The sequence below is a fragment of the Zea mays genome, chromosome 4, assembly GCF_902167145.1.
Source record: "Zea mays cultivar B73 chromosome 4, Zm-B73-REFERENCE-NAM-5.0, whole genome shotgun sequence".
Classification (NCBI taxonomy): domain Eukaryota; kingdom Viridiplantae; phylum Streptophyta; class Magnoliopsida; order Poales; family Poaceae; genus Zea; species Zea mays.
In genome coordinates, this window is record NC_050099.1 from 181517569 (window position 1) to 181588567 (window position 70999).

Below are 70999 nucleotides of genomic sequence, written 5' to 3' on the forward strand. Positions count from 1 at the left end.
CCAACATGTCCGGTACTCCAGAGTTTATAATTAAAAACCTATATCCAATGCTGTGGAAAGCATACCCAAGGAAAACACAATCAACAGTTTTCGGTCCTAATTTGCGCTTCTTGTTAATTGGCACATTCACTTTAGCCAAACAACCCCAGGTGCGCAAATAGGAGATATTTAATTTCTTCTTTTCCCATTCCTCGAATGGTGTGATTTCTTTGTTATTTGTGGGAACTTTATTCAGGACATGACACGCCGTCAAGATCGCCTCACCCCACCATTCCTTAGATAGCCCTGAAGTCTCTAACATGGCGTTAACCAAATCAGTTAGAGTACGGTTCTTTCTTTCAGCAACCCCATTGGATTGTGGTGAGTATGGCGGTGTCCTCTCATGAATAATACCATGTTCCACACAAAAATCAGAAAAATCACCCGAAAAATATTCTCCACCACGATCAGACCTTAACCGTTTAATTTTCCTCTCGAGTTGATTTTCAACTTCAGCTTTGTAGGTCTTAAAATAATGCAAAGCTTCATCTTTTGATTTTAAGAGATACACATAACAAAATCTAGTAGAGTCATCGATAAAAGTAATAAAATATCGCTTGCCTCCTTTAGTCAATATTCCGTTCATCTCACATAAATCGGAATGTATTAAGTCTAGTGGTGCCAAATTCCTCGCCTCCGCAGCCTTGTGAGGCTTGCGAGGTTGCTTAGATTGCACGCACACCTGGCACTTAGAACCTTTGACTAAATCAAATTTCGGGATTAAATTTAAATCTGCTAACCGCGAGACACAACCAAAATTGATATGACAAAGTCGTGAATGCCAAATATACGACTCATTCGAAACAACATTGTTCACAGACTCATTACACGCATCATGCAAAGATAAGCGGAACAAGCCTCCGCTGTCATAGCCTTTTCCAACAAACGTTCCATACTTAGACAGTATACATTTATTAGACTCAAAGACAATTTTGTAGCCATCTCGACACAATTGAGAGCCACTAACTAGATTCTTTTTGATGGAGGGGACATGCTGCACGTTCTTCAATAGCACCGTCTTTCCCGAAGTAAACTTCAGAATGACTGTACCAACACCAAGAACACGCGCATGTGATCCGTTCCCCATCAGCAAGGCTCCAGTCCCTTTGCACTGATAAGAAGAAAATAAAGAAATATCAGCACACACATGAATATTAGCACCGATATCAGCCCACCACTCAGGGGATTGACACACTGAAAGAACAGTAGGTAAAAGATTACCATACCCCGATGTTCCTTCTGCAGTCTCGCTAACAACCATGTTTACTGTTTTCTTCTCTTGAGCTGGTTTTTTCTCTTGCTTAAATTTGCGGTCTGGACAAGCGCTTGCCCAATGATCAGTACTCCCGCAAACAAAGCAACCAGCTCCTTTGTTCTTCTTTTTGAACGAGGCTGCCTGCTTGGGCTTCGTGGCATTCTGTTGCTTGTTCTTTTTTTATTATTATGTGATGCATTGGAGTTCTTCTTTTGTACCATATTGGCACTAGAAGTCTCAACTCCTTTTCCACGAGTGTCTTTTGCTCTCGCCCTCTCCTCAACATCAAGAGAACCAATAAGCTCAGCCACGCTAAACTCTTGTCTCTTATGTTTTAGAGTGGTAGCAAAGTCCGTCCAAGAAGGTGGCAGTTTAGCGATAATACCGCCGGCCACGAACTTGTCAGGCAAGACACATGGGAATTGTTCGAGTTCTTTAGCCAGTGCCTGTATTTCATGAGCCTGTTCAACTACAGGACGGTTTTCCACCATCTTATAGTCAAATAGCTGCTCCATGATGTACAGCTCGCTACCAGCATCAGAAACACCAAACTTCTCATCTAATGCATCCCATAACTCTTTTGCAGATGTGCACGTTAGATAAGAATCAACATACTTGTTGGCAAGAGCGCCAATCACGGCGCCTCGAAACAGGTTATCGACAACGTCGAACATTCTCTCCTCTTCAGGAGTGAACTGTTCGGGTTTCCCCTGTGCGGCGTGATAGCAGTTCATTGCGGTCAACCACAGTATCATCTTACTACGCCATCTCTTGTAAAACGTCCCATCAAAAGGTTCACTTGGTTTTAACGCAGCAGCAAAACCACCAGCGGAAAAATGCCTAATATCAGATTTTTGGATTGTTAGAAAGTTAGGCATTTTTAGTTATAATTTAATCCAGAAAAACAGTGTGATATATGTGATGACATGTATGTGCATGTGTGTATAACTACTCGCATAAGCAGTAAACAGCAATGAAACATGCACAAATACGAAGAACAGAGTGTACCCAGCGGAGGGACTGATGCTCAAGGCATCAGTGGCTCCATTCACACGAGACATCTCGTGTGTTTGTTCGATGTAACCATACGAAGTCGGTGCAGGAAGATGTACGCTGTGCAGTCTCTCGAACGGTCGCCGGGAAGAAGAACAGCAGCACGCGTCAACTCGGGAAGGCGACGAACAGCAAGCTGTGAACGAAGCAGCTGGACAAACAGGTCACGCGAGCAGTCGCGAAGACGCTCCCCAAAAATCTGATCGCCCGCACACCCGTGCAAGTGTATCTCTCTGCGGTCGGTGATTTCGGAGGCCTGCTCTCCCACTCTCTCTGTGCTCGCAGAAGATGGGACGGGAATGTATTGTTTGCAATTCGCGTGAGATAATTCGCATGACTGGAAGAGCCCTCCCTCTCTATTCTTATAGGCGGTCAGAAGGAGGGAGAAGAACAACGGACAGAAACGGTCGCGCATTAGAACTGGAAACTGACGACAGTAACTGACGTCGGTTATCATGACGGTCATCGCTCCAGGCAAAATGCGAAACCGTTTGAAAGGAATATTCGGACCAAGGTCCGATCTACCACGGCCACAGCCACGGCCACGGCCACGGCCACGGGGCCACGGCCCGGCCGGCGGCGGCGGCGCGCGCACGCGCGTGTGGCAGTCCTTCATCCTTTTCTCAACTTCTCAATAGATGCACCAATGGTCCACCTATTTAAGTTGATTGATTTGTCCTTTGAACTTCCAATATGGTACTAAATAATTAGTACACCATAGCATTAAAGTGGGCCATTAGCATTGACTATTATTGAATATTAATTTGGGCCAAGCCCACATTAATCCAACACCAAAGCTACTCACTCACTCAACCAACCACGGACAGTGGCAAGGGCAAGGTCACCGCCATTGTGCTGGTGCTTGTGCACTGATGGCGTGACATCGAACGAAGGAAGCAGAGGGTGAGATTCAGAGAAGGAAAAAGGGGTACTGGCTCAATCTGGGGGTAGGGATTGGGATGGCGGCGGTGTACCTTGAAGAAGATGTTGATGCATAGACCTCAACAAGAATTCCCCCATGCCCTCCGGCCTCCGTGCATCCTCTGGGTTGCGGGTTGCGGAGCCTCCCTGCGCGACGGTGGGTTGCAGCCGCGACATCCAGGCGTCCGTTCCGACGAGCCTCGAGGCGGGGAGCAGCGTATGCGGGTGGGATCGGACGACGGCGGCATAATCGGGGTAGGGGCAGGGGGGCGGAGTTCGTGGCCAGCCAGAACCGGGGGAGGGGAGGCCGGGGGCGACGGTTTCGGGGCGCGATCTAGGAGCGGCACCGTTGTGTGGGATCAGGGAACGAGACTGAAATGTAGGATCGTACGACTGAGATTATAGAATGGTAGACTGGATGGTTGAGATCGCAAAATGGCAGAACGACAGGCTACCCTTACCGCCTTAATAAGTAGTAGAGATGTATATCTCTCATGCAATTATTGCGATTTTTTGCATCCAAAGGTCGAAATAGAAATTTTCTGCATTTTGAAATTATATAGGATTTTAAGTTATATACAAATCTAATCATGCATTTTTTATTTTTGTGTTGTGAGAATAATACATTTAAAAGTGGCCTGAAAGTTGAAATATAATAATGTGACTTTCAGAGATGCTCTTGATCTGACACACACTGACAGCCGTCCAGATCAGACCCATTTTATCCCTCGACCCCGCCTCGAAAGAAATCCATACCGGCCCACTCAGCCCGCGCAGCCCATCCTCCAACCTGTTCCATTCATCTGTAACGGATCAAAGCCCACTTGTCCTTGTCCCTTCTCCCCTCCGGCCTCAGCTTCCCTTCCCCGTCGTCTATCCGCGTCAGTTTCGACTTTCGATTCCCCTCGCCCTCGCCGACGGCCAGACGCCGAACGTCTCGCCCTCTCCCGACGCTCCCCGCCTCCCCCTTGATCCGCCGAGCGCGGCGGCCGCCGCCGCCGCCGAACCCGATCTCCCCCCCTCCCGCGTGACAGGCACGGCCTCCCCTCGGTAAGGATGCCCCGTGCCCATGGTTTGCCCTAATTTCCCGACACGTACCCCGCGATCCCGCTCCCATACGACTTCCCTGCCGCCTTTTTGCGTCCTTCGATCCTTTTCTACGTGTGTTTCTTTTCGTTCATCCAGCGATTGCCGATGTGGAGTGGGATCGTGTTATATGTTCGCTGGAATTTTTCTTTGTTTTCCTGTGTTAGGTCGCGGAGATTTGTGTGCTCGTACCTGCGAAGAATTGATCGTGTGGGATTATATTCTACGGTTCGGTAGTTTCAGCGTCAGCTCTCATATGAAATGTTGCTGCTGTCGTGCTTTGCGCTGATCAGGTTATTCTGGAATGCACTAGTCTAACCAAATAACCCAGTGGTTTATCACACAGATAACCCTTCTACATGTTTAGCGGTGTTTAGAAGAATAGGCATGTTTCCATATTGTGCTGGCACATGGTCTGTTTCCTATTGTAAGGTTGGCCTGACTAATCTCTTAGTATTTAAAATTTCTGCAGTAATTGTGAGAATTGTAGCTACTTAATTTTCGAACGGTTGCCTTCTAGCTTAATATTTCCTGTCGTTTTTAAGTGACCCTTTTATATATTTTTATGAATTTTCTTTTTGCTGATGTGGCTTGATGGTTCTCATCTCTAGCTCTCCCCAACTTGCTTGAGACTAAACAGATTTGTTGTTGTCATGTCATTTGAACTGAATGACAGATATGTAACAACCAACTGATCTATGGATTAACTTGAATATAATGTCTGCCTTTCATTTTCATTGCTGCACTTGTTATATGTTGTTCAAATCGTTTTAATAAAAGGTACTTTTCTTTTTCAAAGGATTCCCTTACTGTACCGACTACTTATAAATGTATCCTTTTTTTCTGTTTCAGGTTGGAAGGGTTTGCTGTATCATGCATTTTTTGTGGATAATCTTCATTTTCTCTTGAGTCACCGATTCTTTTGTTGTCTTCAAAATGTCGGGCTTGCTGAACGTATGTACTTGCACAAGTATACTTGCCATTGGGTTTTCTTGCCACCATTATGTATTCATGTTGAAAGGCAGGCCTGGTGTAGTGGTGAGAGCTGTATCACTGAGTCACTAGGTCATGTGTTTGAAGCAGCCTCCGCATTTGTGGGGGAAGGATTGCTTCGATTTACCCCTTTTTCAGACCCCACTCATGCGGGACCCTCCAGCACTTGGTCTGCCCATTATGTATTTATATTCTTTCCATTTGTTTACCACATTGGGTCTAGAATGGATGTTTTTCTTTGGTGAAAGATAAATTTCTACAACTTTAGTCGTCAGCAGACAAATCTTTTTAGAGATTTCATGCAAGAGTTATATGAATGGAATCATCATCAAAACTACATTGCCAGTTGTCACAACAATATTTGTAATGTTCGATATATGTTACTTATATTAGGTGAAGTCAAATTTGGGCACTGTTAGACAGCCATATTTTTAATGTTTGATATACTCCCTATGTCTTTTTGCCTGTTATGGCATTGTACTGTGGTCCACTTCGGACCTTTCTCTCTTTCAATATAATGATGCACAGTTCTCCTGCGCGTTCGAGAAAAAAAATGTTTGATATACGGTACTTGTATTAGGTGGCAGTAAAGTTTGTGCACTGAGACTGTACCAACAGTTAAATCAGGGAAGATGTATTGTTTTGTTGTGATCTGGTAGGTCATTTGCTTGTTTGTACACTCCTTTTTTTTGTGGACAACAAATGAGTATTACATCTTGAACTCTTTGATGACTATCTCCTACTCAAACGTCTTTAGGGGCCTGCTTATCTCAATATGGTTTGCAGTCTTAACTCAATATTATGTTTATTTTTTACTAACTCATTTTTTCCTTGGCAGTCAAACCTTAATAGTTCGGCATCAAATCTTTCAGACTCAGCTGGAAGGCCATTTACAGCATCCTTTTCGGGTCAATCTGGATCAATTCCAGGTTTTCATCATTCTGGTGAGCATATATATAATACAAAAACTTTTGTTAGTTCATTTATACTACATGGCAGACATTAAGTAAGGTTTGTTTTCCTGACATTTTCAAAGGCTTGCATAACACTCATGGAAGTTACAATCTTCCGAGTATGCCTGGATCACTTGCACAAAGGAATGCTGCCATGAGTGGCCTTCCGTCCTCTGGGGTTCAACAACCTGGAGGTAGCATTCCTGGGAGATTCCCTTCAAACAACCTTCCAGTTGGCATGCCTCAGGTTCTAATGCTCACCTTTATTCATATAGTGCAATTCATTTCCTTATTTGGTGGTAAACATACATGTTCACTTTAATGTCTTATGGGATCCGAGAACCAATTTTTATAATTCAAATGTATGTGTTCTCTGTCTGCACATCCATGTGGAGCAAGATGATTTATTGTGTGGTCCCTTTGCAGATTCCTCATGCACATTCAGGTGTCAGTGGTAGAGGGATGAATTTTGGCGCAGGTCCGGCATTTAGTAGCAGCATGAATATTGGTGGTAACATCCAAGGCTTATCCTCGGGCTTGGGCTCCGGTGGTAATCGCAATTCTGTTCATGGGATGCCAGTATCTTCATCTATAGGAAACTCGGGTCAACGGATAAGTTCTGTAGGAAATATGGTAAGTGCAAGCAATATTGGAAGAAATATAGGCACTGGTGGTTTGTCCGTGCCAAGTATTGCATCACGAATCAATTTGAATGGTAGTGGTGGGAGTGGTAGTCTGAATGTGCAAGGATCCAGTCGAATGATGAATGGATTGCTTCATCAACAAGGTAATTGATTACATGTACCCATAAACAAGTGAAATGTTATATTTTTTAATAGATTTAGCTGGACTCCATGTGCTATGGTTGGCTGGCTTGTTTCTGGTCAGTTGTAGCATCAACTCTTTAACATTTTGAATATGTTGGTTGTCCACTTGCTTCATTTCTTGCTCTAAGATTCAAGCAGAACACCCACTTTTCAACTTTTTTCTTGGCATTAAAATTTGGCGATGAGAAATAAGCAGCCCACTGCTCCATAATCCATATGATGTAATTATCTTTTGTAGCCTTTTGAATCAGCATGTAGGTATTGCTAGTTTTGCTTTGTGGGAATATGTAGTGCTAGAGAGTTTTAAATTTCTAGCCTTTTGAATCAGCATGTAGCCTCATGAAAGTTTCCCCGGCTATACCAAGTTCTGAACATTTGACATGCAGTTCAACTCATGACCCCAAATGTATATAGCATAACAGTATCCTGATCATGATAAAAGCTTGTTCATTTTTTATTTGTATAATTGTGAAACAAGCATTAAGGATGAAACAGAGCACCTCTTAGGGAAGGAGGATGAGATCAGACATATATGGTGAGAGTATTTTGGCAAATTGTTCAACGGGGAGAATGGGGATACAATCTTTCACTTAGACGACTCTTTTGATGACACCAATATACACTTAGTGCGTAGGACCCAAGAATTTGAGGTTAGAGGCATTGAAAAGGATGAAAGGGAGTAAGGCGAGGGGCCCTGATGGTTTCTTAATTGAGACATGGAGACACCTCAAGGACACATTTATAGTAGGGCTAACCAAGTTATTCAACCATATCTGCCGATTAAACAAGATGACTAACGAATGGAGAAGTATATTGGTATCGATCTACGAAAGTAAGGGAGATATTCAAAGTTGTACTAATTATTGGAGAAATTATTTGATTAGCCATACTATGAAGCTATGGGGGAGAGTTACCGAACATTGTCTGAAAGGAATGATGAGGATATCTATGAACCAATTTGGTTTCATGCCCGAAAGGTCAACCATGAAAACCATTTTCTTAATAAGACAAGTGATAGGGCATTATAGGGAGCAGAAGGACATGCACATGTTTTTCATTGACTTGGAGGATGCTTACAACAGAATACTATGGAAATAATGGAATATTATTTGGTGGGCTTTAGAGAAATATAAAATTCCAATGAAGTATGTTTGACTCATTAAGGACATGTACAACAATGTTGTGACTAGTGTTCAAACAAGTGATGGAGACATAGATGACTTTTCGATTAGAATAAGATTACATCAAGTATCAGTTTTGACTTTTGAGCCCTTACTTTTTTCCTTAGTGATGGATAATGTCACAAGGGACATACAAGGGGGTATCACTTCGTGTATGTTTTTTGCGGATGATGTAGTGCTAGTTGATGAAAGTTGGGTAGGAGTAAATATGAAACTACAAAACTAGAGTTGTGGTGGGAGACTCTAGAGTCAAAGGTTTTCGACTCGGTAGAACTGAAACTGAATATACAAGATGTGACTTCAACGTTACTACTCACGAGGAAGGATATGTTAGTTTGGAAGATCAAGTAGTGCCAAGGATGGATACCTTTCAGTATTTAGGATCAATGCTATAGAAAGATATGGATATTTATGATATTAGACGTAGAATCAAAGCAGGGTGGATGAAGTGGTATCAAATGGCGTTCTATATGACTAGAGGCCAAGTGGGTACCACAGAAGCTAAAAAGACAAGTTTTATAGGACAATGATTAGACCTGCTATGCTGTATGATACGGAATATCGGTCTACAAAAAGATGACATATTCAATAGAGAAGTTTTGTTGAAATGCTTATGTTGTGTTGGATCTATGGCCATACAAGAAGGGATCAAGTCCAAAACGATGCTATACATGGTAGGCTAGAGGTTGCACCAATTGAATTTTTTTTTGTCCAACATCGATTGAGATGGTTTGAACATGCCCAATGGAGACCTCCAAGAGGCACCATTGTGTAGTTGAAATTTAAGACATGATAGCAATGACCAATGGGAAGATAGATAGAGAGGAAGATCAAGATCAATGTGGGAAGAGGCAGTAAAAGGAGACTTGAAGGGTTGGAATATAACTAAAGATTTAGCCTTGAATAAGAGTGCATGAAAAGTAGCTATCCACGTGCATGAAGCCATGAACCTTTGAGTTGTGGTTTTTGTTGGGTTTCAACTCTAGCTTACCCCAACTTGTTTGGAACAAAAAAAGCTTTGATATTGTGAAACAAGCCTTCAAAAATTCTGATGGTTAAGAAGTGTGCTGTTTATTACGTATCTGTTTATCAGAGTGCATGTCTCATCCAGCTTTTTTAATCTCTGAAACCAGCAACTCCTCAGTTGATAAATATGCTTGGAAGTTCATATCCAACATCTGGAGGTTCATTATCACAGAGCCAAATTCAAGCAGGAAATAATTCTTTTAGTTCTATGGGGATGTTGCATGATGCCAGTGACACTGCTCCATTTGACATAAATGATTTTCCCCAATTGTCTGGTCGACCTAGTTCTGCTGGTGGTCCGCAAGGACAATATGGTAAGAATGCTGGAAACTAATATATTTCTTAATTATTATTTGGATATTGATTTAGCTAATTTCTTTAAATTACAGGATCACTGCGCAAGCAAGGAGTTGGTGTTAATACCCTTGTGCAACAAAACCAGGAATTCAGCATTCAAAATGAAGACTTCCCGGCTTTGCCTGGATATAAAGGTTGTTCCAGTCAAATTTGTTATTATATATCTTCTTAATATATAAAGGGGCACAGCTCTCCTGCGCGTTTTCGAGAAAAAAATTTGTTACTATAAATTGTCAGTTGATTTAGTGGGATTTCCTCATTTTGCCGTCTGTGGTGCCTGATCTGTTTGATTGTGTTACTATATATGACATTGACCTTTCAATATCAGCTGTGTATCTTGTGCAGTTTGTTGTTATAAAATGTCCTTTGTTACTAGAGATGACAATGGGTATACCCATAAGGTATTACTACCCCATACCCACACCCACGACACAAAATAACCTCATCGGGTTACCCATATACACTGGTGGGTATAAATTTACTCCCATACCCATACCCATGTGGGTATGAGTCAACCATCGGGTCACCCGTACCCACAAAAATTAAACATCTATTAAAATATTATATTATACAAATGTCAAGTATATCCATCTAAATATCATTACAAAATTTCTAGCATCATTTAATCATCCATTCAACACACCAAAGATAATTGGATAAAGTAGTAACACTAGGATAGTACTACATAGCACATTACATGTTTCATTACATAGTCATTAAATTGTCGTTAAGCCTTATATGACATTATGACCTAAAATGTTGTTAAATAGTAAAAACGATGGATGACTAAAGTCCAAGTTTATGCTTGGACTAAGTTTATATTGGGTATTTTATACCCACGGGTTAACGGGTATGGGTGAAGGCAGAACGTTCTAATACCCGTTTACCCATTGGGTGAAGATTTTGCCCAATAACAGACCCACGGGTAGAATATTTAGCTCACATACATACCCTAATGGAGTAAATACCCATCGGGTATCGGGTCGCGGGTACCCATTGCCATCTCTATTTGTTACTCTGCATTTGTTGAGCACTTAAGCTTAGCATTGAACTGTTTAGTTTCAACATAATGACCCTGGTTTGTATTGTGAGCTCCTGTCGGTGTTTTGGGTCCGACCGCGCACCCAGGGTTGCCCCTCGAGGTGCTTTTTTGGAGTAGGACGGTGTTACCGACTGTAGCTCGATGGTTCGTGCTAGATGCACGAGAGACAGTAAACAATTTTGTACAGGTTCGGGCCGCTTTGAGACGCGTAACACCCTACGTCCTGTCGTGGATACTTTGTGTGGTGGGTTACAAGAGGGTTCCCTAGTATCGAGGATGTTTGAGAACTTGGTAGACGACTAAGTGGTGAGATGATCTTGAAGGGGTGTCCCCCTAGGCCTTATATATTCGACCGTGGGATGTTACATTTACATGCGGATATGATAACCACGTGTTCCTAAGTAATAGTGAACCGACTGAGTTTATCTTCCTATAATCTCGCCGACTTATAATCCTTTGGCTCCGACATCTGAGGGCGTTGCGCGGGAAAGTCGGATCAATGCTGCAGATAGCGTTTAAGTTCAGCAAACCACATGGGCTCAAGTTGATTCGTCCTTGTGTTGACTGTTGAAAGTTCCTCCCCTGGCCCACGAAGGGACGGCCTCGCGGAGTAATGGGCCTGGGGTCTTCCGTGAGGCCTTCTTGCCTTCTAGTGGACCCGGGGGATATCTGTCCCCCACAGCTCCATTTTCCCATTTACTATTTTTCTTTTCCTCAAGTTAATCAGAGGTTATTACACTTTCATAAGTTTTATGTGAAATCTTTTTGGCTGCCTTGTTGCAACTGGCCTTTTCCTTGGCAACAGTAAGGTCCAATCGTTAGATTCTCTTGTACTCCCTCTATTCCAATTTATAAGGTGCTTTAGTTTTTCTAGATATATAACTTTTGCTTTACACTTAGATATACACTGTGACTGTCTAGATACATAGTAAAACTAACGTATCTAAAAAAGCCGAATGGGGGGAGTTCTATATACTGTCCCATTTTTGACAATCCCTGCGTCAAGTAGAAATACATGACTAGTATCCAGATGAGCATTTGCAAACCTGCCAAAGGTATAACATGATGTGAACAGCTCTTAACGGCGAACTCATCATCTTTTCACTCTTATAAAGGGGTCTGCTTTACTACATCGGATATTTGCAACAGAGACCCAGAAGGCAAACACAAGTTTGTGAGTGATCATAGCCATAGGACCTAATGGAGCTATAGATGGATTGTATAATCATCGTAAGCCTTGATTACACTCGTGGTTGTTATTGATATCCAACAGGGTGGATACACTTTAGACTAGGCCCATAGCCACAAATTTCCTGTGTCTATGGGGTTTAGGAATGGAGTCAATGAATGTGGTACACTATTTGCGAGAGGTTCCCGCATACCCGGGTTGGGCGACATTCCTGGGTTGAGGGTCGATGCCTTTGACCCTGTCTAATGTGACTATGACTCGGCCAAAGATGTGAAGAGGTTAGAGAGAAGAATCTAGGTAACAATCTTGTCTTTTTGGATGTGTTATCCATCTTTTATCTCTTTGGTGACTGACAACAAGAGTGGTCTTCAGAGTAACAAAAAAACTCCACAACAATAACGAAGAAACCCGTCACTGAGCATATTAACAAAAAAAGAGGAATCAATTGAATCCCTGGCTCTGTATCAACATATTGGAGTTTTTTTACCTTGTGTTTGTAGGAACGAGGGGCCAATATTGGGATTATTCATCAAACCGCTGGCCAACTAAATTATCACGGATCATTATTATTTGATGTCTGGTAAGGGGAGATCTGAAAACATGCGCATAGCGTAGAGGTTGGGGAGCTGTTATGTGACCTACAGGTTGGGAGTTGGACTCTCTTTTTTTCTCGAAAAGGAGTTGGACTCTCTTTTCTCACAAAAGGGTCACTCACTGTGCTATTTAATAGCCGGGCTTTGGCCTTTTTTGACCCTGTGGTTGGGATTTCCTCTTAATATAATATCTTGCTTTTCTGTAATATGGCGAGATTTGTAACGTAAACAAAGGGTCCAATTATAACTTGCATGTTTGTGCGAACATGCCAACCAGCCTGTTATCCTTCTGTCAGCATTCTAGTAACCAAAACCAAAAGTGAGCACATAACCCTTGTTTTTTTTTCCTATTGAAGTTGTGGAATCATCTTTCAACAATTCATAGAGAATAATCAGAATATATCGTATGATCTTGTCATGTTGTGCTTGTACATGGAAACAACACAAATACACTACTACAATCCATATAACTAGCCTTATCCTTCTGTCAGCATTCTAGGAACCAAAACCAAAAGTGAGTACATAAGCCTTGAGTTTTCCCCTATTGATGCTGTGGAATCATCTTTCAACAATTCGTACAGAGAACTTGTTGTATGATCTTGTCATGTTGTGCTTGTACATGGAAACAACACAAGTACACTGCTACAAGCTACAATCCATATAAGTCATGGAAGGTAAATCAGGCCTTTACGAGGTAGCACACGAACCATCCAGAGATGTTCAAGTCCTTTAGGATTTCTCATGAGACCTGATCATTTCAACCAAAATAGATCAAAAGAATCTCCTAATTATGATGCAATTGTTAGTTGTTACTGAGGTATGATGTTGTGGCCCTTTTGCTTGGAAACGCATACCCTAGGCACTGTATTGTATGAAGCTTCACATCCCTTTTTGTTTCTCGTGTCTTTTCTGAAAAGGGTCAGACCTATTGCTGGCGGTTCCCACATGAGTGAGGTCTGTGGGTAGGAATAACTGAATAACCGAGGCAAGCCTTATCCCTGCATTTTTGTAGAGAGGCTGTGTAGAACCCAGGACCTTTGGCTCAGTGGAAAGGCTTTTCACCGCTGCGTTGTGCCTGTCCTCGCATCTTTTCTGATGCACCAAAATGAAACAAGGTTTACAATATGAAACAAACTTTTGCAATAAGGTTATACTTTTGACCCAATTATTACATCCTTTTTTCCCTTCTTTACAAAGGAAAAACTAGCGTTGCACTTGGATGAAATGCGTTTAATATTTGCTGCTGAATCATTTTTCTATTAAGAGGTCATTTTTCCTTAGTTGTGTTACAAGTCTTGAGCATTGTTATCTTTTTACCTGCCTTTTGAACAGATTCTTCCTCATTGGAGTATCACTTCATAAACTTGCACAAAAAAACAGAATATATCTTATGTTTTATCGATGTTTGACATTTTTATGTTTGGAAAATTTAAAAATCTATTGTGTTATCAGGTAACCCTTCGGATTATAATGCTATAGAGTTGCATCACAAGGAACAACTCCACGATAATGTACCTGTAATTCAAGCACAGCAGTATCCTGTGGGTTAATTTTTCTCTATTTTGAATAATCATCCCCTTGAATTGTCTTTTTTTTTTTGACATAATATGCACACATACACAGATGGCAAGGTCAGGCTTAGGAAGTAGCTACCTACCCAATCGACAACAACACCAGCAAGGTGCTAATTCAGTAAGTATCCCACGATTTTCCCAAACAACCATCTTATTAATGTTTCCAGAGGGATGTATCACTTTGATGTTTATATTTCCTCTTAGATTGAACGATGGTAGTAATCTCAATTATGTTCTATCAGGTCCAGAATGGCGGATCCCACAATATTTTACTGAGACCACCCAGTCAAACTTCTAGTTTGGGATCATATGATCCATTTCTGCAGCAATACCAGCAGCCTCAGCCTCAAAATCATTTCAGATTGCAGCAGATGTCTTCAGCTGCACATTCATATCGGGATCAGATTCAAAAGATTCAGGCGGGACCGACACCACCTGATCCATATGGCTTGTTAGGATTTTTGGGTGTTATAAGGATGAATGATGCTGATTTAGCATCTCTTGCTTTAGGAATAGATTTGACAGCATTGGGTTTGAACTTGAACTCGCCAGATAATCTATACAAGACATTTGGCTCACCCTGGTCGAATGACCCAGCAAAAGGAGATACTGATTTTCGAATTCCAGCTTGTTACCTCTTTGACAAAACTCCTCCACTACAGGTAAGCACCCAGTAACTGTTGGCTACTTTCAATAATGAGATTTTTTTAAAACCACATTATCTGATATAAGCACCCGAATTTTATGCCGTTGTGTCTGGTTCGTATTACATTTTAACAAATTCTGTGTTGTTGCAGACCTTACTTTTTCAGAGGTTTCACATAGTAACACTATTTTTCGTCTTCTATAGGTACTTCCACAGTTCTGCCATAATATTTTACTTTATTAAGCTTGTCATTTACTCCCCATAGTTTAATCTGACTATAATTTTCTTACAGCATGCCAAAAGATGAAGCTCAGCTGTACTCTGCCAATGAACTGTGAGTACATAGAGGCCATTTCTTCAGCATATCTTGGTGCTATATTTATCTAAATTCTCATGTTCCTTGCCTTTAATGTTTCTGGACTTTTTGTTAGTACTTTATTAAGTGTTACGACCATATATCAGTAATTTCCTTGGCAATGATTAATATCTTTGTTAATGCTGTGAAACTTGTTCATAAACCAGCTGCCAGCCTGATGACGGGTTAATGATGCAAGTTTCTACTTATTAGAAGCAAATGTTACCTTCATTTATGGACCTAATTCAGTGAACGTTGAACAAACTGAGCTTCTGTGTTATATAATTTGGCAGTTTTTCTGTTTTTTAAGAATTATGTAACTTCTACACATTAGAAACCTATGAACGAATTGTTGTTTGGGTCAGTAAAGCCTTGAACCGCTGCTAGACTACCTGATCACAAGTGTTTTTAAATTTACTCTTTACATCCTATTTTAGTTAGTGAATTTTCAGTCCATTATTCCTTTACAATATTCGTTTGTTAGTAGTTTGCTAACTTTGATGAGTGTTGTGTTGCATTGCTGCACATCCCTTGTGTTTTCATCTAGGCTTAGCCATTTTCAAGATATTGATATGGATTCTCTTTCATTCTGTCTACTATTGAATGGCAACGGTAGTATCTAATTATATTAGTCAAAAGCTACCTTTTCCAATCTTCCACACCCGATTACTCGACAACCTAGTGTAGCACAACTAAATCAGATTAAACTGGTTTTTTTCTTTATTTATATGCCTTGTGTAGTGGTGAGAGTTGTCTCACTGAGTCACCAGTTCATGGGTTCGAACCAGCCTCTCTACATTTGCACGGGAAGGCTTGCCTCTGTTATCTCTTCACCAGACCTCAGTAAGACCTTGTTTGGATACTCTCGTATTTACCTCAATCCACATGTATTGAAGTGGATTGGGGTATAGATTAGTTTAAGTTCCAGTCCAATCCACCTCAATACATGTGGATTGAGGTGAATAAGAGAGTATGCAAACAAGGCCTAATGTGGAAACCTCTAGCGCTGAGTCTGCCCCTTTTTTATATTAATGTTAATATACCATACAATATATTTGTATTTTGTCTTAGGTATAATCGGGGATGGTTTTACCATAAAGAAGTGCACTTATGGCTCACCAGAATTTCAAATGTGGAACCTCTAGTAAAAACTCACCTCTATGAACGTGGATCTTACTATTGCTTTGACCCAGAATCCTGGGACACAATACGCAAGGTTTGGTCTTGTTGACTCATATATGGGAAAAATATGTAGCATCTCTTGTACACTTGAAAGTTACACTATCTTGTGTTTACTGCAGGACAACTTTGTTCTCCACTATGAGATGGTAGAGAAAAGGCCAGTTCTGCCTTCAACATCACCAAACCTTAGATGAAAAGAAAATCTAGGTATGACTCCTCGTAACCTAGTTTTTATTTGGTATTTCATGTGTAGGCAATGATTCTGTTAGAATGAAACCCTAACCCTAGAATAGGGTTGGGCAGTGCATTAATAGACCATATAACTAGGCCAGGCCCATTACAAGGGACAATTGTCTAACAGGTATCTCACACCCCCCTGCAGTCACAACTCTATCCGGTACAGATGTTGAGACTGGATCGAAAGTCTAGAAATACACTCGACGGTAACCCCTTGGTGAAGGTGTCGACAAACTACGACGTGGTGGGGACGCTGAGAACCTGAACGTCGTCGGCAGCCACACTATCGCGAACGAAGTGTAGGTCGATCTCCACATGCTTCGTGCGCTAGTGCTGCACGAGATTGGAGAGGTAGACGGCGCTGACGTTGTCGCAGTAGACAAGGTTGGCACGCTGAAGATGGCTGTGGAGCTCGTGGAGTAGCTGGCGCATCCAGGAGGCCTCGACCACACCGTTGGCCACAACGCGATACTCGACCTCTGCACTGGAGCGGGAGACGATGGGCCGTCGCTTGGCGGCCCAGGAGACGAGGTTGGCGTCTAGGAACACAAGATAGCCCGATATGGACCGGCGCGTGTCGGGGCAGTCGACCCAGTCAGCGTCGGTGTAGACCACAAGCTCCGACGTCAGGGAAGGCCGAAGGAGGAGGCCATAGTCGAGGGAGCCGCAGAGGTAGCGCAGAATCCGCTTGAGAGCGGTGAGATGGGGCTCCCGTGGGGTGTGCATATGGAGGCACACCTGTTGGACGGCGTAGGCGATGTCGGGGGCGGGAGAAGGTGAGGTACTGGAGCGCGCCGGTCAAGCTCCGGTAAGACGTCGCGTCGGTGACCGGGGGCCTGTCGTCCCCAGAGGGCTTTGCTTGAGTGTCGACAGGTGTGGTGCAGGGCTTGCCGCTCCAAGATGTCGATGGCGTACTGGCTCTGGTGAAGGAAGAGACCACAGGGCCTACGCTCGGCAGTAATGTCAAGGAAGTCGTGGAGGGGCCCCAGGTCCTTCATCGCAAACTCACGCTGGAGGGCGATGATCGTGCGATGTAGAAGGTCGGTGGTGGATGTCGTGAGCACAATGTTGTCGACGTAGAGGAGGTAGACGGTGTCCTCGCCACGTCGGTAGATGAAGAGTGAGGTATCCGACTTGGTCTCGACGAAGCCTATGGAGGCTAAGTAGGAGGCGAAGGTGGTCGGTAGACGAAGCCTATGGAGGGGCTAAGTATCTGACTTCAGACCGTAGAGGGAGCGGTTCAGCCGGCAAACCAGTGTGAGCTGCGTCGACGAAGCCGGTGAGCTGGCTGCAGTAGACAGTCTCCGTCAGAGTGCCATGGAGGAAGACATTCTTGACGTCGAGCTGATGGATCGCCAAGTTCTGGGAGAGGGCGAGGGAGAGAATGGCACGAACAATAGCGAACTTGACGACGGGGCGCTGGGTGAAGGCCCGGAGGATCTAACGGGCCTTGTAGTGGACGAGGGAGCCAACCGAAGTCAACTTGTGGCGAAAGAGCCACTTACGTTGGTGCCAGGAGGACACGACACCAGGTCCCAAGTGTGGTTGGCCAGCAGGGCCACATACTTCTCCTCCATAGTCCGACGCCAGTGCGGGTCAGCGAGGGCGGTGCGAACGGAGGAGGGGAACGAGGAGGCGTACGAAGGGGTAGCGGTCGTATCAGCCGGTCGATGGGTCGAAGAACACCGACAGCCCACCGAGTCACCATGGGGTGGACGTGCTGGGGTCACGACGGATGGCGACCGGGTGGTACACCGGCGGCTCAGAACGGGATGCTTGGACGCCGGGGGCCGCAGGCTCGTTCGACTTGCGGTAGTGATAGACGACGGCGGGGTCGACAAAGCGGGCCGCGCTCGTCGACGGGCTCGGGTCCAGAGGTGCCGAGGGAGTGGTGCTTTCGCGATGGAGCGTGTGGCGTGGCCATGCGTGGCGCGGTAGGTGTCGTTGGAGCCACACGTGGTGCGGGTAAAAGGGCGAGCAGAGGCGTCGGGGTCGACGGAGCTGCGCGAGGCAGAGGAAGGGGCGCGGGCAATGGCGCAAGGCGAGGAGCCGGGGGTGAAGGGGTAATCGGATCAGACTCAAGGAGGGAGTCGAGATCGGTGGGAGGGGAGGAGCCAGCAAGGGGAAACATGTCTTCGTCAAAAACAACGTGACGAGAGATGATGGTGCGGTGGGAGGTGAGGTCGATGACGAGAGATGATGGTGCGGTGGGAGGTGAGGTCGAGACAACGATACCCCTTGTGGTCAGGGGTGTAACCAAGAAAGAGGCAGCGGGTGGAGCGAGGCGATAGCTTGTGAGGAGCGGTGGCGGAAGTATTAGTTTAGCAAGCACAACCGAACACGCGAAGGTGGTCGTAGGAAGGAGCTGTGTCGTACAGGGCAAAGTGGGGAGTGGGGTGGCTCACCGCCTTCAGCAGGGGGCAGGGAGAGACGCCTGGAAGAGGAGGCAGCAGATCATGTTGGTGGTGGTGCGAATTATGTGTTCGGCCCAGCCGTTCTGGGCAGAGGTGTGGTTATCAAACTCGTGGCCATTGTCACACTGAAGGGCACGAACCGAGCGATGAAACTGGGTGGATACCCAGGCGAAGAAGTGCGTGAGGGTGGTGAAGGTGTTAGACTTTAAACGAAGGGGAAAAGTTCAAAGTAAATGCGAAAAATCATTCATAATTACGAGGTAGTATTTATATCCTGAAAGACTGAGTACAGGGGAGGTCCATAGATCACAATGAACTAGGTCAAAAGCCTGCTCAGCCCGAGACGGAGTAGTAAAAGGTAGACGAGTGTGTCTGCCTAACTGACAAGCATGACAAATACCCTCAAAATGTCCCCTATTACAGGAAGAATCTAGGCTACTAACGAGCTTGGTCATGACGTCTCGTCCTGTGGCCGAGACGACGATGCGAAGTGGTGGAGGTGGTGGTGGAGACCAGGACGGGAGGTCTGGACGCGCCGGTGGGAGACGACCGGCGTGTGTAGAGGGGCCAGTGCTGTCACATCGGGCGAGTGGGGTCCTGGTGGCCAGATCCTCCACAGAAAAACCAGAAGGGTCAAACTCAATGGAACAAAAAATGTCGGTGGTGAACCGACTGATAGAAAGAAGATTATGAGTGATGTGAGAGGAAACGAGAACGTCGTTGAGATAGAACGGTCCAGGAAGAATCGAGTCAACTACTGAGGTACCGACAGAGTGGTACCGTTTTCAACGACGATGGAGGAGGGGTGGGAGGAATCGATGGGGCGGGTGCGCGAAAGCGTGCCTGTAGTGGGAGTGGTGTGGTAGGAAGCACCGGAGTCGACCACCCAGTCGGAGGGGCGCGGGGTCATCGCCATGGTGCTGAAGGCGCAGTGAGGGAGGCAAAGTCCCATCCTCTAGCCAGCGGGGACCAAGTGGTGGAGGTGGTGGTCCCCGGGGACAGGACCTGTGGTGGGGTCGAAGGAAGCGGTGGCACGCCGTAGGGGGGGCGCTGTCAGGAGGGCAGGCGCCGGAGGACGGGAGGCACTTGGGGCCGGTCTAGGGGTTGTAGAACGACGACCACGCCGGGCTGCCACCCCTGCCAGAGGGACCCCCGGGTGGAGCCACCACCCCCGTGGCCGCCCTTGCGGGAGCGACGACCTCCATCAGCGGCACAGGGACGACATGTGGAGGGCGGGCAGGGGTACCGGTCGACGGAAGGCGAGGGATCTGGCCCCCCGAAGGCGCCTGACCGCAGGGAGGAGCACTGTATAGTGTCGGGGCAGGGGCCTCCGTCTCCATGGTGAGATCTTCGAGGAGAAGCTCGTTCCGCACGTCGTGGAAGGTAGGTAAGGGGACAATCCTATTCATGAGAGCCTTCAATAGGTTCGCCGAGGTCGTGGAGAGAGTACGCAATGCCGTTCATCTAACAACAGTACTCGCCCACGGAGAGATCCCCCTGGGAGAACAGGTGGAACTGGATGTCGAGGTGGAGCGCCCGTGCCTCCCGCTTCCCGAGGAACTGGCCCTCAAGAGTGAGCCACGTGTGGCGAGCGGTGTCCTGTAGCTCCACACATGTGGTCACGCATGATGTCCTATAGCTCGACGGTGATGGTGCCGTGGAGCCACGAGCGATTCGCTGTCCATCTGGACCCATGAGTGGGGCGACGGGGTCGTCGAGGACGTGGTCGGCGAGGGCGAAGCGCCGAAGAGTGAGAACCACCTGGGTACGCCACCGAGGGTAGTGGGAGGACGCCGAGTCCAACCACTACGAACATGAGGGACCGTATGTTGTGAACCCCAGCGGCTTGAGCATGAAGGATGGTGTCGGCGTCGAGCCCGGAGGCATGAGGAGACTCGGGGACCACGGGGGGGGGGGGGGCTTAGGGCAACGGGGGTGGCAGAGTGTCACAGGCATGAAGGAGACGCTGAGCCGTGGCCAATTGAGTAGTCAGGGCCTGCCCCATGGCCCTTTCATGTTCCTAGGCGAGGGACGAGGCGCGCTGGCGTTCCTGTGAGGCGGCCACGACAGCCTGGATTGTGGCGATGGCGGCGACCAGCACGGAGTCGCTAGCGGGTGCCGGGGAAGCCCAAGAGACATCAGCGACGTGTGGGCGAGAAGCCGGGGGGCGGCTGTCGGTGGAAGCGTGCTCGCGAGAGAGTTCCCGAGTCCACGACAAGGGTGAGGGTGCCCGTGCCCGTGCCCGTCGGGTACCTCGGTAGGCCAAACCCGGCAACACGAGCAACAGTGACAGCAACATTGGTGGGGCTGTTGCCCGCTGCTGCGTAGGAGAGGGGCCGATAGCGAGGAGGGGGACAACTTCAAGCGCAGGGAGGTCGGACGCGTGGAGGGCATGCTGCTCCATGCTGGGGATGAGGCCAGCGTTGACGAGGGCGGGGCGCCGAGCAGCAGCAGCCTCGTCAGTCGTCATGTTGGTCGGGTTTGTTGAGGGCGCCGACGGCCTGGGGAAGCCACGCAGGGGGATCCGCCATGGAGGGCGCCAGCGGCAGGGAAGGTTGGGGGCGCGGACGGCGGCCAGATAGGGGAGGCGGGGGGCCGACAGCTGGAGGGGTGGGGGCGCGGTCGGCGACCAGGCAGAGGCGACTGGAGGGGTGGGGGCGCGACTGGCGGCCAGGTAGGTGAGAGGCTAGGGCGTCGACGACTAGAGGGTTGGGGTGGTCGGCCGAGCAGGAGGGCGTCGGCGGCTGGGTGTGGGCTGGAAAAAGAAAAGGCTCTGGTACCATGTTAGAATGAAACCCTAACCCTAGAATAGGGTTGGGCAGTGCATTAATAGACCATATAACTGGGCCAGACCCAGTACAAGGTACTGGTGTCTAGCAGGTATCTCACAGATTCATTGATTCCATTGTTGTTTTTAATGCATATTTAATTTGAAAAATATGCATTGAAAATACCAATAGAATCATTGCCTAACTTTTAAGCTAGGTATTTTTTTTGCAGGGAAATACGACTTGCAATGCTCTTTGGACTGTAGTTCATTGTTTTAGATCTTGTAAAATCTAGACTTGGATCTTGCAAATCTTAGGGCCGGGTATTTATTTGGTTTTGGTTTTGGTATTTAGCACTGGGGCGAGGACTTACCTGATTTAGGTGTGTTGGAGGTCACATGAAAGGGAGGTTGGCTTGGTAAAGTTCGCGGTGTCAAGGCAGTATGGGCACTGTCCAGCGTAATGTGTTGGGATTTATGGGCAATTGATGGGTGTTCTCGTTCAAGATGGCTTAAGCTAACAACAGATTTGATAGCATGAAGCTGTTGAAGAGGGATGATCATAGGGAGGGTCTTTGACCCTATTGCGGTTGCGAAGTCCATATGAGTGTGAGATTGGGGGTTGTGTTCGGAACCTCCGATTTTGAGAATACGTCGTGGTGGCTAGTGTGTTTTTTCGGTGGCACAATAATGAGGGGACAAGTGGGACAACCCTTGAAGCCTTGCAAAGATAATTGTCTTGCTTGCCCTCATCTGGTCACATGACCTCTATAATTATAGTCTCTAGAGGACTTGTTTTCCAAGCGAAACTAGAGGGGAAGCACTGTTTTGCACTACAGACTGCACTGTTCACATAGTGGAGTTTGAAATAGGTGGGATGAGTAAGGCTGCTGGAGATAGCCTTATCGATTTGAACACTCTTTTCCTAACAAATAAGTCTATTTCCTAAACTGACACTATTCACGCCTATTGTAATTTGAGCCCAATATTTGTGTAGTCTATTTTCCGGCGTGCATAAGATATATCGATCATAACATCTCTCCTCGCCTCTTAAACAATTCGTCCTCAAGCTGAGCGTCGTGTGGTAAGAGGTATTGTGGCAATATTCGACCCATGGAAGCTAGTCCACTCAAGCACGCGGTCGGTCCCATGTGGCGCAACGGAGGTACATGGCTATCACCTTTGTTGACGACCTCTAACTGGACATCCGTCTAGGGGTGGCAAGCTATGCTTAGGTGGAGATTGATAATTGCCATCTTGAAGAGGTTGCACCACATATGACTTGTGAAAGACGGGATTTTGGTCATTCACGATAGAGGTGGGGAAGCCATAGAGTCGAACAATGTTCCCAAAGAAATCACGAGCGACTGACGCAATCGAGTATGGGTGACCGAGGGCAATGAAGTGCACATATTTGGAAAAATGGTCGACGACAACGATGACGACAGACTACCTGTCTACCTTGCAAAAGTCACCCAATGAAATCCATCGAGATGTCCGCTCACACCTAAGATGGTACGTCGAGTAGGGGTGGGCATTCGATCTATTTGGGTAATTCAGTTCGATCTATTCTGGTTTTTGGAATTTCGGGTTCTACAAAGTGAGGATCGAAGTTTTCAAAATAATATTAGGAAACGAACCTGATTAGTCTGACAATTTCAGTTTGGTCCACCAAGTAGACTAAAATAATAGACACTAGTGTCTTTTGTTAAAATATATGCAATGAATAATTAAATAGAAGTACTATGTTAACAAGGGACTATTAAAAAATAACATATATATATAATTTCATTTAGATGACATCTAAGTTTTAGCTAATAAGTTCACATAATAATATCATCACACACTAAGAGCTTTTCTATATTTCGGGTTATTCGGTCTATTTGGGTTTTAAAGCCCAGGAACCGAACCTTGAACCGTACCTCGAAATATACACATGTACGAACTGAACCGAAAACCTGAATAGACTGACAATTCAGTTCTTTTGGGTTCGGTTCGATATTTGATTTAAAAATGCCCACCCTTAACGTCGAGTGACTGTAGGAGACCGGTCAACTGTCGGGTCGTCATCTTGTTGTGTTGACAAGTGAAGCACTCGTAGGTGAAGTCACGGACGAGTACTCGATCAAAGTCTGTGCAGCCGTGCAGGCGCTGAAGGGTCTTTTCCATCCCTTCGTGGACAACAAAATGGGTCAATGCAACCACCTTGTGGCACAAATCGAGCTACACTTACACGATGTGCTTGCTATAGAGAAGGAAGTCATCAATGGTGGAGTAGACTGGGCCAAGAGGTGCCCAAGGGGCCAATGTGCTAGACTTCCAGGTGCCTCGAGTATCGAGGCAACAAGTTCCCTGTGGTCTGGTGGGTCAGATACTCCGAGGGCAGGGCAACAGGTGTTCCTGGAGATGGCGAAGATGCCTAGGACCTAGTGTGGATGGCTCAGGGCCTGATGTAGATGGTTCGGGGGCTGGCGCAGGTGCCCTAGGGGCTTGTGTAGGTGGTGTCTTGGCCCTGGTGTGCGAGTTGCCCCGAGGGCTTGGGTAAGGCAAGCCTCCAGTTGTTGTGGTTGGATGCAATCGACTAGTGCAAGTTTGACCACCTTGGTGACTAGTTTGGCGCAAACGCCCTGGAGAGGTAACAGGGGCCACCTTGGTGAGTAGTTTGGCTAGTGCAAGTTTTGGGTCGAGATTGGCGACCACAGTTGTTGAGTCAGAGTCACGACAAGATAGGATGTCGATCGCCGAATTGAGGCGCCTCAGGTGGTACTCCACCGTAAAGTCGAAGTCAAAGAACTTGTTGATCCAATGGTGTTGGGGCACAATGGACAATCGTTGGTCGAGTAGGGACTTCAGGCTATAGTGTTCAACGTGGACTAGGAATTTGTGGTGCCAAAGATCCGGTCACCAGTGTCGTACATCCTGAACTAGGCTGATGAGTTCATGCTCGTACACCGCTAGCTTGTGGGGGCGAGCGACGTAGGGCCGACTGAAGAAGGCCTGGGGCCCGACCCCTTGGTGTAGAACGACGTTGAAACTTGTGCCTGATGCGCTATTGATGACGAACTGCTTGTCGAAGTTTGACATCTACAACATTGGACCAGAGGAGAGGGTGTGCTTAAGCGCCGCGAAGGCCTCGACAGTCTCAGACGTTCAGGTTAACGCTCTTCTGCGTAATAGGCGAGTGGCGCGACCATTGTGCCTAAATTCTGGATGAACTTTAGGTAATAGTTGGCCAAGTCTAGGAAGCCACACATAGCTTGGGGTGATCAAGGTAGTGGCCAAGATGAAACGACATCCACTTTGTCATGTCCATTGCGACGCCATGGACGAAGATGGCATGTCTGAGATAGGTGATCTAGGGTGCACCAAAGGTGTGTTTGGACCGCTTGAGGAAGAAGTCGTGGGTGCGCATGGCATTGAAGACAAGGAGCACATGCTGCAAATGCTTGGACCACGATGAGTTGTAGATCAAGATGTCAAAGAAGTCAATCACAAGTCTTCGGAGGAAGGGCTAGAGGACATCATTCATGAGCGCTTGGAACATAGCCAGCCCATTGTAGTGGCTGGACGACATGACGAGGAATTAGAAGTGCCCATGGTGTGTGCAGAACACTGTCTTTTCAACGTCATGCAGATGCATTCGGACCTGGTCTAGCTTGGTGAAGAACACGATGCCATGAAGCTCATCGAGTTCATCCACCATCGGAATTGGGAATTTATCTTTGGATGTTTTGTCGTTTAGCGCCCTATAGTCAATGCAAAAGCGCAAGGATTTGGGAACTTATCTTTGGATGAGTAGCACTAGCGTCGAGAATAGGGAAGTACCGGGCCGGATGATAACCTATTCCATTATGGTAGCACACTGCCTCTCAAGCTTGTCCCTTTGAAGTTGTGGGTAGCGGTAGCGGCGGACCTTCTGCAATAGCATGATGAACCAAGAAATCTCCGGGTTAGCATATATCAATGATGTTTTCCAAGGGCTCAAAACGCTAGGTTCGTTCTCTCGCTCCGGTAGACTGCTTCTTCTCTCAATTGCCAAGGATGGTGCTGGTAGATATCATGGTTTTGGTAGAAACGATATCTCGTACCTGCTTTGCTATAAGTGCCTTCCCTCCCTTTTGATTAGGGAAATGAGATTCAAGATTTCGAATAGTTCGATGCAGATGGGCCAGTTCTTGTCCGAAGAAGGATGTTTGCTTTGAGGATTCCCCTAGTTGGCGCCGAAAAGTTTGGCAGCAGTGGTGGTGATGGTGGAAAATTGATGAGGTGGATAGGGATGGATGAGGCAATAGGGGGTGGGGTGACAGACAACGTGGTGGTGGTGGGTATGATAGTGGTGAGTATGTTGTAAGCGCCGTCAGACCATCCTTGGCATCTTGTGGGGCAAGCCCTGAGGTATGGCGCCAGCCAATGAGGATGCCTGATGGCTCCCCCTCAGTGGCCAGCTGCAAGAGGACAACGACTTGCTACACTTTTAGGTCGGTCAAGTGCTGGACGACTCAACTGCTGGATGCCTTAGAGAGGGCCTTTGTTATGGTGTCTGTTAGAATACCTAGAATACCCGTCTAGGGTTTGGGGTCTTCCCCATGTAATTACCATCTCACCCCTTGTGTAATGGGCCAGGCCCAATTACACAAGTCTATTAATACATCTCACCCAACCCTGATTAGGGTTATGGGTTCACATTCCATTATGGTATCAGATTAGGTTTTTTTTCCCACCCTCCTCCCAGCCGCCAGCCGCCGGCTCCTCTTCTCCCTCCCCCACCGTCGAGCGCCGCCAGGCTGCCAGCCGTTGTTCGCCAGCCGTCGGCTCCTCTTCTCCCTCCTTCCCCACCGCCGAGAGCCGCCAGGCTGCCAGCCGCTGTCCGCTGTCGCGTCGCGCCCGGAGCCGCGCCCCCGTAGCCTGCTCAACCCGACGCCGCGCGCCCGACGCCGCTCGGCTCGCGCCGCCGTGACGGTCCGCCCGACTGCGCCTGGTCGATCGCGCCAAGCCAGGCCGCCTTGCAGCCAAGACCCGGCGCCTCGACTGCCGCCCCTGCGACCCGCGCCGAGGACCCGACGCCCGCGCACCAGGAGGATCCGAGGACGCCAGTGCCGAGCCCTGCACCCGTCGGCCGCACCTCCCGCCCGACCCCGTGCACCGCGCCCTGCCCAAGGACCGACGCGCCAGGACCCGGCCGCGACGCCCGCGTTGCGTAACAGCCGCGCGACCTCGCCGCTCGACGGCCCGACGCCCCGACGCCCGCCATGGACGACATCACCACTACCGCCACCGGCCCCATCGCCCCCGCTGCGACCAGCAGCGAGCTCGCCCATGGAGGGGCCCCCTACATCGTCGGCCTCGGGCCGCTCCCCGCCGTTCCCCCGCTGACCCTGCGTCGAGGAATCCCGCCGGGCTTTCCCACCCTCGCTTCACCCACCTGGAGCCACGCCGTCGCGCCCTCCGCACTCCCCACCACCGACTCCCCGCTCGTCGACACCCCCGCTACGATCCAGGCCGCTGTGACGGCCTCGCGGGAGCGCGAGCGCGCCGCCTCCCTCGCCCTGGAGAGAGAACGTGCCCTGGGTGCCGCTCTGACCACCCAGATGGCCACCACGCAACGCCTCCTCGGTCGCCCGCCGGCCGCCCCTGTGGAACCCCCGGAGGACCCCCTCGCCTCTGACCTCGACGCCGACCTCATCGCTGCTCTCCACGCCCAAGCCGCTGGGCTGCACAACATCCGGGCCCTTGTGTCCGTGGTGTTGGATCCGGCGTCTTCCCACTACCCCCGTTGGCGAGGACAGGTCCTTCTCACGCTGCGGCGGTTCGTCCTCGACGATCACGTCCTCGTCGACCACGACGCTCCGCCGCCTCACTCCTGGTGCCTCATGGACAACGTTGTCCTCTCGTGGCTCCACGGCACCATCACCGTCGAGCTACAGGACATCATCCGCGACCAGGCGGACACTGCGCGCCAGGCGTGGCTCGCTCTCGAGGACCAGTTCCTCGGGAATCGGGATGCTCGGGCGCTCCACCTCGACGCCCAGTTCCACCTGTTCTCTCAGGGGGACCTCTCCGTGGGAGAATACTGCCTCCAGATGAAGGGCCTGGCTGACTCTCTCCGCGACCTCGGCAAGCCCGTCGCCGATCGTACCTTGGTGCTGAACCTCCTGCGTGGCCTCAGCCCCCGCTACGGCCACCTGAAGGCTCTCATCAAGAGGAGCGTGCCCTTCCCCACCTTCCACGCCGTGCGGAACGAGCTTCTTCTCAAGGAGCTCACCATGGCGAATGAGGCGCCCACTCCTGCCTCGGCTCTCTACAGCGCTCCTACCAGCGGTCAACCGCCTTCGGGGGGCCCGGCCACCCTTCCTCCGTCGACCGGGGCTCCTACCCGCCCTCCACCCGCCGTCCCGGCGGCCACTCGTCCGGCTTCCTCGACCGACGGAGGTCGTCGCTCCCGCAAGGGCGGCCGTGGGGGTGGCGGACCCTCTCGTGGTGGTCCCTCCGGCCGGGGTGGCGACCACGTGTGGCCGTCCTTCTACAACCCCTGGACCGGGACCATCGCCATGTGGCCGGGCCAGGCACCGAGTGCCTCCCGTCCCTCTGCGCCGGCCCTCCTGACTGCACCTCACTACGACATGCCCCCGACGCCTCCTTACGGTGTGCCCCCAGGCTCTGCCCGCGTTCCTGCCCCCGGGGACCCCCACCTCGACGACTTGGTCCCCGCCGGCTGGCGGTTGGGACAACGCCTCCCTCGCCGCTGCCTTCAGCACCATGGCGATGACCCCTCCCTCCTCCGACTGGGTGATCGACTCTGGTGCATCATACCACACCACTCCCACTGCAGGCATGCTCTCTCGCTCTCATCCCCCCCTTTCCTCTCACCCATCCTCGATCGTCGTTGGAAACGGTTCCACTCTGCCAGTCACCTCAGTAGGTGCCTCGGTTCTCCTTGGACCGTTTTACCTCAACGATGTTCTCGTAGCTCCCCACATCACTCACAATCTTCTTTCTGTCCGTCGATTCACCACTGACAACTCCTGTTCCATTGAGTTTGACCCCACTGGTTTTTCTGTGAAGGATCTGGCCACCAGGACCCCTCTCGCCCGCTGTGACATCTCGGGACCGCTCTACACGCTCCAGCCCTCCACCGCCGGCGTGTCTCCACCTCCCGTCCTGGTCTCCACCACCTTCTCCACCACCTGGCATCGTCGTCTCGGCCATCCTGGACCCGACGTCATGACCAAGATTACCAGTAGTCTAGATCCTTCATGTAGTAGGGGACATTTTGAGGGTCTCTGTCATGCTTGTCAGTTAGGCTGACATACCCGTCTCCCATTTACCACTTCTCGCGCTGAGCAGGCTTTTGACCTGGTTCACTGTGAGCTTTGGACCTCCCCTGTACTCAGTCTTTCTGGTTATAAATACTATTTGGTGATTTTGGATGATTTCCCACTTTCTCTGGACTTTCCCGCTTCGGTTGAAGTCTGACACATTCCCCACCCTCACACACTTCTTCGCCTGGGTATCCACTCAGTTTCGTCGCCTGGTCCGTGCTCTGCAGTGTGACAATGGCCGCGAGTTTGACAACAACGCCTCCCGTTCTTTCTTCCTCACTCATGGCGTCCAGTTGCGTCTCTCGTGCCCCTACACCTCTGCACAGAACGGCCGAGCCGAACGCATGATCCGCACCACCACCAATATGCTCCGCTGCCTTCTCTTCCAGGCGTCTCTCCCTGCCAGCTACTGGGCAGAGGCCCTGCACATAGCCGCCCACCTCCTCAACCGTCTTCTCTCGAAGGCGGTGCGCCACCCTACACCTCACTTCGCCCTATACGGCGCGGCCCCTTCCTATGACCACCTTCGCGTGTTCGGCTGTGCCTGCTACCCTAACACTTCCGCTACCGCTCCCCACAAGCTTTCTCCTCGCTCCACCCGCTGCTTATTCCTTGGCTACTCTCCTGACCACAAGGGGTACCGGTGTCTGGACCTCACCTCCCACCGCATCATCATCTCCCGTCATGTCGTCTTCGACGAAGATGTGTTTCCCCTTGCTGGCTCCACCCCACCCACCGATCTTGACTCCCTCCTCGAGTCCGACCCGATTCCTCCCCCACCCCCGGCGCCCCGTCTTGCGCCGTTACCTGCTCCTCGTGCGGCCACGACGCCACCACTCACGATCTCTTTCGGCGCCCCGTCGATCCTGCCTGCGCCATGCGCGACACCGTCAACCACGCCTGCGCCACGCGCGGCCCCGTCGACCCTGGCTCGCTTCGCCAACCCCGCACTCGTCTACCACCGCCGCGGCCACGCCACTACCTCGGCGCCCCCCGACTCGGGACCATCGACGAGCGCGGCCCGCTTCGTCGACCCCGCCGTCGTCTATCACCGCCGCGAGCCGGCCACACCTGCCGCTCTCGACGTTCCGACGGTTCGCTCTGAGTCGTCCGTATATCACCCGATCGCCATCCACCGAGACCCCGGGCACGTCCACCCGATGGTGACTCGGCGCGCCGCTGGCGTTCTTCGCCCCGTCGACCGGCTGATCCTGGCAGCTGCTACGTCCAGCACTCCACCCGACGCTTCCCCGGTGCCCTCCTCCGTTCGCACTGCCCTCGCCGACCCACATTGGCGTCGTGCTATGGAGGAGGAGTACGCGGCCCTCTTGGCCAACCACACCTGGGACCTGGTGCCGCGTCCACCAGGCACCAACGTGGTCACCGGCAAGTGGCTATTTCGCCACAAGCTGACCTCGGACGGCTCCCTCGGCCGCTACAAGGCCCATTGGGTCCTTCGGGGCTTCACCCAGCGCCCCTGAGTGGACTACGACGAGACCTTCAGCCCCGTCGTCAAGTTCGCCACTGTTTGCGCCGTTCTCTCCCTCGCCCTCTCCCGCGACTGGGCGATCCACCAGCTCGACGTCAAGAATGCCTTCCTCCATGGCACTCTGACGGAGACTGTCTACTGCAGTCAGCCCACCGGCTTCGTCGACGCTGACCGTCCGGATCTGGTCTGCCGGCTGAACCGGTCCCTGTACGGCCTCAAGCAGGCGCCACGGGCATGGTACAGTCGCTTCGCCTCCTACCTGGCCTCCATCGGCTTCGTCGAGGCCAAGTCGGACACGTCCTTGTTCATCTACCGGCGCGGCGACGACACCGTCTACCTGCTGCTCTACGTCGACGACATTGTGCTCACGGCATCCACCGCCGACCTTCTTCACCGCACGATCGTCGCCCTTCAGCGGGAATTCGCCATGAAGGACCTGGGGCCCCTACACCACTTCCTCGGCATCACCGCCGAGCGCCGGCCTCAGGGTCTCTTCCTCCACCAGCGCCAGTACACCATCGACATCCTGGAGCAGGCTGGCATGTCTGACTGCAAGCCTTGCTCCACGCCTGTCGACACTCAGGCGAAGCTCTCTGAGGACGACGGGCCTTCGGTCGCCGACGCGACGTCCTACCGGAGCCTGACCGGCGTGCTCCAGTACCTCACCTTCTCTAGGCCCGACATCGCTTACGCTGTCCAACAGGTGTGCCTGCATATGCACACTCCGCGGGAGCCCCATCTCACCGCGCTCAAGCGGATTCTGCGCTACCTCCGCGGCTCCCTTGACTACGGCCTCCTACTCCGACCATCCCCGACGTCGGAGCTTGTGGTCTACACCGATGCTGACTGGGCTGGCTGTCCCGACACGCGCCGGTCCACCTCTGGCTACGCCGTGTTCCTGGGCGCCAACCTCGTCTCTTGGTCCGCCAAGCGACAGCCCGTCGTCTCTCGCTCCAGCGCTGAGGCCGAGTACCGTGCCGTGGCCAACGGCGTGGCAGAGGCCTCCTGGCTGCGCCAGCTCCTCCACGAGCTCCACAGTCCCCCCCCAGCGCGCCACCCTCGTCTACTGCGACAACGTCAGCGCGGTCTACCTCTCCACCAACCCCGTGCAACATCAGCGCACGAAACATGTGGAGATCGACCTGCACTTCGTGCTCGAACGTGTCGCTGCCGGTGACGTTCGGGTTCTCAGCGTCCCCACCACGCTGCATTTCGCCGACATCTTCACCAAGGGGTTACCGTCGAGTGTATTTTTAGACTTTCAATCCAGTCTCAACATCTGTACATGATAGAGTTGCGACCGCGGGGGGTGTTAGAATACCTAGAATACCCGTCTAGGGTTTGGGGTCTTCCCCATGTAATTACCATCTCACCCCTTGTGTAATGGGCCAGGCTCAATTACACAAGTCTATTAATACATCTCACCCAACCCTGATTAGGGTTATGGGTTAACATTCCATTAGTGTCTAGGGCGGATGGTGGCACTCCCTGCGGCGTTAGCCGAACAACCTGCTGTGTCGGCATGGTTGAAGTTTGTCACCTGCCATAGCGTCAGAGCCTGACATAACGACATCTCTGATACCAGATTGTTAGGGTCCTTGACCGTGTCGCGGTTGCGAGAAGTGCATAGGGTATGACCATTGAGATTTGGGGTCGGGGTCAGAACCTGTAATTTCTAGGGGCGCCGTGGTGGCTAGGGTGTAGATCGGCGGCACAATAACAAGAGGACAAGACACGTGGGAGCTAGTCTGGTAAAAATAATTGCCTTGCTTGCCCTTGTCAAGTTATATGACCTCTATATTTAGTCCCTAGAGGACATTCACATGCGAACTAGAGGAGTCCTTATCGATTTGGATTCTTCTTTTCTAACAAAGTAGGATTGTAAGCGGCTGAGAAAATTTGGCTGATCAACCCAACGGGTACGAGTAGTCCTTTATGAAGGCAAATTGGTCTTCAACGGAACCTTCTATTTTTCTTTCTTAGAATGTGCAGCATCATGTGGTATCTTATTCCACAAACAAGGGATCAGGGTGCACTTGGTTTTCTGATTCGTACTAAAAGATAGTGTCAAATGCCATTTTATTTCGAAAAAAGGTTGTGATTTATTCTAATAAATAACAATACACCGAAATGTATTCCGATCATGATTTATCTTTTGATTTTGAGATAAGTGAGCTGATTGCTGTTAGTTTTGCTGTAATTTGAGCATAACATCTGCCTTGGTTTCGCTTGTGCAGGACGGGGAGAGGAACAAAGAAACATATAACGATCTGCAGGAAGGACTAAGGAGGCAGGAAGTCGCAGAACAGAATTGGGGATGTCCAATTAACACCCCTTGTAATTACTAAAACTGTGAGCGAATGTTGCGTTTTTCTTGCACTCCCCCCTTCGCCCTCCTAATTAAACTGCCTAATGTTCAGGATTAGTTTTTCTCCAGCTTCAAAATAACAACGCATAGATGGTTTTGATGTTCTGTCCTCTGTCCAACCATATCATGTCGATGCTCAGCGAAAGATAAAATCATACCATGTCGATGATCAGCAGTGTGCACAAAGTCGACTCATTTTGAGTCTCTCGGCGCTGCTGCCTTGCAGCTTGCTTTTTATGTCGTGACCCCGGCCTTAGGCACAGTTTGAATGCACTATAGCTAATAGGTAGCTGTTAAATGAAGACATGAAACAGTACTTTTAGCAAATTACTATTAGTTAGCTACTTAATTTTACTAGTAATTTTTTAGCCAACTAATTATTAGCTCTAGTGTATTGAAACATCCTCAATGTATCTTAAAATCTCACCACAATTAAATATAAATCAAATAGGAAACTAAATTGACTTCTTTGCACGGTGAAGTCATGTCACCTATGTGTCAAAAGATAATGCCACCTGTCTTTTCAGTGGCATCCTTGGCTCCATGCCCGATAGTTCTACGTCTTCGGCTTGGAACATGTGGGTATGGAAATTGGAATGGCGCGTGTAGTGGAAGCAAGCGGTCGAGCTATGGTCGAGTGCATATTGTGCGCGAGATCAATACAGGATCAAGAGCCGCCTGTGATCCTACATGATGGTGACCTTGTGTGTGTTGGACTTGGAACTTAGGAGAGAATGATTTTCTTGAGTTGTCATAACAGGTTTTAAGGACAAAAGTGAATCTCATTATACATGCTAGGTTTAAAATCACATGCATAACTTTTTCAGAGTATATATGTGTATTATATATATATATAATCCATTAGATCGTGATCGAACCGTAAGTCATATTTTATTGATAACAAATAGTAACAGTTGCATAACTGAGTACCTTAACGAAATGGTTAGTCTCCACTAGTAGACGTCTTCTATAGGCAACGACGGCTATGCAAGCAGTCCTTATGTGCAAGCGTGCAAGCAAACTATATAATCCATTAGATCGTGATCGAACCGTAAGTCACATTTAACATTAAAATCCTTCCACCACCAACTCAATAATCTTTATAAAAAACTCATAACAAATCATGATTGTATTTGTGGTTGGATTGCTTGCACGCTTGTATAGCAGTCGTTGCCCCTATAGCCCATCAGCAACGGAAGACAACCATAACTCCACATGATCACCAACTGGTTGACCACAAACTAAAACTCGTTGTAATCTTGAAACTCTTGGGATCTACTTCTTGTGAGCAATGGTTGCATAGAATACAACATAGTATTGGTAGAAATAAAAAGAGTGAGTACGGTAGCACTCATCAAGTATCTCACTTTGGAAACGTGAATTGACCTTTAGTGAAGGAGTTTAAGCAATCACTTTTAGTTGGTCAAGTTTTAGCTTAATTAATAAAAAGCATAACTATATTCCATTTTATCAAAAACTATAGATAATCATAAAACAATTACCATAATGTAACAATAAATCAACCACTATATAACCATAGTGAAACTAGTGTGTAGCCACCATCATTGTTCCATTTTTTAGAACTCTAATATGTGATGGTCCAAGCTACTTGTAACCGTGAGCATGATTAGTATATCGGTTTTAACATTCTATGCAGAGATCACATATCGTTACCCATAAGTCATGTTTCCCATATGTAAGGGGCCATAAACCCATTCACCTCTTCCAAGGAAGTGTGAGGATACACTAAGAGACCTCAATTCCCTACGGTGTGGCTGCCTGTTTTTGGACACCATCTTTTATGTAAGTAAACCAGGGCGTGTTCGGCTGGCTACAAGCCGACACTGTTGCAGCTGTTTGGACTGCTGCAGCTGCAATCCATAGAGAGAAAAATACTGTAGAAGCCGCAGCCGCAGCCGGATTGCAGCCGCAGCAAGCCGCAGCGAACAAGCTGCCAATCTCTAGTTCATTTAATTAATAATCAGGGATGTCTCATGCGATCCCTTGCGGTTGCACTGTTATTTTGGATGGTTACTCAACGAATCGGTCCTTAGGGTGAGTAACTTGAGCAAAACCAAACCTGGACGTGCTCAAGCCCTCATTTCCATGTTTTTTTTATAAAAAACACCTTTTAAGTCGTAGTTCCATAAGCCATTAATCACCATTATACTTTTATAGTGATGAACACTAGCATTATATTGATAAAAATATCCCATCTCTTGATTATTAAGGACATGGTATAACAGAGGCTAGTAAACCTAACTAGATGCAATAGTTTTGGCCAAATAACAATGTGATATTACGGTGAATAGGTAATAGGTTATGGAACACTTGCCTTCCACGCACTGCTCAGAATCTTTCCAAGTAGGGTCTTCGTAGCATATACACTCCCTTAGGCTCTATTCGAAGCAATTATACAAACAATAGAGACAAAATAAGACCAGCATTACACCAACCAATGAAAACAGAGTGGAAAAGAATTTTGGAAATATTATGTACGTCAAAACTATTCCAGCGCGGCCAAAATCATAAAAAACGGGTTTAAAGTGAGTTATCTATTCATTCTATATATAAAGAGTAGGTGGCTATTTTCCAATTGTTAGCTCGCTCCCACATGGACGCATGCGACACCACGAAACCAGCTGCTACGGGCCTTCTTATGTCCGATGGTCTCGTACGAGACCGTCGGAGATATGTTTATTTTCGAGAGGCTTTGGTGGCCGTCGAATATAACAGGGTATCTCCAACGGTTGTCTGACATCTCTGAATTAATTTATGCGGGCGCAGTGTATATAATCAAATCATATCTATATCTTACTTATTAGAACATGCGGTAGTAGCTAGCGCAGACAGCGACACACACAGCCCTAATAGCTTGTTAATAATTAGCGGCGACTAACAACCGCTCTTTCCGCTCTCTTCCCAGAGCTAGCTAGCTACTGTAGGTTTGTGTCTGTATCTCGTCGTCGACGTCGTCATCTTTCGCCGGCATTCCAATTTCCAGCTGCTGTTCGGTGCACTTGTCGTCACGAGTTGGCAAGTGCGGTGACCGGCGCGCATGCACGCGTACGTGTGAGTGCATCGGATGGATGAACAACCTCTGGCCGGCGCCCGGCGGCAGGCAGGACCAGGAGGCACAGGATGTGATGACAAAGATAAGAGAGCTAGCTAGGTTATAAATAACACATGTGGTTGCCATGCATACTGAATCTGATGCATGCCCATTAACAATTAAGAAAGCCGCGCGCGCGCGGTGATTTGAACAGATGGCACCTCGCGCCGGGACGAGACGGCCGGACCGAATTTTTTGTATTTTGACCATTTTTCGGAAAAAAGAACACGTTTGGACCCTAAAAAATTTTAATAGCATTTTTGGACCCTTTGCTCGGCGCCATAGCCTATGGCGCCGAGGTAACACAGCTCGGCGCCATAGGTTATGGCGCCGAGGTACGTGATGCGTCGGCACAACCCGGACGCCGTGGCGTCGACGTGGCACCGAGCTCGGCGCCACAGATCTTGGCGCCGAGTTTGGTTGTGTTATTAACATATTTGTTGCAGACATGAGCACAAAGCCCATCTAGCCCACTTGGTAGAGCACAAGGCTTCTAACCATGTGGTCGTGAGTTCAAGCCCTATAGTTTGCATTTTTTTTTGTTTTTTTTTTGTTTAGGGTAAATTTCCAATTATCATACAAGCACGATACGGTAAATTTCCAAATATATATATATATATATACTAGCAGTAAAATAATGCGAACAAACTATTATTTGTCAAACGCGGGCTGACGCGGCGTGCCACCATTGGCCGCGACGCGTCGCTGGGGCTGCCACCTGGACGGCTGCTTCGTGCCGAAGCGGCTTCCACCCTCGGTAAAGCGGCTAATTATTGCCGAGTACTCAAGTGAAACCCCCGAGGAATTCTACAGGCTGGAACGGCGACTCTTCCGTTTTGCTTTTCTTTTCTATTCTTTCTTTCTACTTCTAGATTTTATAACAATTAACAACCATTGTGCGTTGATCCGATCGCGCTGGTTGCAAATAATGGAAGGAATCGAATCTTCATGTCTTTCAATTCACTATACTATAGGCATTTTACCTTTTTACCCATTCCAATACAGCCAGGAACGAGCAACTGTTTGGTTTGGTTTTTGGACATTTTGTTTTTTTGGCGCTGATTTACCTTAAACAAAAAAAAACAAATAAAAATGCAAACTTTGGGGCTTGAACTCACAACCACATGGTTAGAAGCCTTGTGCTCTACCAAGTGGGCTAGATGGGCTTTGTGCTCATGTCTGCAACAAATATGTTAATAACACAACCGAACTCGGCGCCAAGATCTGTGGCGCCGAGCTCGGTGCCACGTCGACGCCACGGCGTCCGGGTTGTGCCGACGCATCACGTACCTCGGCGCCATAACCTATGGCGCCGAGCTGTGTTACCTCGGCGCCATAGGCTATGGCGCCGAGCAAATGGTCCAAAAATGCTATTAAAATTTTTTAGGGTCCAAACGTGTTCTTTTTTCCGAAAAATGGTCAAAATACAAAAAATTCGGACGGCCGGACGGGGAGGAGGAGGCGGCCAAGACCGACGGTCCCCGTCGCAGGGCCGGGCCGACGGTTAAACTACCATTAATTTATTTGCGCCGCCGTCGTCATCTCCGACTCCGAGTACGATTAAACAAACGGCGGTGAAGTAAAACCGGCGCGCGCGGCATTGGGTTTGGTGCGTCATCACGTTAAAAATGCACTTGGGAGTTGGACAGCGACTAACTGCAACAGCAACCTGGCCGATCGAGGTGTTGGAAGAGGGGAGAGATGGATGGAGATCCCGGCCCATCATCGAGGTCTGCTGCCACGTACACTCCGTTTCGTCTGTCGTCTCATCTGACCTAGCATCCGAGGCGGCAGGGCCGGGCAGCCGGCCGGCTTCCCTCTTTCGAGCCATCGATCAGCCATGCCATATTGCCCATGCATGCCTTCCTACCACACACAGTCACACACACAAACGCTGCCCAATAAGCAAGCTTTGCTATCTATATATACACACGCCTCTGCGAGTGCCACGCACCTCGTGGCCATCGTCTACCTCATCGATCGGGCGTACCATGGCGGATCAAACCGTGCACGCGGAGGGGCGAGCAAACCGTGCTGGAGAAGCAGGGCACGTGCTCGCCGACAAGTCGAAGCCTTAGGGCAGCTTGGCCTGTGGCTGCACGCGTACGTGGTCGTCGCAGCACGTGCGCTCCTTCTCCAACATGGCTTCTCGCCCCCATCATCGTCTGTTCGCCGGCCCCGGCCGTGCACCTCGCGATTGGGAGGGCTCGATCGATCATGCATGGGGCACCGCGTATTACCACCGGCGGCGTGGATCGATCGGCGGGCTGGTAAGAAATTAATAAAACACCTACGCAAGCTAACTCTCGCCTCGATCGGCCCTTCCGACTCCGCTCCGAGTACGCCTGTGAATGTTGTGAGTATAATTTTCGTTGGCCATATTCATAACATTTATATTATTAAACTAATAAATATTGATTTCATTTCATGATTAATTTAGTAATAAGTATGGATTTTCAGTATATGAGTTTGGTAAATCTAATTATAATGGAACATTGAGTGATTAGTTTTAAGTTAATTAGATTAAATATTTTACTAGTAATTAGTATAAGTGTTTAAATAAATATTATTAGTACAAAAATAATTTAATTTAAAACAACATTAAATATTGATAGGTTTATGAAATATATGTCTCATCCGTTTCGATTAGTATGTCCCTCTTTTGATAGCTTTGGAGCACCCAACATAGTGATACTAGCATATAATCCATGATAACCCTACAATTCACCGAGGGGATGGATCAATGGTGGCGGCGGCGTGATGGGAGGGCTTGACGGGCTACACGAGTGAGGGGAGGGTGTAGCGAGTCGCGGGCTAGGGGGAGGCTCCAACAGAGTCGCAGGGGAGGGGGAGGGATGAGAGATGATCTAAATGATATTATCTATTGGATTTGATTGAGTAAGTGAGAGAGGGTTATCTAGCAATCTGAACCATGGTGAGTTAAGTCCGTGTGTAATTTGTTTAGTGGATTTAATGGATGTTATGAGTGTGGGGTAATTTGGTTGGGTATTTTTAGAAACTTTAATTTTGTGGATTATATAGTGAAATTAGACTATAACTAGAAACTCACTCTCCAATATAGAACCACACAAGAATACTAAACCGCGATTAGGAAACTAATAAAGTACTAAACGGGCACAGGCCAGTCTCAGTGAGACGACTGCCTTCTCAGCCCAGAGTTTAGTGGGCCGCGTCGAAGCCCCTCCAGGGTAAAAAGAGGGCTACACCACGGGCCTGCTAGAATCGTGGCGTCTCCCTGGGGATAAAGTACTTCTCCAGCTCCTCTGCGTCTTCCGCCGCTCTTGCTGTCCTCTGTGCTATCCGCTAGGGTTTATCTGCTCGAGGAATGGCGTCGGTGCAGGTCTCCGGCGCGGGGGTCGGTGCCGCGGCCTTCTCTGTGAAGGGGAAGGCCTCCACCGGTGCGCTCCGGCTTCGCTCTACGTTGACCTTCGGCGAGGTCTGCCCGGCGCGGCGGGCGTTCCGCGGCCTCGTCGTCAGGGCCGCTACCGTCGTCGCCCCCAAGGTGCGTGGCCAGGCAATGTAGCTTGATGGTGCTGTTTTCATGGGGGAATGGTGTTAGTGGGTTGGGTTATTGGCTATTACCGAATTGCGTGCTGTTGCATATGCTTACCGAGGCAGCAGAGCGAAAAGTTATCGATGAGAGTCTTTGGTGAACGCTGAGGTACTGACTAGGTTCCTTTGGCTTTGGTTTTGACGGAATAGAGGCAAAACGGTTGGGGTTTTGAAATGCTGGTTTGTTAGGTTATGGTTAGCTTCTTAGAATTCGAAACTCTGGTATCTGTGTTGTGGATTAAGTTACACTAATGTATGGTTGTGGTTTCATTAATGCTTACATGTGGTGAATTGCACCTTACTCCATGCTTACATGTGGTGAATTTACATAGTGTATCGAAATGCATAGCAAAAGCTATGTATCTAGAAAAGCCAAAACATTTTATAATTTTGAATAGAGACTTAATATTTTCTTGGCTCTGCTGTTGGGCACAGATAATTTCATTTGCTTTGTAGAGTCTATTTTTAATGCTTTGCAGGAATAAACACTATGCCTTGTTATTCATTGCAGTATACAACACTTAAGCCCTTGGCTGATAGAGTGCTTGTAAAGATTAACTCTTCCGAGGAGAAGACAACTGGTGGAATCTTGCTCCCTACGACTGCTCAGTCCAGACCTCAAGGTGGCGAGGTAGTTGCTGTTGGAGAAGGAAGGATAATTGGGGATAAGAAAGTTGATGTCAGCATTCAGGTCTGTTTCCATCTGAATTATCTGTGTATCTTGCTCTGGTGTCATAGTCCTTAATACAAGCAAGCTTTGCCCCATTGTCGGCACGAAAAAGAGAGTACATGCTAACATGTGCATTTGCTACCACTTCAGGTTGGAGCTCAGGTTGTGTATTCTAAGTACGCTGGAACCGAGGTCGCGTTGAACGATCACAGCCATCTGGTTCTCAAAGAGGATGACGTTATAGGTATCTTAGAAACTGATGACGTGAAAGACATGAAGCCTCTGAACGACCGTGTTCTAATCAAGGTGGTGATCTCATATTTATTCGGTCTTGACATCTGGTTTACACAGTCTCGTCGTATTTGTGCTTGTTCCAGTAAAAGTATGCATCGCTGGTCAGGTTGGCTCACCCTTGTGTTTGCATGACGTGTCTCTTCTGGTAGGTTGCTGAAGCTGAAGACAAAACTCCAGGAGGCCTACTGCTTACGGAAACTGCCAAGGAGAAGCCATCTATCGGAACGGTCAGTTACTCAATTTTTTAGCTCTTTTCTGCACGAGTCAAACACACGCATATGGTACCGACTGTACTGTTTTGGACTGTACGCCGTGTGGCGGTGTGGGAACTTAAAAGTATGACTTGACATCTAGTGCAATCCAGAAGAAGCGGAAAATGTGACAGCGACATGTATTTTCTTGGTCGGAGACGCAGGTCGTAGCGGTTGGCCCAGGCCCCCTGGACGAGGATGGCGAGAGGCTCGCGCTGTCCGTCTCCGCGGGGAGCACTGTCCTGTACTCCAAGTACGCCGGCAGCGAGTTCAAGGGCGCCGACGGCACGAACTACATCGTGCTGAGGGCGTCGGATCTGATGGCCGTTCTCTCCTGAACTGGGCTTGGGCTGGAGGACGAACGAGGTGCAGGTGCAGGAGCAGGCTTAGCAATACCGTAGGATTCCTCGCGGCTTTCCCGTCCCCTCCCCCCTCCTACTTGGTTGTCTTGTTTGACTGTCTTCTGAGGAACCGAACAACAGTAATAAGCACACCGATGCCGTTCATACAGATTACAGTCTGCCTGCCCTGCCTACACCCGTGACAGCCCCAACCCGATCAGAGTACCCCAGCTGCCACAAAAGAACAGTCCTGACCGTTGCGTGCCCCCAAACACCGCACGCACAACGCAGCCGGCCACACCCTGGGCGTTTCGTGTCGCGGTCCAGCGTTCATTCGACCAGCATTGACCGTGGAGCCACCTCGCCTCTGGCGATTACGGCCGGCTGCCGTTCACTCGACTCGGACCAGACTCACGGCCAGCCGACCTGCCACGATCCACTGTTGCCACAAAAGCAAAACCGATCTGGTCATCGCTCATCTGACACAACCTAGGAAGATCTCACTTTCTCACTGGTTCTGATCAGTTGACGTTGCCGAGCGGATGCGCCAAACGGCGAATCGCCGCTGCAGCGCAGCGTGGGGAAAGGGCAACAAGCAACAGCGGCTCTGACCTGCCGTGCTTTTCTCCTTCCTGCGGGTTGCTTTCCCGGTGGATTTGCATGGAGAAAGTTCGCCCGAGGTCATCCGCGCCGCCGACCGACGCAGCCCAAGGTAGCCGGCGCCGCTACCCTCCCTAGCTAGCCATCCCCGGTGCTCTGTCGCTCCAAGCGGCGCGGCAGCACGAGCACGGCCCGAAATCAATAGCCCAAAGCACGGTCCGACACGTAACAGTTTGGGCGGGACTAGCACGACCCGAAGACGGGCTTAGGTTGGGCCTTAAATGTTGGCCTGTTGGACCCCCGGCACGGCCCGCACGCGTGGGCCGGGTTTGGGCTGGCCCGACACGAAAAAAGCCCGTAAAAGCACGAAGTTGGCCCATTTATTAGGTACACGTACAGTAGCCCGCAGCTCTCTCGGTTTGATGTTAAAACAAGGAGCAGCCTTGCTAGTACTAGTGCTAGTGTCTCGGTTTGACGTTAAAACAAGCCTGCAACCCAACTGCACATGCTAGTGCCACTCCCAGTCGCTTGCAGTCGCCGCACAACTCTCACAGGATGGCCCAATCGCACATGCTAGTGCCAACAGTCAGCCCGCCGCACAGCTCTCATATAGACGCACACGCACGCAACAGCAACAGGAAAACCCTAAGCCCCGTCGCTCCCTCCGCCGGCCGCCGCCAGTGACCGGTCCTCCAGTGATGTCTCCACCACTCGACGCAGAAGGTGAGCTCCCCGAACCTTGGGATCATGGAGGCCATTACAACATACAGGTTACTCTTCAGTTCTTCACTCTTCATCTTCCACATGCCCTTCGCCCTTCCCTTGCTTGGAAGTTGAACCCTAGTCAGCTACTCGTCTCTCGCCACAATAAATGACGCGACAGGCCGAGGCGTCGCCCACGTGTTGCTTTGATTCTCAGGTTTCCAGTTCTATAAATCCAGCCCCTTCTATCTTAGCCTGGCAGACCGAGGTCCTATGAGTCGATATGGTCGGAGACATCCTCTAATGGCATCCAAGTCTAGGGCTAGTGAAACCAATCCTTATCCTTGTCCTAATCCTAATCCTAATACTAACGTTGGTGCGTCTGGTGGTGAACTAGGTGTGAGTGGTAGTGTGGCTGCTGGTGAACTGGATGTGGATGTGGGTCGTGTGGCTGCTGGTGAACCACCACAAACACCATATGTCGTCCATGGGGGTGAACTGGGTGATGGTGATTGTGCACCAGCGTCGGCGTTATCAAGCAGTGCAAAGTATAGCTCGAGGGCAGACTGCTGGAAACATATGGTGAAGAAGGAAGTCATTGAGGATGGTGTAGTATATTTTTTTGCTGTATGTAACTATTGCAAAAGTGAATTGAGTGCAGGTTCAGCTGTTGGCACGAGACATTTGAATCGGCACTACAAAGCGTGTTTGACAAAGCTAGGAAAAACTCAAGGAGGAGGTACGCAAACCAATCTTAACTTTAGTGCTGATGGTACAATAAGTACATGGGTTTACAACCCATAGGTAGCGCGTGATGAAATAGCCAAATTTATTGTTTGTGAAGATTTACCGATTATGTTGGGTGAGAGCCAAATTTTAAGAACTTGATTCAACGTGCTTTCTGCCCACAATATCAGCCTGTCACTAGAAAAACTACAAAATCTGATTTGATTGCAATATACAAAAATAAACTTGCTGCTCTTAAAGAGTCATTTAAAAAGGTTCAGTTCTCATTTGCTTTAACATCGGACATTTGGACTTCATCACACCAAAAAACCTGTTATGTTTCTGTTGTTGCCCACTACTTGGATGATTCATATGCTTTAAATAAGCGAGTCATCAGTTTTAAAATGATGGATGAGTCACATACTGGAGATGCAATTGTTAACCATATACTTGAGGTAGTTCGTGATTTTGCGATAGATGGTAAGATTCTCTCTATAACTCTTGACAGTGCTTCCGCAAACACAACTACTATTGATATTCTCACCCCTCAGTTGCAGTCATATATAAAAGGTTATATTATCCATCATAGGTGTGTGCCACATTATAAATTTGGTTGTTCAAGCTGGTATAACAATTGCAAATAAGTACTTGAATAATATTCGTGCTGCTATTCGTTTCATAACAAGCACACCTCAAATGATATCTAGATTTGCTGAGTATTGTTAAGCTCAAGATATGAGACCAAGAAAATTTGGTCTTGATATGAAGATTAGATGGAATTCAACCTACCATATGCTTAAGAGTTTAGAAGGTTCTGAAGAACTAATTACTGTCTTTGTGAATGCTAATGCCAAAGATCTAGATTTAATACTTACAGATGCTGATTGGTTCATTGCGCGTCAATTTAGAGAGTTTCTAATGACTTTTTATGCAGTTACAAATGTTCTATCAGGTGTATACTATCCTACAACTTGCTTAGTGATTGATTATATTTGGTTAATGGCTGAATCTTTTTCTAAGTTCAGATCTGATAGCCTTCTAAACACTATTGTTGCTCCAATGGAGGTAAAGTTTCTAAAATACTTTGAACAAATATCACATGTATACTGTTTTGTGACTATTTTTGATCCACGCAAGAAATTGGATGGTTTACAAACTGCATTGGAGGGAATAGGTGATGCATTAGATATGGATTTTGCAGATGCTTTTAATCATGCAAAAGATGACTTGTTCCGTGTCTTTGGCTACTATTACAAAAAATATGGTGAAAGTGAGATAGACTCACATGTTACTGAGTGTGATGCAGAAATTTCAGATACCTCTCTTACAGCAGACAATTCCCAACACTATCCACGCCACAAACCAAAAATGCAACGAGAAGGTTGTTTGTACGCATGCAACCACTGCTGGTATACATGTGAGTAGTGCTGGGAATTGGGTCGTGCCTTTGTCGTGCCGTGCCGGCCCAAGCCCGACCCACATTATGCTGGACACACAATACAATGATGCTCAATACAATGATGTTAGACACACAGATGATGCTGGACACACAGATTTGAGAGAACACACAAATTGAGAGAACACACGGATTGTGGGAAACATAAATATATTACTCAGTCTGCCTCATTAAAAACCTTACACCCCATTATAGGGCCCCCCTCTGTAAGGAAAAGAGTACAGACCGACAATGTCCAAACAAAGTTCAAATATTACAACCACTAAAGTCCATAAGTTACTAAAATTAAACACTATTGTCTAATCATTGTCCAAATCTGCAGCAGCACATTCAATCTTAGGATCCTCAAGTTGATGTTGCTTCCGCTCTTCGGCTCTATTCCAGTCTTTAAGGCAAGTGATTGCCTCCACCGTCTTAGGTGCAAGAGATGACCTCCGTTCTTCAATTATTCTCCCAACGGTGCTAAAGTTGCTTTAGAGGAAACAGTTGAGACAGGAATAACAAGTATATCTCTAGCAAACTGAGACAAGACAGGAAAACTATACTTGTGGTCCCTCCACCACTCAAGTAACTTTACCTTCTCATCTCTTAGTGCGTGATCAGTACCTACAAAGTTGGTGGACAGATAGTGATTTAATTCTGAAAGTCGCCTAGAGGGGAGGTGAATAGGGCGAAACTGAAATTCTCAAAAATAATCACAACTACAAGCCGGGTTAGCGTTAGAAATATAATAGAGTCCGCAAGAGAGGGTGCAAAACAAATCGCAAGCGAATAATGAAGTGAGACACGCGGATTTGTTTTACCGAGGTTCGGTTCTCTCAAACCTACTCCCCGTTGAGGAGGCCACAAAGGCCGAGTCTCTTTCAACCCTTACCCTCTCTCAAACGATCCCTCGGACCGAGTGAGCTTTCTCTTCTCAATCACTTGGAACACAAAGTTCCCACAAGGACCACCACAAGATTGGTGTCTCTTGCCTCAATTACAAGTGAGTTTGATCGCACGAAGAGATCAAGAAAGAAGAAAGCAATCCAAGCGCAAGGGCTCGAAAGAACATAAGCAAATCTCTCTCTCTAATCACTAGGATGTTGTGTGGAATTTGGAGAGGATTTGATCTCTTTGGTGTGTCTAGAATTGAATGCTAGAGCTCTTGTAAGTAGTTGAGAAGTGAAAAACTTGGATGCAATGAATGGTGGGTGGTTGGGGGTATTTATAGCCCCAACCACCAAACTAGCCGTTTGGTGAGGCTGTCTGTTCGATGGCGCACCGGACAGTTCGGTGCACACCGGACATGTCCGGTGCGACAGCCACGTCACCAAAAGCCGTTGGGTTCGACCGTTGGAGTTCTGTCTTCTGGGCCCGCCTGGATGTCCGGTGGCGCACCGGACATGCACTGTAGATTGTCCGGTGCACCAGCATGGGCGTGTCTGACCTCTGCGCGCGCAGCGCGCGCATTTAATGCGTCGCAGGTAGCCGTTGGCGCCGAAATAGTTGTTGCCCCGCTGTTACACCGGACAGTCCGGTGTACACCGGACAGTCCGGTGAATTATAACGGAGCAGTTGAAATGAATTCCCGAGGCTGGCGAGTTCCGGAGGCCGCTCTTCCTTGGAGCACCGGACACTGTCCGGTGTACACCGGACAGTCCGGTGAATTTTAGCGGAGTCGCCTCTGGAATTTCCCGAAGGTGACGAGTTTGAAGTCGGAGTCCTCTGGTGCACCAGACATGTCCGGTGGCACACCGGACAGTCCGGTGCGCCAGACCAGAGGTGCCTTCGGTTGTCCCTTGCTCCTTTGTTTGAACCCAATACTTGGTCTTTTTTTTGGCTAAGTGTGAACCTTTAGCACCTGTATAACTTGTACACTAGAGCAAACTAGTTAGTCCAATTATTTGTGTTGGGCAATTCAACCACCAAAATTAATTAGGGACTAGGTGAAAGCCTAATTCCCTTTCAAATTCAGCATTAAGATTCCACCTTTGAGAGAAGTTGGCATTTTCTTTCCACTTCGCTCTTTTCCATAAGTGAGCTGTAAGAGAGGTATCTGAAATTTCTGCATCACACTCAGTAACATGTGAGTCTATCTCACTTTCACCATATTTTTTTGTAATAGTAGCCAAAGACACGGAACAAGTCATCTTTTGCATGATTAAAAGCATCTGAAAAATCCATATCTAATGCATCACCTATTCCGTCCAATGCAGTTTGTAAACCATCCAATTTCTTGCGTGGATCAAAAATAGTCGCAAAACAGTGTACATGTGATATTTGTTCAAAGTATTTTAGTAACTTTACCTCCATTGGAGCAACAATAGTGTTTACAAGGCTATCAGATCTGAACTTAGAAAAAGATTCAACCATTAACCAAATATAATCAATCACTAAGCAAGTTGTAGGATAGTATACACCTGATAGAACATGTGTAGCTGCATAAAAAGTCATTAGAAACTCTCTAAATTGACGTGTAATGAACCAATCAACATCTGTAAGTATTAAATCTAGATCTTTGGCATTAGCATTCACAAAGACAGTAATTAGTTCTTCATAACCTTCTAAACTCTTAAGCATATGGTAGGTTGAATTCCATCTAATCTTCATATCAAGACCAAATTTTCTTGGTCTCATATCTTGAGCTTTACAATACTCAGCAAATCTAGATATCATTTGAGGTGTGCTTGTTATGAAACGAATAGCAGCACGAATATTATTCAAGTACTTATTTGCAATTGTTATACCAGCTTGAACAACCAAATTTATAATGTGGCACACACACACACCTATGATGGATAATATAACCTTTTATATATGACTGCAACTTAGGGGTGAGAATATCAATAGCAGTTGTGTTTGCGGAAGCATTGTCAAGAGTTATAGAGAGAATCTTACCATCTATTGCAAAATCACGAACTACCTCAAGTATATGGTTAGCAATGGCATCTCCAGTATGTGACTCATCCATCATTCTAAAACTGATGACTCGCTTATTTAAAGCATATGAATCATCCAAGTAGTGGGAAACAACAGAAACATAACAGATTTTTTGGTGTGATGAAGTCCAAATGTCCGATGTTAAAGCAAATGAGAACTGAACCTTTTTAAATGACTCTTTAAGAGCAGCAAGTTTATTTTTGTATATTGCAATCAAATCAGATTTTGTAGTTTTTCTAGTGACAGGCTGATATTGTGGGCATAAAGCACGTTGAATCAAGTTCTTAAAATTTTGGCTCTCACCCAACATAATCGGTAAATCTTCACAAACAATAAATTTGACTATTTCATCACGCGCTACCTGTGGGTTATAAACCCATGTACTTATTGTACCATCAGCACTAAAGTTAAGATTGGTTTGCGTACCTCCTCCTTGAGTTTTTCCTAGCTTTGTCAAACACGCTTTGTAGTGCCGATTCAAATGTCCCGTGCCAGCAGCTGAACTTGCACTCAATTCACTTTTGCAATAGTTACTGTAACGCCCTGAATTTGGGGGTAGATTTTTTTCTTCTTTTCTCTCACCAAATTCAGGCGTTACTCTTTCCTTTTCCCTTTTCTTCTCGCTAAGCCTTGATCTTTTCCAAAGTCGCAGCGGGTTTTGGCTTTAGACCTCGTGTAAAGCAAAACCTTAAAATACTTTATTTCGTGTGATGCACCATGCCGAACCATGCATATTTTTTGATTGATTAAAATGTGAAAGCATTCATCCAAAGAAAATTAGATTTTAGAAAAAGAAAGCCTTTTTCTTTTTCTCTCCCTCCCTCTCTTTCCCATTTCGGCCCAGCCCCCCCTTCGGTCGGCCCAGCCGCCCCTCCCCCCCCTCCCCTCCCGCGTGGGCCCCGGCCGGCCCAGCCGCGCGCGCCCCCTTCCCCCACTTTGGGCCCATCCGGCCCAGCCGCCCCCCCACCCTTTTCTTTTTTTCCCAAAAATCCCCCCCCCGCGGGCCCCGCCCGTCATTCTCTCGCTCTCTCTCTCCCCAAACCCTAACCGCGCCGCCCTTGCCCTAGCGCCGCCGCCGCCGTCGCCTCTCCCCTCACCGGCGCCGCCGCCGCGCCGCCCCCCTCCGGTGAGGCCCCCCTCCTCCCCTCTCCTTCCCCCCCTTCTCCCTCCTCCTCCCTCGCCCGCCCGGCCACCCGTTTCGGCCGCCCCCGCCCCGGCGTCCCGCGTCCGGCCTCCCCCGGCCGCCCCCGCGCCGTCCTCGGCCGGCGCCGCCGCGCCCGCCCCGCCTCGGCGAGCCGCCCCCGCCCCGTCCGGCCCCGGCGAGCCCGCGCCCCGACCTCCCCCGGCTCGGCCCCGCCCGCGCCGCCTCTCCCCCGGTTGCCCGCGGCCTCCCGCGCCCGGCCGCCCTCGCCCGTCCCCGGCGAGCTTGGCTGCCCCGCGCCGCCCCGCCTCGCCTCCGGCGAGCCCGCGCCCGGCCGCTCCGGCGAGCCCCCGCCCCGTCCCGCGCTCGGCCGCGCCCCTCGGCCCCGCCCCCGGCTTGGCCGCCCTCGGCTGCCTCGCCCCCGGCGAGCCCCGCGCCCGCGTCGGCCCCGCCTCGCCGCCCTCCGGCGAGCCGCACTCGCTCGGCCCCGCTCGGCCCCGCCCTCGCGCCCGCTCCGGCGAGCCGTCCGCGCGCGCCCGCCTCCCGGCGAGCTCGACGCCCCCCCCGGTTCAACCGCCCCGTGCCCCGGCTCGGCCGCCCGTCCCCGCGCTCGGCCTCGTCCGGCCGCGTCCTCGCTCGCTCGCGCTCGCTGGCCCCGGCGTGCTTGCCCGCCCGCCCGCCGTGCCTTGCTCGCGTCGTGTCGGCCCCGGCGTAGCCTTGAGTTCGGCCCAGCATGCCTATGGCGCGCGGCTTTGAGCTCGGCTAGCGCACGGCCCCGACGTGCGTACGGTTAGTCCGTGGCGTGTGCGTGCGGCCTCGCGTGCGTGCCCGCGTAGTGCGCGTGCCTTGGCACGACTCGTCGTGCCTCGTCTACCCCCTAACCCCTCGTCTACCCCCCCGTCTCCTATATGCGCTAATCACGTCGTTTATATTAATAAGATGGGAATCTCACTTTGGAAATTGGTTACGTTAGTTAATTCGTATAACTAATCATCTATCTCGTTCAATGTTAATCTACTAAAAGTGGTTGCGATTACATTAGTGCATGTAGCTAATTCTTTTGTTAGAACTAATTAAAACTAGAGCACGTGACGTCTAGTCTTTCGTCTACCCGTAGTGTCCCTCGAGCATAAGCCTCAACCCCTGCGAAACTTTCCCTCGTTTCTCTCTAACCAAGGTAAATTCATTATCGTATGTGGTATTCTATGCATATTTGCTTTACTTGTTCTCTTGTATGGTGTACTGTTGGTTTCCTAATTTCGATGGATGGATGTATGTATGTTTGCACCCGCTTAGAGAACGATCCAGTTGAAGAGCCCGAGGAGCTCGCAGGAGAAGCCCCTGAGCAGCAGTCGGTTGGTGGAGGCAAGTGTCCCTTGACCTATCTATGTCCTACTCATTATTTAATTCACCTCCCGCTTTACACATTTATGCCTAAGGATTGACTAGCTTTTGTGATCCATGTCCTTGTTCACCTATTTGGGTTGGATTATTACTGTTTAGCTTTATGCTATTGCTTCACCCTAATCAATGAACATGATGAGAATATCTATGATACGCTGTTTTTCCCTTCTCTTATTATGATGTGGTACTTGTGGTCATCAAGGGGGCTCGAGCGGTTTCTCGAGTGCCTCTCCGTAAGGACCTGTTCTATGGATGACCGCCCGGGAAAACAGTGCAACCATGAGGGTGGAATGGGGTGCCCTTAGCTGAATAATTAGAGGATCCGGGGTGTAGTTCACTTAGCCGTCGTGCCGTCAATGGGGCTCGGTGTATGCGGCTCGCTCTGCCAAGTTTGGGTTCGCCCCTTGGGGAGGAGTGCGGTGCATTTAGGAAACCTAACGGGTGGCTACAACCCCGGGGAATCTTTGTAAAGGCTACGTAGTGATGCCCTGCTGGGTCACCTTGGTAGTGATCAATGGAGAGTCATGATCTCCGGGCAGAATGGGAATCACGGCTTGTGGGTAAAGTGCACAACCTCTGCAGAGTGTTTGAAAACTGATATATCAGCCGTGCTCGCGGTTATGAGCGGCCAAGGGAGCTCCAGTGATTAGTGGTACTTGATCAGAGACATTGTGGTACAGGTGGCTATGAGAATCGATGGTTTTGGTTATGACTATGGTGCTGGTAAGTGGTATTCTTTCCGTTTGGAAAGGGTACATCGGGTTAATAACTTGGGTAATGCTAAAACTTGGCTTTCTACTAGTAAGTAATAATCTGACCAACTAAAAGCAACTGCTTGACTTATCCCCACATACAGCTAGTCCACTACAGCCAAACAGGATACTTGCTGAGTATGTTGATGTGTACTCACCCTTGCTCTACACACCAAACCCCCCCATCCCCAGGTTGTCAGCATTGCAACCACTGCTCAGTCGAAGATGAAGCTGTGGAAGGAGACTTCCAGGAGTTCCAAGATTACGACGAGTTCTAGGTGTGGGTTAGCGGCAACCCCCAGTCGGCTGCCTGTGAAGGCCGCGGTTATCTACGTTTCTTTTCCGCACTTTGATTTATTGTAAGAACTATATGGACGTCTCAAACGTATGATGTAATCGACTATTATTCCCTTTTAATACTATTTTGAGCACTGTGTGATGATGTCCATATTATGTAACTGCTGTGTACGTGAATAACTGATCCTGGCACGTACATGGTTCGCATTCGGTTTGCCTTCTAAAAACCGGGTGTGACATAAGTGGTATCAAAGCCGTGCTGACTGTAGGACCGCTAACCTAGAGTAGAATGGTCGTTCTAAGGACTATAGACCTCTGTCTCTGCCTTGACTTTGATATCCCTTCAAAAGTTGGTCATACCGACCAAACCTATGTTCTACTATATATAATACCTTGCTGAAAATCATGTTTTATTCTAATCCTTCATTTACTTATGATTCATTAATTGCTGGTCATATTAATTCTGTTCTCACCCTTTTGCTTGCGATGTCTTTTGTAGATGGCTCGACTTAGACACACTGCACGAAAGTCAGTCATCCCCTTCTTACCCTCCCGCCTTGCTGAGCGTTCGCTTCGCCGTCCCGTGGCCGGACAGTCCAGCCACTTGGAGAGACTACACCACTGCCTGCGTGAGGAGCAGGAACGTCGACGACAGGAGCAGCAGGGCTCTTCTTTCTCGCTCCACCAGGAGATAGAGTCTGTGAGGAGCTGCTCCCCTGTGCTTCCTCTGGAGCCGCCCCCTGCACCACCACTGGGCGCCCCAGCCTCCGGAGTAGCTGCTGGAGGAGACCCAGACGACGGAGGTGGCGACGACAGCTCGAGCCACGACACCGACTTCTCTGCTAACCCTGAGCCGGAAGGATGGGTTGCTCGACCCATTACTCGCGACGCTGCTCGCGGGTGTCACTTCCACGATGCGCTCGACACCCTGCTACGTCGGGCATTTAACCGGCATACTTGGTCCGTCGAGTATCGTTGTGTGGTCTACCAGCACAGTCGCGGGGTCTACCCGGACCGCTGGGAGGCAACCTGCTTGGTGCGCTGTCCGGAGAACAGTCTCCAAGGTGCAGAGGCCTGCTCAGAGCACTATTCTATCTCTGAGCGGGACTCAGCTGAGGCAGCCATGCAAGATGCTGCACGGCGTGCGCTTTCGCACTACTGCTCGGTTTTCGGTGGGGCAGCTGATGGTCTTGACCTGAAGTATTACCCCCGCCGCCCATCTGGCAGCACAGGAGGCGTGATTGTCTCACCTGTCGGTGAGGGCAATCCTAGGTTGAGCAGCACAGTCAACCTAGCCGCCGTGCTAAACACGGAGCTGGACCATGCATTAGACGAGCTGAGTAGGGCTCGTGCTGAGATCGCCCTGCTGCGGGCTGAGCGCGCGGAACGTCGTCACTTGGATGGTGGTTCCCCCGCTCCCGTCGGGACTCAGCACCCGTACCGCTCACCTCAGCGTGGACACCAGTCTTATGGCAATCCCGCCTGCAAGACCAAGATAACTCTAGAACCATAGATCGTTAGAGTTGGATCTTGTAATTAATACGAAATATATATACATAGAAGCTTCAGTCTTAGCGTTAGTCTCGGTCTTAGTTAGTCTTAGTTAGACAGGGTAGTTTGCTATATCCTGTGCATTTATGTTTGTCATGATGAACTATGTTTGGTTTGGATCTTTGTAATGACTGTCACCAGAGTGTGGGTACCCCCTGCATTTTGGTTTATCTATTATGTTAATGGAGTTAGTTATATAGTTGGGAAACCCCTTTTATTCCACTTTCCTTTCTATCTGAGAAGCTGTGTGGTCTGTGTTGGAGATCAGTGAAGATGCTCATCTGTTCAGTGCTGTTGAAGAATTCTATTCTCTTTTCTTATGCTGCAAGAGTTGCCAGATCAGCTCTGATGTGTGGTTGCATTCTGCAGATGTCAGAGAACAGGCGCAGAGGAGGAAGGCGTGCTCAGCAGGAGCGAGCCGCTCAACAGGAGGAGGTGCCCCAGCAGCAGCACCTGCCGCCCCCGCCCCCGATGTCCATCGAGCAGATGTTTCTGATGCAGACTCAGGCAGTTCAAGCCATCGGTCAGACTTTGGCCGCCATTCAGCAGCAGCAGCAGCAGCAGCAGCAAGCTCCACCTCAACCTCAGATACCTCAGATGCCCAGAGACAAGCGTGCTGAATTCATGAGAGGTCATCCACCAACGTTCGCTCATTCTTCTGACCCTATGGATGCTGAAGATTGGCTGCGCACTGTGGAGCGGGAGTTGCATACCGCTCAGTGCGATGACAGGGAGAAAGTCCTGTATGGTCCCCGTCTGTTGAGAGGAGCAGCCCAATCATGGTGGGAGTCTTACCTCGCCACCCATGCCCATCCTGACGCCATCACCTGGGAAGAGTTCAGAGGTAGCTTTCGTCAGTACCATGTTCCTGCAGGTCTAATGACAGTGAAGAAGGAGGAGTTCCTGGCCCTCAAGCAAGGGCCATTGTCTGTCAGTGAGTACCGGGACAGGTTTCTGCAGTTGTCTCGCTATGCTCCTGAAGATGTCAACACCGACGCCAAGCGGCAGTACCGTTTCCTGAGAGGCTTGGTTGACCCTCTGCAGTACCAACTGATGAATCACACCTTCCCAACATTCCAGCACCTGATTGACAGAGCAATCATGACGGAGAGAAAGCGCAAGGAGATGGAAGATCGTAAGCGCAAGATCAGTGGACCCCAGCCTGGAAGCAGCAATCGTCCTCGTTTCTCAGGCAGTCAACCTCAGCAGTTCAGGCAGAACCAGCGTCCACCTCAGCAGCATCAGCAGTTCCAAAGGCAGTATCCTCAGCCCCAGTACCAGAACCGTCAGAGCAATCAGTCAGGAAGTCAGTTTCAGAGGCAGAATCAGCAGGCACCTCGCCTTCCTGCCCCAGCAAACCAGCAGAACAGTCAAGCAGCACCAGCTCAGGTTGGAAACAGAGCATGTTTCCACTGTGGAGAGCAAGGCCACTGGGTGATGCAATGTCCGAAGAAGGCAGCCCAGCAGCAGTTAGGCCCCAATGCCCCAGCAAAGCAGAATGTGCCTCAGCCTGGAGCAGGCAACCGTTCTCAGCCGCGCTATAATCATGGAAGGCTGAACCACCTGGAGGCTGAAGCAGTTCAGGAGACCCCCGGCATGATAGTAGGTATGTTCCCAGTCGACTCCCATATTGCAGAAGTGTTATTTGATACTGGAGCAACGCATTCGTTCATTACTGCATCATGGGTAGAAGCGCATAATCTTCCAATTACTACCATGTCAACCCCATTCAAATTGACTCAACCGGTGGTAGAATTCGAGCCGATAGCATTTGTTTGAATATAAGTGTGGAAATAAGGGGGATAGCGTTTCCCGCCAACCTTATAGTAATGGGTACTCAGGGAATAGATGTCATCTTAGGGATGAATTGGCTAGATAAGTATCAGGCAGTTATCAGTTGTGATAAAAGGACCATCAAGTTGGTGTCCCCACTAGGAGAGGAAGTGGTGACTGAGTTAGTCCCGCCTGAGCCAAAGAAAGGAAGTTGTTATCAGATAGCTGTTGATAGCAGTGGAGCAGACCCAATTGAGAGTATCAAGGTTGTGTCCGAGTTCCCAGATGTGTTTCCAAAGGACTTACCGGGTATGCCACCAGAGCGGAAAGTTGAGTTTGCTATAGAGCTTCTTCCTGGAACCGCCCCTATCTTCAAGAGAGCTTACAGAATATCTGGACCAGAGTTGGATGAACTTAAGAAGCAGATTGATGAGCTGTCAGAGAAAGGTTACATTCGGCCAAGCACCTCGCCTTGGGCCGCCCCTGTCCTATTTGTGGAGAAGAAAGATGGCACCAAGAGGATGTGTATCGATTATCGAGCTTTGAATGAGGTCACGATCAAGAACAAGTATCCCTTGCCCAGAATAGAAGATCTGTTCGACCAGTTGAGAGGAGCCAGTGTGTTCTCCAAGATTGATCTGAGATCAGGTTATCATCAGCTCAGGATCCGACCTTCGGACATTCCGAAGACGGCATTCATTACCAAGTATGGTTTGTATGAGTTCACAGTGATGTCTTTTGGTTTGACCAATGCGCCAGCGTTCTTCATGAACTTGATGAATAGTGTATTCATGGATTACCTTGATAAGTTTGTGGTGGTATTCATTGATGACATTCTGGTTTATTCTCAAAGCGAAGAAGAGCACGCAGATCATTTGAAGATGGTATTGCAGAGATTGCGAGAGCACCAGTTGTATGCAAAGTTGAGCAAGTGTGAATTCTGGATCAATGAAGTCCTGTTCTTGGGTCACATAATCAACAAAGAAGGATTGGCTGTGGATCCGAAGAAAGTGGCAGACATTCTGAACTGGAAAGCGCCAACAGATGCTAGAGGAATCAAGAGTTTCATTGGAATGGCCGGATATTATCGCCGATTCATTGAAGGGTTTTCGAAGATTGCAAAACCGATGACAGCGTTGCTAGGCAACAAAGTTGAGTTCAAGTGGACCCAGAAATGCCAAGAGGCCTTTGAAGCGCTGAAAGAGAAGTTGACTACAGCGCCTGTCCTAGTCTTGCCTGATGTGCACAAGCCCTTCTCGGTGTATTGTGATGCTTGCTACACAGGTTTGGGATGTGTGTTGATGCAAGAGGGAAGAGTTGTGGCTTACTCGTCCCGACAGCTGAAGGTTCATGAGAAGAATTACCCAATCCATGACCTGGAGTTGGCAGCAGTGGTTCACGCACTGAAGACATGGAGGCACTACCTGTATGGACAGAAATGCGATGTTTACACAGACCACAAGAGTCTGAAGTACATATTCACTCAGTCAGAGTTGAACATGAGGCAACGAAGATGGTTAGAGTTGATTAAAGATTATGAGTTGGAGATTCATTACCATCCAGGCAAAGCAAACGTAGTGGCAGATGCTTTGAGCAGAAAGAGTCAAGTCAATCTGATGGTTGCTCGTCCGATGCCTTATGAGTTGGCTAAGGAGTTTGACAGGTTGAGTCTCGGATTTCTGAACAATTCGCGAGGAGTCACAGTTAAGTTGGAACCTACTTTGGAGCGCGAAATCAAAGAAGCGCAGAAGAATGATGAAAAGATCAGTGAGATTCGGCGACTGATTCTAGATGGCAGAGGCAAAGATTTTCGAGAAGATGCAGAAGGCGTGATATGGTTCAAAGATCGCTTGTGTGTTCCTAATGTCCAGTCCATTCGGGAGTTGATCCTTAAGGAAGCTCATGAGACAGCTTATTCGATTCACCCTGGCAGTGAGAAGATGTATCAGGATCTGAAGAAGAAATTCTGGTGGTATGGAATGAAGAGGGAAATCGCAGAGCATGTGGCTATGTGCGATAGTTGCCGAAGAATTAAGGCAGAGCACCAGAGACCTGCTGGATTGTTGCAACCGTTGCAGATCCCTCAGTGGAAATGGGATGAAATTGGTATGGATTTCATAGTCGGATTGCCTCGCACTCGAGCCGGCTACGATTCCATCTGGGTAGTAGTGGACCGTTTGACCAAGTCAGCCCACTTCATACCTGTCAAGACCAACTATAGCAGTGCCGTATTGGCAGAGTTGTATATGTCTCGGATCGTTTGTCTTCATGGTGTGCCAAAGAAGATAGTGTCAGACAGAGGAACGCAGTTCACCTCTCATTTCTGGCAGCAGTTGCATGAAGCTTTGGGCACGCATCTGAATTTCAGTTCAGCTTATCATCCGCAGACAGATGGCCAGACCGAAAGGACCAACCAAGTTCTTGAAGACATGTTGAGAGCCTGTGCGTTGCAAGATCAGTCCGGATGGGATAAGAGATTGCCTTATGCAGAATTTTCCTATAACAACAGTTACCAGGCCAGTTTGAAGATGTCACCATTTCAGGCGCTTTATGGAAGGAGTTGTAGAACTCCGTTGCAATGGGATCAGCCTGGAGAGAAGCAAGTGTTTGGGCCAGACATTTTGCTTGAAGCCGAAGAGAACATCAAGATGGTCCGAGAGAATCTGAAGATAGCGCAATCGAGGCAGCGAAGCTATGCAGACACAAGAAGAAGAGAGCTGAGTTTCGAAGTCGGAGACTTTGTCTATCTGAAAGTGTCACCGATCAGAGGAGTCAAAAGGTTCGGAGTCAAAGGCAAGCTAGCACCCCGCTACATTGGTCTGTATCAGATTCTTGCAAGACGTGGAGAAGTGGCCTATCAGCTCAGTTTGCCAGAGAATTTGTCTGCTGTGCATAATGTCTTTCATGTGTCTCAGTTGAAGAAGTGCTTGCGTGTGCCAGAAGAGCAGTTGCCAGTGGAAGGTCTTGAAGTCCAGGAGGACTTGACCTACGTTGAGAAGCCAGTGCAAATCCTTGAGGTTGCAGACAGAGTCACCCGAAGGAAGACCATCAGAATGTGCAAAGTCAGATGGGATCACCACTCTGAGGAAGAAGCAACCCGGGAGCGTGAAGATGACCTGATGGCCAAATACCCTGAGCTCTTTGCTAGCCAACCCTGAATCTCGAGGGCGAGATTCTTTTAAGGGGGATAGGTTTGTAACGCCCTGAATTTGGGGGTAGATTTTTTTTCTTCTTTTCTCTCACCAAATTCAGGCGTTACTCTTTCCTTTTCCCTTTTCTTCTCGCTAAGCCTTGATCTTTTCCAAAGTCGCAGCGGGTTTTGGCTTTAGACCTCGTGTAAAGCAAAACCTTAAAACACTTTATTTCGTGTGATGCACCATGCCGAACCATGCATATTTTTTGATTGATTAAAATGTGAAAGCATTCATCCAAAGAAAATTAGATTTTAGAAAAAGAAAGCCTTTTTCTTTTTCTCTCCCTCCCTCCCTTTCCCATTTCGGCCCAGCCCCCCCCTTCGGCCGGCCCAGCCGCCCCTCCCCCCCCTCCCCTCCCGCGTGGGCCCCGGCCGGCCCAGCCGCGCGCGCCCCCCTTCCCCCACTTTGGGCCCATCCGGCCCAGCCGCCCCCCACCCTTTTCTTTTTTCCCAAAAATCCCCCCCCCCCCCCGCGGGCCCCGCCCGTCATTCTCTCGCTCTCTCTCTCCCCAAACCCTAACCGCGCCGCCCTTGCCCTAGCGCCGCCGCCGCCGTCGCCTCTCCCCTCCCCGGCGCCGCCGCCGCGCCGCCCCCCTCCGGTGAGGCCCCCTCCTCCCCTCTCCTTCCCCCCTTCTCCCTCCTCCTCCCTCGCCCGCCCGGCCACCCGTTTCGGCCGCCCCCGCCCCGGCGTCCCGCGTCCGGCCTCCCCCGGCCGCCCCCGCGCCGTCCTCGGCCGGCGCCGCCGCGCCCGCCCCGCCTCGGCGAGCCCGCGCCCCGACCTCCCCCGGCTCGGCCCCGCCCGCGCCGCCTCTCCCCCGGTTGCCCGCGGCCTCCCGCGCCCGGCCGCCCTCGCCCGTCCCCGGCGAGCTTGGCTGCCCCGCGCCGCCCCGCCTCACCTCCGGCGAGCCCGCGCCCGGCCGCTCCGGCGAGCCCCCGCCCCGTCCCGCGCTCGGCCGCGCCCCTCGGCCCCGCCCCCGGCTTGGCCGCCCTCGGCTGCCTCGCCCCCGGCGAGCCCCGCGCCCGCGTCGGCCCCGCCTCGCCGCCCTCCGGCGAGCCGCCCTCGCTCGGCCCCGCTCCGGCGAGCCGTCCGCGCGCGCCCGCCTCCCGGCGAGCTCGACGCCCCCCCCGGTTCAACCGCCCCGTGCCCCGGCTCGGCCGCCCGTCCCCGCGCTCGGCCTCGTCCGGCCGCGTCCTCGCTCGCTCGCGCTCGCTGGCCCTGGCGTGCTTGCCCGCCCGCCCCGCCGTGCCTTGCTCGCGTCGTGTCGGCCCCGGCGTAGCCTTGAGTTCGGCCCAGCATGCCTATGGCGCGCGGCTTTGAGCTCGGCTAGCGCACGGCCCCGACGTGCGTACGGTTAGTCCGTGGCGTGTGCGTGCGGCCTCGCGTGCGTGCCCGCGTAGTGCGCGTGCCTTGGCACGACTCGTCGTGCCTCGTCTACCCCCTAACCCCTCGTCTACCCCCCCGTCTCCTATATGCGCTAATCACGTCGTTTATATTAATAAGATGGGAATCTCACTTTGGAAATTGGTTACGTTAGTTAATTCGTATAACTAATCATCTATCTCGTTCAATGTTAATCTACTAAAAGTGGTTGCGATTACATTAGTGCATGTAGCTAATTCTTTTGTTAGAACTAATTAAAACTAGAGCACGTGACGTCTAGTCTTTCGTCTACCCGTAGTGTCCCTCGAGCATAAGCCTCAACCCCTGCGAAACTTTCCCTCGTTTCTCTCTAACCAAGGTAAATTCATTATCGTATGTGGTATTCTATGCATATTTGCTTTACTTGTTCTCTTGTATGGTGTACTGTTGGTTTCCTAATTTCGATGGATGGATGTATGTATGTTTGCACCCGCTTAGAGAACGATCCAGTTGAAGAGCCCGAGGAGCTCGCAGGAGAAGCCCCTGAGCAGCAGTCGGTTGGTGGAGGCAAGTGTCCCTTGACCTATCTATGTCCTACTCATTATTTAATTCACCTCCCGCTTTACACATTTATGCCTAAGGATTGACTAGCTTTTGTGATCCATGTCCTTGTTCACCTATTTGGGTTGGATTATTACTGTTTAGCTTTATGCTATTGCTTCACCCTAATCAATGAACATGATGAGAATATCTATGATACGCTGTTTTTCCCTTCTCTTATTATGATGTGGTACTTGTGGTCATCAAGGGGGCTCGAGCGGTTTCTCGAGTGCCTCTCCGTAAGGACCTGTTCTATGGATGACCGCCCGGGAAAACAGTGCAACCATGAGGGTGGAATGGGGTGCCCTTAGCTGAATAATTAGAGGATCCGGGGTGTAGTTCACTTAGCCGTCGTGCCGTCAATGGGGCTCGGTGTATGCGGCTCGCTCTGCCAAGTTTGGGTTCGCCCCTTGGGGAGGAGTGCGGTGCATTTAGGAAACCTAACGGGTGGCTACAACCCCGGGGAATCTTTGTAAAGGCTACGTAGTGATGCCCTGCTGGGTCACCTTGGTAGTGATCAATGGAGAGTCATGATCTCCGGGCAGAATGGGAATCACGGCTTGTGGGTAAAGTGCACAACCTCTGCAGAGTGTTTGAAAACTGATATATCAGCCGTGCTCGCGGTTATGAGCGGCCAAGGGAGCTCCAGTGATTAGTGGTACTTGATCAGAGACATTGTGGTACAGGTGGCTATGAGAATCGATGGTTTTGGTTATGACTATGGTGCTGGTAAGTGGTATTCTTTCCGTTTGGAAAGGGTACATCGGGTTAATAACTTGGGTAATGCTAAAACTTGGCTTTCTACTAGTAAGTAATAATCTGACCAACTAAAAGCAACTGCTTGACTTATCCCCACATACAGCTAGTCCACTACAGCCAAACAGGATACTTGCTGAGTATGTTGATGTGTACTCACCCTTGCTCTACACACCAAACCCCCCCATCCCCAGGTTGTCAGCATTGCAACCACTGCTCAGTCGAAGATGAAGCTGTGGAAGGAGACTTCCAGGAGTTCCAAGATTACGACGAGTTCTAGGTGTGGGTTAGCGGCAACCCCCAGTCGGCTGCCTGTGAAGGCCGCGGTTATCTACGTTTCTTTTCCGCACTTTGATTTATTGTAAGAACTATATGGACGTCTCAAACGTATGATGTAATCGACTATTATTCCCTTTTAATACTATTTTGAGCACTGTGTGATGATGTCCATATTATGTAACTGCTGTGTACGTGAATAACTGATCCTGGCACGTACATGGTTCGCATTCGGTTTGCCTTCTAAAAACCGGGTGTGACAGTTACATACAGCAAAAAAATATACTACACCATCCTCAATGACTTCCTTCTTCACCATATGTTTCCAGTAGTCTGCCCTCGAGCTATACTTTGCACTGCTTGATAACGCCGACGCTGGTGCACAATCACCATCACCCAGTTTACCCCCATGGACGACAAATGGTGTTTGTGGTGGTTCACCAGCAGCCACACGACCCACATCCACACCCAGTTCACCAGCAGCCACACTACCACTCACACCTAGTTCACCACCAGATGCACCAACACTAGTATTAGGATTAGGACAAGGATTAGGATTGGTTTCACTGGCCCTAGACTTGGATGCCATTAGAGGACGTCTCCTGACCATATCGACTCACAGGACCTCAGTCTGCCAGGCTAAGATAGAAGGGGCTGAATTTATAGAACTGGAAACCTGAGAATCAAAGCAACACGCGGGCGACGCCTCGGCCTGTCACGTCATTTATTGTGGCGAGAGACGAGTAGCTGACTAGGGTTCAACTTCCAAGCAAGGGAAGGGCGAAGGGCATGTGGAAGATGAAGAGTGAAGAACCGAAGAGTAACCTGTACGTTGTAATGGCCTCCATGATCCCAAGGTCCAGGGAGCTCACCTTCTGCGTCGGGTGGTGGAGACATCACTGGAGGACCGGTCACTGGCGGCAGTCGGCGGAGGGAGCGACGGGGCTTAGGGTTTTCCTGTTGCTGTTGCGTGCGTGTGCGTCCATATGAGAGCTGTGCGGCGGGCTGACTGTTGGCACTAGCATGTGCAATTGGGCCATCTTGTGAGAGTTGTGTGGCGGCTGCAAGTGGCTGGGAGTGGCACTAACATGTGCAATTGGGCTGCGGTCTTTTTTTAACGTCAAACCGAGATACTAGCACTAGTACTAGTAAGGCTGCTCCTTGTTTTAACGTCAAACCGAGAGAGCTGCGGGCTACTGTACGTGTACCTAATAAATGGGCCAACTTCGTGCTTTTACAGGTTTTTTTCGTGCCGGGCCGGCCCAAACCCGGCCCACGCGTGCGGGCCGTGCCGGGGGTCCAACAGTCCGACATTTAAAGCCCAGCCCAAGCCCGTCTTTGGGCCGTGCTAGCCCGGCCCGAACTATTACGTGTCGGGTCGTGCTTTGGGCTACTGATTTCGGGCCGTGCTCGTGCTAGCCCAAATGGCCAGACCCAAATTCCCAGCACTACATGTGAGTAACCTTTTCTTTTTCTTGCCGAGTACGTGCGTACTCCGACAAGATTTATAATGTGCGCATGTGTTTCAATATTGGCCACAAAGGCGTTGTTCGAGCGAAGGCCGACCGTCCTCTCGATCAGACCCCTTTAACATAAACAGGTTTTGTCGTAGCTACAGTAAGCGAAGCTATCCAGTAGTCAGTACCCACATCTCCTCCCTCTCTTGCAAAGACAAGGCCGACATCGATGGCCGTCCAGGCGCAACACGTAATCAACCCCGCCTTCCAGCCCCACGACATGGGGCACGCCTTTAGGGCGTTGGAGGGCGCCACAATCGGCGGCGGCTCCGCGTTCCTGGATGAGAACGGCTTCGGCGGGTGCGCGCCGGCGCCCATCGAGGTCGCCTTGGTGCGGGACGGGGAGACGATGCAGTTGTTGCTAGCGTGCGGCCACCTATTCCACGTCGAGTGCATCGACCTATTGCCAGTGGCGGATCCATGATTGATCCAAGAGGGGCTACTAAGTTAAGACTATTAAAAAAATTAAGCTAAACAAAAAATATAATTGATGTTTAATATGACACAAGACGCAAGATATAATTTAAACATTCAAGAAATATGTAGTATAAAAATAAGTCGATACAAATTTTATAAATACAATAATCTTGCACATAATGTTCATGAGTTGATGATGCGAGGTAAATTTATCTTCCGAGTTCTTATGCCTTGAAAATGCTTCAAAATCTTTTCATCTTGAATTTCTATAAACATATCCTGCTCAATATAGCATAGCATGCTGTTATTCATCCATTCATCACCCATTTTATTTCTTCTTTCAGTCTTGATAATGTTCATAGCAGAAAAGGCCCTCTCAACAGTTGCAGTTGCCACTGGCAAGATTAATGCAAGCTCAACAAGACGATACACTAAACTGAAACATATGTGTCTATATGTTTTAACCATCTTTGTAGCAAGGTGTCCAAGATCATTACAATCTCTAAATCCATCATCATTTCTAACCTCATCAATGAATAAGAGAAGTTGGTCCATAAGGCATGTACGTTCATAATCAGTAAAATCAGCATCATAAATCTTTGATAGCTCAATTAACTTCTCTAAATCAAAGTTGGCAAAAGAATCCCTTAGGTCAAGGCAAGCAATACATCCAAGTAACTGAGTTGATCTTTCAGGGAAGCGGTTGTTGAACTCAACAAGAAATTGATCAATGACATACCTACATCAAAATGTAATTAGTAAAGAACTAAAAACAACAAAATGTAAAGTAAAATATGTTACATACCCTACAACCACAGCCATTTGTTCCTTAATTGATGCATCCCGAGCCTCATCAATGAGCACTGCAAATAGACGACCACCTATCTCAGCTTTAATAGCCTCACTTGTCTCCTCCGCACAAGCTCGAACCAAATCTTTTTGGACATTTGGGCAACTCATTTTATTATTACCAGGAGCATTCTCACCAGTGACCATTGCAATTTTAGGATCTTTTTTCTATACCACTCAAGCATCTCTAAAAAGTTACCCTTTTTGCTTGATGTTTTAGATTCATCATGTCCACGGAAAGCAAGAGCATGCAAAAGGAGAAATCTTGCAATGCCTAACATGATAGACAAACGCGCTTTATATGCCTCCTCTTCGGCTGCACTTGTCGATGACCATACATGAGCTACACTTTGTCTCTGATTTGCAAAATCGAGAGCACATTTCCTCGTATAACTATGAGAATCATCAATTGCTTGGACATGTTCCTTGAATACATCCTTTGCTTTTTCCAATTCTTAAACCCAACTTTAGTGAATATATCTTTACCAAAGTTGTTGGCTCTTGGAGGCTTAAATAAAAAGCAATAAAAGCAATAAGCTGCATCTTTTATGTACACTGTACTCTAACCAATCGAACTGTTTGAACTAAGATTCAACAAAACCTCTAGTTTGAGAATTACCTTGTGTCCGTGGAAATGTATGACCAAATGGTTGACATGGGCCCATTTGTAAATAAGCTCTTTTAGCATCATCTCTAATTTTATTGGGGAACTCGTCAATTGGTTTTCTAAGGCCAAGATCTGCAACTATATCATTCATATCTAGCTCAATACGTGGCCTCTTTTGTTCCACACGGCTCTCATTTGTCCTAATTGTTTTAGAATTAGAAGCATCTTTTTTCTGGTTCTTGATGAGAAATTTATCCATCTTATTCCTATAATTAAACATGGAATTACTACCAAACAAATAATCAAATCAAAACTTCAAATCACAAATTCATAAAATTAACCTCGGGCCTCGCTGGCTCGCTGCTCCGGTGCTCTCGTAGTCCCGTGCGGCCGTGCTGGGCTGCTGGCTGCTGCAGTGCCTGGCTGGGCGGTCGAGCGCGCTGCGCTGCGCGCCTGGCTGGGCGCTTGGGCCTGGCCGCTGGAGAGGAGGCATGGCACGGGCGCTGGAGAGGAGGCGCTGCGCTGGAGAGGAGGGGAGGACAGGAGCAGCCGAGCAGGTGGCGCACGCCGCAGGTCAGCGGGTGAGCTCGCTGCGGCGCTGGAGCTGAGGAGGTGCGGCCGCGCGGTACCACGACAGGCGCGACGACTGGAGCTAGGGTTGGGGGCTGGGCGCGAGCGTGACTATGGGCCTCTAGTGGGTCGCGACTTCCGATCGGGGCTGCAGCCCAGGCAGCCCCGGGTGGAGATCCGCCCCTGCCTATGGCTGCGCTCTCATGCAACATGGTACATCGATCGGTATTAGAATCAAGGTCATTGACTAGAGTTGCCGAAGATTTCGAAGCGAAGGGCCGCACTGTTTAAAAGAGGGCTCGTTGTAGCCTCGCGAAGGCGCCCCCATCGGCTCAGACAGTTCTGAACGAGGATGGTCGTGGCAAGGTCGAAGGCTCGCTTCACAGGGTGAAGGTTGTTGCGCATGGGTGAAGGCCACGCCACCCAACGGGAGCACAGGCCGCGTTTCGTCGTCATTTGAGCCCATTTTGTAAGCCCCTCCTTGGAGTAGGATATGTAGTACATTTAATCAGACTGTACTTAACATCGCTGTAATGACCCTGTAAAGGGAATGTTCTGGAGCTGTAGCAGATAACCGGGGCATAACAGTACTTAGAGGGGCACACCCACATGCTCGGTTACCTATAAATAACCTCACAATGTACATAGACGAGACACGCTTACCAAGACGCTATAGTCCCTAAGCTACTTACTGTTTTGTTGAGCACTTGTGTTCCCTCTTTGTCGAGTGTTTGAGCCCACCTAACCACGTGTCAGTCGGTCCTAACGGGTGTCTAGTGTGTAATGGTAAAAAAAGAGGAATCGACAGGGAAGAAGTGAGTAATAATGCTATCTCACATGTCACACCACTGGTATAGTTAAGTTCTTTTGGGCATTAGCAAGGACTGAGGTTCGAAAAAGGCAATGTGACCTTTGAGAGTCTGAATTGCGTGCAGTTTCGACTACCAATTTCAGTATGAAACATGGTGTATTTATTTATTTATTTAAATAAAAAGGTTTGTAGGCACATAATTAAAGTGATTTCACGGTGACCTACTAAAGGTCCATTTGGTTTGGGTGGGGGATGGAGCGGTCGGAGCGGAGTGACTCCAAATCAGGAATATTCTCATTAGATCTGGGATGAGCTCGCTCTAAAAAACGGTGGAATCCCACTGTTCCACTTCTCTCTCTTTATGGTGGGCCCAAACAGAAAATAGAATTATTCTACTCCGCTCCCAAAATCTGGAATGTAGCTGCTCCGCTCTCTAAAGCTGGAATAGAACCGCTCTATTCCCAACCAAATGAATCATAACCCGAAAGGACCGGGTTTTTTTTTCTTGCACCGCATAATTGAGGATAGCATGGAGGAGTTTTAGGGCTGTGCTATTTTCTCAAAATGTTTTGAGCAGCTGCTGGAGGGTAATTATTTATGCAATCCTCAAAATTATTAGATTAGGGCTCTTTTTGGTCATCTCATGGAGTTGCTCTAACAGTTCCTTTACAAGGCCTTCTAGATTTGTTGGTCTCTTATTTTGTTTTTGTCCTACCACCTCACATTCCTGTTACCCCCCTACACTCGGCCACCAAATTTCACCTTTCGTGTGCTTCCTCCCTAGTCTCCACACGATTGTTTGTCAGCTCAAGCGCTTGATCTTCCCAATTGCCAAGTTTGTCTATAGTGATGAGAAAAGGAGGGGAGGACATCATATGGGTCCCACACATGTCACTGCTAGAATAAATTATAAAGCCATGGCTTAGAATAAAATTTTAAGAGGAACCGTATCCGAATCATTTGTGAGAAAACAAGCTCTAACACTATTCTTATGGTGTCGATCCGACTTATTCTCTCGGTAGTCTCAAAATTTGTGGTCAAATACAGTGTTTTCTACAGTGATGCTGTTGGTCAAAACAGAAAAAATAGGCGTTTGCCAAGAAGAGATGAGAAGAAGAAAAGGACTTACAAATACTGTGATAATGATGTCGATGCGTGTAAATAAATATCAACAACTAGACAAGGACGGAGCACCAACCGAAAGAAATTGTTGGCCGTAAAAACGAAAGACAGCAACGCAACCAATCATGCGTAGTTAAGAGCATAAAACAAATTCGAAAGAGGGAAAAATTGCCAAATAGGACAAGAGACCACCCAACCCCATCCATCCTTCTCCATCCCAGGAGTAGACCACAGCAGCGGAGTTGGAGTTGGCCCCACCGGGCTCGCCCACAGGCCACAGCTAGCGGACGCGGTCCCAACTCGGCCTGGCCTGCAGGACCGCCTGCCATGTGGCTGGAACCACGGCACGTCGCCGTCCGACGCGCCATTCTCGAGTTGAACCACGGGTCAACGCGCCCCGCGCGACGACCTCGCTCCGTGACGTATAAGTAGCCGAGCCACCGAGCCCACCAAGATTCATCATGCCATGCCCGCCGCGATCGACGTAGGAGGAGAGGGAGGTGTTAGCAGGCTTATTCGATCGGCTCGCGCCATTGCACCGCAGCAGCGTTCGGCGGCATGTCGTCGTCGCCGGAGACAGAGGCCGCCGGGAGCAGCAGCAGCAGCAGGAAGTTCAAGGGCGTGCGGAAGCGCAAGTGGGGCAAGTGGGTGTCTGAGATCCGGCTACCCAACAGCCGCGAGCGTATCTGGCTGGGCTCCTACGACGCCCCCGACAAGGCCGCGCGCGCCTTCGACGCCGCCTTCGTCTGCCTCCGCGGCCGCGGCGCCGCCGGCGCGGACCTCAACTTCCCGGACTCGCCGCCGCCGTGCCGCGCGGGGGGGTGCAGCAGCGACCCGCGGGAGGTGCAGGCGGCCGCGCTCTCCCACGCCAACCGCGCCGCCGTCACGGCCCAGCAGGCGGCCGCCGCGCTCACCATGGACGGCGGCGGCGCCGATGGCTCGGCGCCGCCATGGGACTACTACTACTACTACTCCGTGGCGCACGACGCGGGCGGCGTCCTTGGTGGCGCTGCAGCTACCAGCAGCACGGCGGAGGTGGTGGCGCCCGTGCGCGCCGACGGGAGCATCGACTGGCGGCCCGTTATGGCGCACCCGCCGCCGCTCTTCTCCCCTACCGGCTGGGGCAGCAATGCGTACGACTTCCTGCAGGTGCCACCGCCGCCGGCGGCTGTGGCCGACGAGGACATGCTTGATGACGGTGTCCATGGCGCAACCGCTTCTCTCTGGAGCTTCGACTCGAGAGACTCCTACTTCAGATACTAGCAAAAGCAGGCTACATCAATAATAATAATAAATCCTTCATGCATGCTGATGCTGTACAAGATGCATGGTGGTGCCATGGCGGCGCACGCACAGGCACAGCTACCTCCATGCATCCTGCATTGCTACACAGCCGGCCGGCATTATTAATTAGATGCATGCATGCATGCTCACTACTCAAGTAGATCATGTCGAGCATATGTGATCATTAACCCTAGCTGTTTAACGGAATTTTGGGGGATAACGAATGGATATGCATGTAAGTAGAATTCATCAAGAATGAGATAGAGCGTAGAATATATGAAAAAAGAGAAAAATGTTTATGTGTAATAATGAATAGCACCCCTTTCATTAACCTTGTTTGAGGGGCGCTAGAAAAGGTTGTGATTTTATGTCATTATCTGGCGAGGTCTTTTACATGTCCCACTCATGTGCTATTGGCTATATATATATTTATATATCATCTAAACGCGGGATTTTTTTTTCATGTATATATATCTCGGTCATGTATATTCATCAGCAACATGCAACATAGACAACATCGTTTTCAAGCATGTGCGTGCCTTATAGTACCGAATAATAATATACTCTCCATCATGTCATGATCGACATATGATGCTGTAAATTGGAAGGAATACAGTTTTGATGCTGATTTGGATATATTTTGATGCAGTCCCTAAACACAACTTTAAAAAAATGGTTTAGTCGTGAATATCTTAATTCGTTCTTATAGTACGTAGCTGCTTTAAATACTCGATATAGATGCTTGTAATCACTTCTGAAAAACATGTCAAAACGAGTTATAACTTAGCTAGAAATGATTGCACCTGCTACCTTTTGCAGTGAATGATTACTGACGGTTTGTTTGGTTTCATCTCTGCCATTCTACAGGATATGAAGGGACGGAACAGAGTTGGCTAGTGGGTGACGTACGTGTCTAGTATCTGTGAAGAGCAAGATATGGTGGGACGTAGATGTAGGGCCCTGTTTGTTTCGACTTCTGGTAGCTTATTCTGGTCACCAAAAGTTGCTGCGGACTGCCAAACGCTCAGCTTTTCAGCTAGCTTCTATGAAATTCGTTGGGGCAAAAACCATCTAAAATCAACATAAACATATAATCGGTTGAGTCGTTGTAATATTAGGAATTCATCACTTTCTAGATCCTGAACCTTATAAACAACTTTATTTTCCTCCACACGTAATCGTAATGATACTCAGATTCTCTCCACAGCCAGATTTTTAGAAAAGCTAGTCAGAAAAAGCTAATCCAAACAGGCCCTAGGATACGTGTGCCTACATGCGAAAGATTTTCAAAAGTACACTCTTTATGGTTTGAATTACCCTTAACTCGACGATATTATTATTGGTGCCGACATTACACGTCTCGACACCAACATAAATGGCGCCTAAATCTTGCTCCGATATATCGAGCTGGCGCCTACGTGGCAGGAGATCGGCGCCGTGATCATTAGCGCCGACCTCCCAGAAAATGGCAGCTCGACCTCATGCGTGTAGCGTCCTTTGCCTCCCTTTGGTTGAAGACCCGAAGGCAAACTTTATCGCTATATCCATCATGGTTTGATACAACAAATCAAGTACCTCATCTTTAGTCATCTCAATGTCGGAGCCCAAGAAAGACATGTCAATAGTGGTTTAGTGGAGTGAAATAGGAAGTGGTGGAAGTGAGATGAAGAGTGAGGGTTGTGAGTGAATGTAAAGACCCCTCTATTTATAGACCAAATTCTAGGATTTTCTTTATTTTTTGTGTTTTTCAATTTTTTTGACACCAAACGGTTCAAAACAGATAGAAACTGACGTGATATATGCGTGGACCAATCAGAATGCACCGTATCACTAATGTTAGTAGGTACCAACTGGCTTAGATCGGTACTAACTGAACCATCCAACACACTCGTATCGACCATCATTATCGACCAACGTTAGCTCCAATATAATGTGATCGATACCGACCGAACCAATCGGTCGACCGACCGACGTCGGTACCAACCGTTCTGCAGGCCAATAACATCGACCCACCGTTAACTCGAGGTACTCAATCTTAAATAACGCAAACAAAGGCGCCATCAAATTTAATTACATTCACGAGCAGCCTATTTTTGTAAATTAGAAAGGATATAAAGAGAGTATTTTAAAGTTGTTCTATCAGTTGTGCCTTTAATCTTTATAATAAGCATTTAAAGCGCCCAAGTCACGCATGATTTATTTAGTTCTACGTACTACTAGCAGCTAGCAACACTAGAATACTGCTTGTCTGCTACAGTGCTACTGCAGTTCAAAGATGTGGATATACTGCAGCACGCAACACTGATCAAGCCATCCATCACGTGCAACACATTATATAATATAATTATATATATAATCATATATATCGGTCGTGCAATCAAGACAGAATGATAGGGATAGAAGATTTCTTTAGAAAAGAATATTTTTAAAAAAGATATGATGAGTATGTATTGAAGCTTAGACTTAAAAGTGACTGCACATACCGTGTTGAATAAAGTACTCAATTTGAGTCTAGCCCCTGTGTGTATATACTAGATCCGGCGCGTTGACATTCGTTACTAAGGAAACGCCGCTGCAGTTGAATGGCAGGAATTAACCACATTAGATTAAACTTGCTACGCCTCTCTAATAGTAGTGATCAATAAGAAAAAATCACTATATATGGCACTTCTTCAGATCGGCCGTGGTAGTTAATAATTGACATATGAGAGAGTACTACAGAGAACTATAATATTAGCTAGAAGATCGTCGATTGAACAAGCAGCCTCATCTCTCAAGGTTACATATCCATGCTCAATAATTTTAATTATACGACATCTCGTTTAAGGGATATGATGATTTATTATCTTTTCATTCATATTTTTTTGTTTGGTTTGTGAAATGGAATCCATCGCGAGCTTTGTATAAGCATAAGAATAGAACCATTTCATCAAAAATCATATAATAAACTCATGATGTACCATCTCAAATGAACTTTCAAATCGGTTCGCCTAGTTGCTCAAACCAGAGACCATATTAATTTCATCTCTAAACTTTCGAATTATTGTCCTAATTCCTCAAACTTAACACTTTATAAACTTCCCCTTTCTGAACTGAAGTCATCCTTTGTCCTCGGAAGATATGCCATGTTGGTGTTTATAGTAATCTTGAGGTGTGGTGCCCTTTGCTCATGAGATGCCTCTTTCATACCGTTTACTACATCAATT

The 70999-nt window shown here is 48.9% G+C and overlaps 3 protein-coding genes and 1 non-coding gene across 6 annotated transcripts; all 4 read left to right on the plus strand.

The window, feature by feature from the left end:
• The first annotated feature begins 4083 nt into the window (after nucleotides 1-4083).
• On the plus strand, nucleotides 4084-33038 carry LOC100381661 (uncharacterized). 3 transcript variants are annotated; one of them, NM_001318231.1, is made up of 15 exons: nucleotides 4153-4318; nucleotides 5207-5308; nucleotides 6186-6291; nucleotides 6384-6547; nucleotides 6727-7087; nucleotides 9442-9648; nucleotides 9724-9825; nucleotides 13968-14056; nucleotides 14139-14207; nucleotides 14332-14751; nucleotides 14887-14939; nucleotides 15028-15069; nucleotides 16162-16306; nucleotides 16392-16479; nucleotides 32736-33037. In NM_001318231.1, exons 2-14 carry the CDS (start codon nucleotides 5291-5293, stop codon nucleotides 16464-16466), a joined length of 1851 nt encoding a protein of 616 aa, NP_001305160.1. In that variant the 5' UTR covers nucleotides 4153-4318; nucleotides 5207-5290; the 3' UTR covers nucleotides 16467-16479; nucleotides 32736-33037. The 3 variants fall into 3 exon arrangements, with proteins under 3 accessions (XP_008677497.1, NP_001305160.1, XP_035822905.1); XM_035967012.1 differs by lacking the exon at nucleotides 4153-4318 and adding an exon at nucleotides 4332-4647 and having other exon boundaries at nucleotides 32736-33038; XM_008679275.4 differs by lacking the exons at nucleotides 16162-16306; nucleotides 16392-16479 and having other exon boundaries at nucleotides 4084-4318; nucleotides 32736-33038.
• Nucleotides 33039-38012: 4974 nt separating this feature from the next.
• On the plus strand, nucleotides 38013-38120 carry MIR164f (microRNA MIR164f). Its single transcript, NR_121130.1, has one exon. It is a non-coding gene; the product is annotated as a microRNA MIR164f (primary transcript).
• Nucleotides 38121-39281: 1161 nt separating this feature from the next.
• LOC100383971 (chaperonin10) lies at nucleotides 39282-41275 on the plus strand. The gene is made up of 5 exons (NM_001176584.1): nucleotides 39282-39501; nucleotides 40063-40242; nucleotides 40372-40527; nucleotides 40665-40742; nucleotides 40931-41275. Exons 1-5 carry the CDS (start codon nucleotides 39325-39327, stop codon nucleotides 41102-41104), a joined length of 765 nt encoding a protein of 254 aa, NP_001170055.1. The 5' UTR covers nucleotides 39282-39324; the 3' UTR covers nucleotides 41105-41275.
• A 25701-nt stretch (nucleotides 41276-66976) lies between these two features.
• Nucleotides 66977-68188, plus strand: LOC118476987 (dehydration-responsive element-binding protein 1G). The gene has a single exon (XM_035967453.1). The coding sequence runs from the start codon at nucleotides 67068-67070 to the stop codon at nucleotides 67770-67772; it is 705 nt and encodes a 234-aa protein (XP_035823346.1). The 5' UTR covers nucleotides 66977-67067; the 3' UTR covers nucleotides 67773-68188.
• The last annotated feature ends 2811 nt before the right edge of the window (nucleotides 68189-70999 follow it).

Coding starts and splice junctions, on each gene's coding strand:
- LOC100381661 (NM_001318231.1), top strand. Junction 6,292..6,383: donor TCCAGGTTTTCATCATTCTG/GTGAGCATATAT, acceptor ACATTTTCAAAG/GCTTGCATAACACTCATGGA. Junction 9,826..13,967: donor GGCTTTGCCTGGATATAAAG/GTTGTTCCAGTC, acceptor TTGTGTTATCAG/GTAACCCTTCGGATTATAAT.
- LOC100383971 (NM_001176584.1), top strand. CDS start 39,325: ATGGCGTCGGTGCAGGTCTCCGGCGCGGGGGTCGGTGCCGCGGCCTTC. Junction 39,502..40,062: donor CTACCGTCGTCGCCCCCAAG/GTGCGTGGCCAG, acceptor TATTCATTGCAG/TATACAACACTTAAGCCCTT. Junction 40,243..40,371: donor AAGTTGATGTCAGCATTCAG/GTCTGTTTCCAT, acceptor CTACCACTTCAG/GTTGGAGCTCAGGTTGTGTA.
- LOC118476987 (XM_035967453.1), top strand. CDS start 67,068: ATGTCGTCGTCGCCGGAGACAGAGGCCGCCGGGAGCAGCAGCAGCAGC.